The sequence below is a fragment of the Ursus americanus genome, chromosome 12 (genome assembly GCF_024610735.1).
Source record: "Ursus americanus isolate L20-20 chromosome 12, mUrsAme1.1.p, whole genome shotgun sequence".
NCBI lineage: Eukaryota > Metazoa > Chordata > Mammalia > Carnivora > Ursidae > Ursus > Ursus americanus.
The window spans coordinates 33120533-33192621 of NC_142138.1; positions in this window are offsets into that span (position 1 = coordinate 33120533).

Sequence of the window (72089 nt, forward strand, 5' to 3'; positions counted from 1 at the left end):
TTTTTTCTCCAAAATAAAAAGAAAATTACATTACAGAACAATTGTCAGGAAAAATATGACCCAACTTCTTTTAGTTTATGAAAGTAATTAGGGCAATGATTACATTATATCTTATAATTACTGAAAACATGAAATGACCTGGTTCAATTGATAAAAGCATGTTTGGGTAAGAAAAACAAATGGCTACATAAATGCAAGTTAAATTGGGACAGAAGCAGCTATATTAACATTATAAATTTTCCTTTACAAAAGTATATTTCTTGGAGTACCTGGGTGGCTCAGTTGGTTAAGTGTCAGACCCTTGATTTTGGCTCAGTCCTGATCTCATGGGCTGTGGGATCGAGCCCTGCGTTGGGCTCCATCCTCAGCTGGGAGTCTGCTTGAGGCTTCTCTCCCTCTGCCCCTCCCCTAACTCATGCACACTCTCTTTTACAGATAAATAAATCTTTTTTTTTTAAAGTATATTTCTTCATGGATTAAAGTCAGTTACATTTTTTAAATACTCACTCATTCCTTCTGCCACATCACTCATTCAAATCTGAGAATATCCTATTACCAAGACTTTTAATATTAGCTTCACATAGACAGTAACAGCCCTTCCCCACCCCTTTTTGGTATTAGTGACTACGTACCTTAACCAACTGAGATTAACTGACTAGTTTTATTAAAAATAGATTAGCATTCACTAATGTCAGGAAAGAGTTTAAAGTAAGATAAATATACTCTTAAACATAAAACAGTTAATTCTACAACATGGGAAAATGTTTGACGAAGTGCAGCATACTATTTAAGCATTTTTAAACAGTGTAAAAATACGGATTAGGAAATTGCTTTTGAAGTGTCTTATAATGGTCGAATTAGTTCAGGAAGAACACTCTGCTATTAGTTGCAATGGTTTTTGACCTCAATAGTCTGTTCTTTTAATAAAGAACCATGCAGGTCAATGTTACAAATGAATTTAAGACATAGGGTTTCACAAATATATAACTTATGCTAGTGGTTTTCAACCCTGCTGCATATGTGAATCTCCTGGGCTCAGGCCCAACACTGGGAGATTTCTATTCAATTGGTCTGGAGTATTTAAAGCTCCTCTGGTAATTCTACTATTCAGACAGAGTTAAATACACTGGTTTTGGTGAACATGCTTAGGAAATTCATGTTTGCTAGTGACAGTGTATCATCTTTCGATTAGAGAGGATAGAACTTCTGAGTCAATGAGCAATGTGCTTATTATGTATGTGCAACCTTATTTCATATTACTTTCATTAAAACACACAGAAGATTTTTCTGGTAATACATTGCTGAATCATTATATCATTATTTTCAGAATGAAATTATTTTTAGTTGGAAATACCATGTTCTTTCCAAAGAAAAGGAGGCCTGAATTCAAAGAGTACGTAGTCTTTAATAAATCAGTTCCTTTTAAAAAATATTTACTGGGGCGCCTGGGTGGCTCAGCCGTTAAGCGTCTGACTTTGGCTCAGGTCATGATCCCAGGGTCCTGGGATTGAGTCCCGCATCGGGCTCCCTGCTCAGCGGGAAGCCTGCTTCTCCCTCTCACACTCCCCTTGCTTGTGTTCACTCTCTCGCTTTCTCTGTCAAAATAAATAAATAAAATCTTTAAAAAAAATAAAAAATATTTACTAAGAACTGGCCGTGGTTTGTAGACATCAATATAAAAATTAGAGATATGGTGTTAATCTGCAATGAATTGCTTTGTTTTTGGGGTTATTGAGCAAAAAGTTCTGATACATTAAGTACTTAGAAAAGACTAAAAGAGAAGTAACATGTGAGATTAATGAAATATACGTAAAGATGAACACAAAGATTATTTGAAATAAAAAAAGAGACGTATCTATATAGATGCAAAATATTTCATAAAAACAGGAGAAAATTGTGAGCAACGCTAACCAGTACATTTGAAAATGTAGATGAACTGGAGAAATTTTTAGTAAAATGTAAACCATCAAGCTATTAAAATAAGTCTAAAATTTGAATACTCTGAAACTATTGAAAGAATTAAATGCATAATTATAAATATATCTCCAAACAGGCACCAAAATCAACAAAACAAAAACAAAAACAAAAATCCCCACTAAACCCAATGTAAAAGTCAGACAAGAGAAAATGTTCATGAGAATGGAAAATTTACAGGCCAATCTGACTTATGGGCATGGATGCAAAATTAAAAATATTAGGACATAGAATCGCCAATTCAACAATTGCTGCAACACGGACCAGGCATTGGAGGAGATAATGCTAAGGGAAATAAGTCAAGCAGAGAAAGACAATTACCATATGGTTTCTCTCATCTATGGAACATAAGAACTAGGAAGATCGGTAGGAGAAGAAAGGGATAAAGAAAGGGGGGCGGTAATCAGAAGGGGGAATGAAGCATGAGAGACTATGGACTCTGAGAAACAAACTGAGGGCTACAGAGGGGAGGGGAGTGGGGGAATGGGATAGGCCGGTGATGGGTAGTAAGGAGGGCACGTATTGCATGGTGCACTGGGTGTTATACGCAACTAATGAATCATCGAACTTTACATCAAAAACCAGGGATGTACTGTATGGTGACTAACATAATATAATAAAAAATATTATTATAAAAAAATAGCTATATAAAATGGTGAAGGTGGGTTTATACCAGGAATGTTACTATAAATTAAGATTACAGAATCTACATAGGTTATTCATTACATTAGGACACCTACAATGGAAAATATGATTATAGTAATAGATGTAACAAAAAAGCATTCAATAAGATCAATCATCCAGTATGTTTCAAAAAACAATTTTATGACACCATGAGAATAAATTAATCTCCCAAACCCAAAAAGATGACTTCAACAAAAGTGTATATAAAAAAATGTAACTATTACTACCTCATACACACACACACACACACACACACACACACACACACACACAATTTGTATAGCTGTGAAAGCATGCAAAACACATACATACACATAAATGTTTTAAGAAAACAATAGATAAGGGGCTCCTAGGTGACTCAGTCGGTTAAGCGTCTGCCTTCAGCTCAGGTCATGATCCCAGGGTTCTGGAATCAAGCCCGGTGTCTTGCTCCCTGCTCAGTGGGGGTCTGCTTCTCCCTCTTCTTCTCCCCTTCCCCTACTTGTGCTCTTTTACTCTCAAATAAATAAAATCTTTAAAAAAAACAAACCCGATACATAAAACCAAGGAGAAATTACATATATAATTGAGAATAGTGATTCTCTCTGCTGTGAAATGGGGGATATAATTGAAACAGAGTGTACAGGGATTTAAGTGTATGTTTTATGTAGTAAGTAAGTGTGAAATATTATCTCATTGTTTTAAAAAAATATTTTCAACTTACCTACATATTGAACTCCAATGTACTAAATATTCATTAAGAAGAAAACAATCCCTAATTGCTATTAACCTTAATTCAAGCTGTTAATCTCTACTTTCATTGTGCTTCGTAGCTGCTTTTTTTTTTTTTTTAAGACTGTCTACATAGTGGTATTTCCTAAAACAATTTCTAGAGAGGGAAGTTTCTTTATCCTCTCATAAACCTCCAAATAGTCTGAGCTTTTCAGTCTTTAGGTGTATATTTCTCTGTGGAATGATCACAAATTCTTACTGCCAGCTAGACAGGCCACTTCTCCGTGACCTGCCTTGAAAACTACTCTTTCAACCAGATACTTCCAATATCCTGCTTCCTCAGCCATGAATAATTTTATAGAAATCCAAAGCATTAATATTTTCAGCTGGGATTCAAAGTTATCTAGTCTAACCATATACTTTTTTTAAAATTATATTATGTTAGTCACCATACAGTACATCCTTGGTTTTTGATGTAAAGTTCAATGATTCATTAGGTGCACTGGGTGTTATATGCAACTAACCATATATTTTTGTGTGGATTTGTCTTGAAATGACACTGGAAGATGTCATTATTGAATCATATTGAATCTCATATTGAATCATATTATTGTAGAAAATTCAATAATTAATAAAACGTATATATGTATATATATGTGTATATATATATATACATATATAAAATGTGTGTGTGTTAGAAATATATATATATATATTTAGAAATATATATATATATTTCTAAACCAAAAGTAAAGGTACACAATTTGGGAAAAAAAGTGTCCTTGATTGTGGATATGACTTTTACAACCCAAATACAAGTTCTGGATATACCTTTTGGAAGCACACAAAGTCTGTGTGAAAGTCTTTCAAGTATTGAAATGGTTTTTACTATTCTGTTAAATATTCTTCCCTCTAATCTAGAAATTGTCACATCCTTTTTTGTGCTAATAATTCATCCTTGGACATACTCAAATTTATCCTGCATCTCTCAGATTATGACAGTACCCCCGATTATTAGAAATTTTAGAAATTTAGAAATCCACCTATTAGAAAATTAAATTTTATTAATAAATCCAATAATAATTTTAATTCATTTTAGCAGAAAATATAACACTGTTAATGTGTGTTGAGGTTGTGTCAAGTTAATGTCTTTTAGTCTTTTTTTTTTTTTTTAAGATTTATTTATTTATTTGAGAGGTCGAGAGAGAGAGCATGTGCCCACGAGCTGGAAGGAAAGAGAATCTGAAGCCCACTCCATGTGGAGGGCTCTGGGCGGAGCCTGATAAGGGGCTTGATCTCACCAGTGCGATATAATGACCTGAGCCAGATCCAAGAGTCCGTTGCTTAACTGACCAAGCCACGCAGGTGCCCCTCCTTTAGTCTTTTGATTAAGTTTCCTGTTAATTCTCATTGTTTACTTCTAAGCTTGATTCGCGGTGCTCATCAGGTTTATTTTTGTATCTATTATGTTGAGATATTTTTGAGATCTCAAATATGACAATATGTAAAATACAGTATATCATTTCCCTCCAAGCTTTCTATAATCCACACGTTACTAACCTGTTCCCCATGTCCTCATCCAAAATGCTGAAAAAAAGAATTTGAATTAGGATTAAGAAAAAACCTAAACGCTTTCTTTCACTTTACTTATTTTTAAGATTTTATTTATTTAGGGGTGCCTGGGTGGCGTAGTCGTTAAGCGTCTGCCTTCGGCTCAGGGCGTGATCCCAGCGTTCTGGCATCGAGCCCCACATCAGGCTCCTCCACTGGGAGCCTGCTTCTTCCTCTCCCACTCCCCCTGCTTGTGTTCCCTCTCTCGCTGGCTGTCTCTCTCTGTCAAATTAATAAATAAAAAGGTTTTATTTATTTATTTGAGAGAGAGAGAGCACAAGCCAGGGGGAGGGGCAGAGGGAGAGGGCGAAGCAGACCCCCGGCTGAGCAGGGAGCCCCACACAGGGGCTCGATTCAGGAACCCTGGGATCAGGTCCTGAGTGGAAGGCAGACACTTGACTGAGCCACCCAGGCGTCCCTCTTTCTTTCACTTTAATATTGACCCCTTAATGAACATTTTTCTGGTAGGTTTGCTTAAGAAATTACCATTATTATAATATTTAAGCACAAATTTCATCCTGTCATTCAACAGTTAATTTTTTAAAAATTCAGTAGTGTAGCTCTAAGGCCTTCTTCACTTTCCAATCTGGACAGCCTATCCAAAGTGTAAATGAAGATAGTTTGATATGTCTTCTTCTCATTTCAGTGAACATTTAATGACTTCCCTTAATTATTTCTGAAATTTTTAGTGTCCACAAACACCTATAAGCTAATCTGTATAAAAATCTTGCATAAGACCAGTAGCCATCTCATGTGTTTTTAGCGTCCAGAATTCCTCTCTTTCTATAGGATGATTATCTGATTTCTGTATTCATTGATTCTGTACCTCTTTCATTTTTCTCGTAAAAGAATCTAATTTTTTTCATAATGGAATTGATACTATGTGTTTCGGGTGGAATGTTCCCAAAACGCCTTTGCGACTCTCCCAGTCTAACTAGCTCTAGAATAGACATGTCACAAAAGCTGGATCAATGCTAGGACTTTAAAAAAATGAAACTATTATCTCTTTCTTTTGAGGTTACTGAGGTAACAAACTGTGCATTTTACTGGGGTGACTAATTTGAGAGTGGGTGGTTATCTTCTCCAGGAGATGGAAATTTACTGTAGTCACAAGATTATATTCAGAGATACACAGAACTGAGAGATGGAGAAAGAGATCTTCGATGATATTGCTTGGATCCCAGGATCTCCCCAATCAGCTGCATACTGAAGTGTCCTTGTGATACGAAGCAACAAAATCTGAAAGGATGAGCCTGATATTATGTTCTTGAATCTATCGAAAACTTTTGGGTGCCTGTATAATTGGTGGAGTCCTTGCAAATAATGATATCACTGCTTTGGAAAACCAAGGAATTCACCCATTTCTTCATTTTATGGGCAACTCTTCTGATTTCTAATAGCTCTTTTTTTGTTTTCCATGCTGGCTCAAAGGAGAAAGTGAACAGTTGAGAAATGTAATTATGTTAGTCAATATTTCACTTCTTTTGTCCTTACAGTGTGCTACAATTCTGTCTCTTTCTTTTTTCTGCTTTTGGCTTTCTTGTATAGTCACAAGAATTTGCTGATGAATTTTTGGGCATATTTGCTGAGAGTTTACTTTGAATTCCTAATTTTTAAGAGGAATTTATTTAAAGCAGTTTTTCATTTTAAAAATAGACGATTTGGGGCACCTGGGTGGCTCAGTTGTTTAAGCATCTGCCCTCGGTTCAGGTCATAACCTGGGATCAAGCCCTGCATTAGTCTCCCTCCTCAGTGGAGAGCCTGCTTCTTCCTCTGCCTGCTGCTCCCCTTGCTTGTGTTCTCTCTCTCTCTCTCTGTCAAATGAATAAATAAAATCTTAAGAAAAAATAAAAATAGACTTTATAGTAACACTCATATAAAAAACAATTGCACACGAGCATATTTTCCTCTATTACTATACAATGGCATTAAAATAAAATTGGCATGTTAGTTGTTGCAAGATATGTCACTTGAAACATATTTTATGTCCTGCTATTATTATAAGCTTAGTTTCCTAAAGCATGTCAAACCTTTGGAAGAACTGGTTTGAATACGTCAGAACTTGCCTTCTTATTACTCTTCTATGTTTTTTACCTTGTATTCATGGAAAATTCATCTCTAAACTTTCACATTTGCTCTGCTAAATATTTAATGTTATCAATTGGTTTTTCTATATGGTCATTTGATGTGTCTTTCTCATACAAACACTGAGAAAACACAGGGCAATTTGAAAGGCATAAGGTCTCCCTTTAGACTTTCTTCAATTGAGGCTGTTTTCTAAAGTATCCAAGACCTTTATTTAAAAAAAAAAAAAAAAAGCTTCTAGGCATTCTAAGTGAGAAAACCATTTTGAAAATGAACCAATGAACTACTGCAATTTAGAGGGTGTCATAAGTCTGTGACAATGACGCTAGGGAGGTACAAAGTTCCCACATCCATCTCAATGGACTAATTATGGTCACTTAAGTGTCAGTGTTGTTAACTTTTTTCACTGCAATGAAAAGAGCTCACTACTGTGCTTTTCTAGGACAGCTGAACACCCGCCATAGCGGGAGGTGGCATTCATTTGAAATAATGTGCAATAGGGAGAGTCTTTACGAACTAGATGTGCAGAAACCTGAATATTATTTTGATTAATTGGTTAATTGAAGCGCCGCTACTACTGTCCTTAAAATTAGAATAAAAGTAATGGTTAGAGTGTTGTCAGCTAAAAAGTGGCAGGTCTCCAACTGTGAAGTTTATAGGATTTTGTATTTTTTCTATAAAATATCATCCACCGGCAGGGAAGACAGTTTACCTTAATAAGGTAATAAATATTTTTGAACACCCCTGTATCTTGAAGTACTACCTGAAATGAAAACCCAAAGAAGGTCCAAATAAAGTAACAAGCAATGATGAATCCGTACTCCCTTTCAAAAGGTATTTGCAAGTTTCATGTTTTAAATTGTGTTCATTACCATCTTCTCTGCGTCTGATGCTAAGCTGTGGAGCACACGCACTAAAGTGCCACCAATAATTAGGGCAAAAAGGCATTTTGAAACTAGCAAAAAACACTGAACTGCTCTTAACCAGTTGAACATTCCTATCTCAATGCAAATACAATAAGGACCATCATCATTTGGGATATGTGTTCTAATAAGCTAGATGTTGTAATTAAGACATGTTTCTTTACAGAACATAAATGTTATGTAGTATAACATATAACACATAAGGTATATATTGTGATTAAGCACACTATATGTTGTAATTAAAAGAAAACATGTTGAAGAAATTAATTTGGTGACATTATGTGATTTTTTTCATATTTAAAAAGAAGAAGAAAGAAAACTTTGTCTCACAAAACAAATTTCATTTTGATTTCAAGTTGACATGTTCCACCTACCAAAACCCTGAAATATATTTACATCACCATAGAACAAAGAAAAGCAATGTATACATCATATTTGGAAATGTGCATCTTATATGCAAACTTCCCCTTATAATTTTGGGAAAAATAGCATTACTTCTTTCAAAAGCATACTCAGTAAGGTGTGTTATGCTCAAATATCCTGTTAAACAAAACACCTTACTCCCAATAATTATTTTTTAAAGCAATTTTAATTAAATAAAGAAGAAGTCTGGGACCATAAAACAATCTTTGCTTTGTTACTCTAAATTACTGCCTCAGAGTCTTCTAATTTAAAAATAGATTAGAAAAATATGAATTCAATAGATTGCCTTTTTAATCATTCATCATTCATGAGTATAATGGAATAAATGTCTGTAATTATAATCAGTTAGGCCATTAAAATCCTAAATCCTGATATCAAAAGAACAACACTTCAAGAAGAGTCTTTAATTTATACCAAAAAAAAATTAAAGTTCTTTTTTGGCTACTTATTCTAGGCATATTCTAGGCATGTTGAGGCTAATGAATTAGTTTTCTTTCCACATTTCGATAGAGAGAATAGAGAGGAGATTGATGGCTTTTAGAGCTACACTTAGCAACCAATACAACTACTGTCAAAAAAATCAATTGATCATAAGTCTGTGAATAAAATCTAAGAAATGTACTCACAGTACTATAGTTAACTCTAAAAATTGTGTAGAGGCATATTCATATATAATATACATCATATATATGTGTATATATATACATATATACATATATATATGATGTATATATATATATATATATATATATATGGTGTTCTATAGTTAAGCAATAGAATGATAAACACAAAATCCTTAAATCTTTCTTGTAGGTGCTTCCTACTATAAACTTTTCTCTTAGAACTGCTTTTTCTGAATCCCATATATTTTGGTATATTGTGTTTTCATTTTTATCTGACTCAAGATAGTCTAATTTTCTTTTTGAGTTTCTCTTTGACCCAATGACTGTTCAAGAGTGTGTTGTTTAATTTCCACACATTTGTAAACTTTCCACTTTTCCTCAGCCATTGAATTCTACCTTTGTTCCATTTTGGTTGGAAAAGTTATTTGACATGATTTCAATCTTCTTAAAATTGTTAAGACTTGTTTTTGTGACCTACCTTGTTATCTACCCTGGAAAATGTTCCTTGTGATTAGGAAACATTTTTAGTGTAAGAAAAGACAAGAATATCTAAATGCAGGTCTGCTATGTTTCAACTCTAGTAGTTAGAAAAATACCTGATTAAAACCAAAGACTGAGATAGAAAACGACTAGTAAAGAGATGACCAGAACTTAATGAAATGTAAAACAATTTTAAAATATGGGGGAAGAATCAATATAATAAGTCACAGTCAATAAACTAGAAAGGGAGACTCAATATAATTGCAAAAAAAAAAAAAAATAGAGACAATTAGCTAAACCACCAAACACTTTTGAAACACTGACCGTCACCCTCAGAACACTAAATAGGAATTCTATGGTAAATCCCAGGTAGGGTTTAGGCATTTTTTCCTCCAGAGCCTGAACTTGAAACTCTACGCTGTACACTTTGATTTTAGTTTTGCCACATACTAGGTTATTAGCTACAACAAGTTAGCCATTTAATTTCTCTGTGGCTTAATTTCATCTGCAAAATGGTATGCGTATGTGTGTGTGCATTCATGTGTGTGAGAAAGAGAAAGGGCCGGAGAGAGAGAGAACAAGAAAGGAAGAGAGGATGAGGTTTGATTTAAGACCCCAAAGCCTTTACAACTAAGCAAACAACAGGTGCACAATAAATGTTGGCTCTTGGTTGCTTAATACAGTGGAAGAAATATTATTCCCCTAGTCAGATGAATATGTTTGGACCTCAGATCAGCTAGATGTAAAGTGTTGGATTGGGCAAGCCTGTGAGAGTTGCTTTCATAATCCATAAAATGGTAATGTTATTACCTACACCATAGAGTTGTTGTAAAAAGATAATGTATGTGGGAGTGCTTAATAAGAAATTACAATTAATTATCAAACTTAGTGACTTATTCTCCTTTAATCCCTCTTTAAGAATCATTTCAAAACTGATAAATCATTGAACACTGCATCCAAAACTAATGATGTACTATAAGTTGACTAATTGAATTTAAATTAAAAAAATCATTTCTGACCCTTGTATGTAAGTGAAATAAAACCATTCTTAAAATGAGTCCTCATTTTTTGAAGGGGATATGAATATTGGCATTATAAAAACTAATACTGGACAAAAAAATAACTTAGCCAGGTAGATAAATTATTTTGTATGATTTGTTACATTATAATTCACCATGTCATTTTCTTCTACTCAGAAAAATTACTTCAAAACAAAAATATGATATTAGACCTAAAACTGAATTATTAAAAAGAATAAAAATAAGACTAATGCATAGTGCCATTCATGACACAATTTTCTGAAACGTTAACTGTAATAATATCAAATGTATTGATTTGTAGTCCATAATCCAGTTATATAAGTAACAATCCATATCTTTGGAAATTGAGTTTTGCTTTCAAATAAAATAAGAGTTAGGAAATAAAAATTTGATGATGCTGTACAAATTAGGTTAAACTTTTCATATACTTTAAAAAATATAAAAGGATTAGAAAAACAATTTGTTTATATGCACAGCTTCAAAATACAAGACATACAATGCTCTGGAGACTAGGGATTTGATTTATTATATTAAAAATGTCACTGAAGAAATCTTAACCAGAGATTTCAGTTTTTAAAGAAGTGAAATAATGAAAGTAAAATGCTTGAGCTTGTTGTATAGGAACATATTTTAGTTTTACATGAAAATTGAATATATAAGTTTAGAAGGTGAATTTTTTAGGGAGGTAGAAATGTAACCAGTGTCATAACTCTCCATTTCTCTTTGGGGAACTCCATTTCCTTGAATTGAACTGTCTCAACAAATTCAACTGTGGATGCTTTCAAATCATCTGAAATGTTCTGGGTGTATTAGGTGGAAATCAGAATAAAGACTGTTTTACTTTTATTGCACTGTATATTTTAGTGATTTTTGAATGTATGATTGGAGTTTCTGCTTGTATTACTAGATAAGGGAAGTCAATAAAACAATATACCTTAAGACAGTTAAGTATTTTATATTCCAAGTTCGGCACATTTAGTAAAACTTATTACACTAACCATATTGACTCAGTCTGAGTGATGAAGTCCGTGGTAGAAAGCACGCTGCTTGTTTATGTCTAGGTTAGAGTTTAGCACCTTGTAACCTGAAATTTATTTTAACCCAAAAGTAATAGCAAAAACATCCTGATCATTTCATCTCAACCCTGATGTATGATGGCTATGTTGCTCTTGATTCATAGAAACAAGTCAGCTGATTGTTCAAAAGGTACAAATAGAATTAAAGATGTTTCACTGGGTTGTACTATTAGAAATATATTGTAAGATTATGACATTTTTGTATAAGCACTTAAATTTCATTTCAAAGGACTTCAAAAATAAAATATCTGCATTTCTGAGAAGAAATTGAGCATGAATTCACCAAAAAACACATACCCCATAGCTTTGCTTTCAAGGTCAGTGATTGTTCTATCTCATTATGATTTTGTTTGTGTCAAGCAATGTAGGTCTTCTTTAAAAGTCATCCTCTCCATTCTTCATTAAAAAAAAAACAAAAAACAAAAAACCAACACCAACCAACCAATCTAAAACCCCTGCTAATTCTTATTTGGTCAAAGTATTTGAATCTCATGTACATAGTTTCTGGTAGTTGTTGCATTTTTAAATATGTCCAATTTGGTTTGTTTGTTTGATTCTTTGTTTTTTTACATCTACTCATAAATTAGCAGACTTTCAGTTAGATGATTTAAACACTTTTCTTTATTCAGCTTTGTACTGTAGGCCTGGTCATGTTCTCTGCTTAGACAATTGGTTGCCCTTAAGAAAAAGTAAAACTATGATCTAAGAGAGTCATTTTGTGAAGTCATTATTAGTTATTAGTTATTTTGTGGAAATTAACTCTCAGATTACCTACCAGACAGCACTGAGTACTGGCTAATCTTCAGAGCCAAGTACAACTGAATTTATAGTCCAAATATGGAAAATGCTAGCTCTCTGGTTTTGGCTGGTCATCTTAATTTCAACATCAACAATAAAGGAGAAAATTGTACCTATCTTCTAGGATTATTTTAAGGATTGGGAATAAAATACATAAACTGGTATGTTTGATGCTCAGTAAATTGTAGCTCTAATTAAATATTGTTAGAATTTCCCTATTTGCTAGATTCCAAGAGAGGCCCTAGACCTACAAAGGTTTGGGCAAAAGTAATACAATGAACCTAGGTGAAAGAAAGGGGGTGACTTCTAAAAGCCCTCTTTCCAAGAAGGAGATTGAGTGAGGCAGGCAGGGGACAAACACACACACACACACACACACACACACACAGACACAGACACACACAAGTGTAGTTAAAGTGTTATCATAGTCAGATCCAGCACAAAGATGCCTAGGTCATTTGTGTGAAATTTCCTTTGCACATGACCATCTGGCTACCTGGTGAACTTCAGAAAATCAAAGATATTGCTAATCTCAACTCTAGATCCCAAAGTCTGCCTAACTACAAAGCAAAAAACAAATAAGCAAGCACAAACCAGAAGCAATATCAAGTTGATGGAAATGAAGGAAAGTGCTTATAGCTGGTGACCATGTTGCTGCATCAGTTATGTAGCAAAACATTGAGTTTCAAGAAGATTTACATGAAGTGTTTCTTTTTCAGAATGTTTCTTCTAATAGGCACATGTTTTCATATTGCAGAACATTAACACTCAATTTCATTATTATATTACAAACCTGCTTCTATAAATTTATCATATAAAACTGCACAGTTTAGCAAAGTAATACAGAGTGTTCAAATTTAAATAAGAACACTTCATAGGTAGCTTATTTAAGACCTTTAATTATTTGGGAATCTATAACCAAACTTTTTTTTCACTAAGTAGAGTCATTAAGGGAAAATTATATACCTCATCTCACACTAGAAGTACATAAAATAGATTACTATAATGTTCACAATATATCTCAATAATTCTGTGTAAAATATGTTTTTCTACTAGAATGTCATGTAGTCAATTAGTGATAATTTTTAGATTTGTGATGGTTAATGTGCACATAGAGCTACAATGGAATTCTTAATTTTCTTTAGAAATATGAATATTAAAATCTCTCTATATTAATTTATACCAATATATATACATAGAATATCTATATATTCAGCATACACTTAAAATTATTAACCTAAGAATTTTTAGTCATCTGAATATTTTTGGAATGAGGTAATATATGCCCCAGATGACTATATTATCTCTGCATTTGTTCTATCAACATTTACTAGACATTAACTGTATGCCAAGCAGTGCATTATTATTTAACTCTCAAATGCCTATGATAGAGATGCTATTATAACTTTCACTTTATAGCTGTAAAAAGTGAAGCTGAGAGAAGTCAAATGACTCTCCTATGATCTCGTAGCTAGCTAGTCACCATTGGTGCCTCTGCAGGCTTCTAGAATCTGTATTTCTGAACATCGTCCTATGCCCCCTCTCTGACACTACTTCTATGGCATCCATCATACACAGCTAGTGAGGAGGAGGAAGAGGATGTGTGGTCCATTCAATGTCAACAGTAGTATAAGAACATGTTTTCTCATGAAACTAATACCGTTACAGACAATTAAGATCTTTGGCAAACCACATAAGCCTGAGGGAGTATGTAGCTTGATGAGCAGAAGGATTCTAAGCAACCATAGGTCAATAACAAGAGAGTTCCTTGAATTTATTTTGCACAGAGTATTTAATAGTATGTTGTATCCTGGCAGTACAACAACATACTCTCATAAAATACCTAATGTGGTAAGATGCACAGGACAAGAAAAATGAGCACAGATTAATTGCTGCCAAGAATAGCTAAAACGTGATTTTTATCTTTTACATGTTTATAACAATCAAAAATAATATTTGAAATAAGTTAAATCATAGCTATTTTATTAAGAACAAAAAAGCACAAAATGTCAAAATAGAACCATAAGAAAAGAGAAAAAACTACAGATCATCAAATAATCAATGTATTTTAAAATGATAGTTATTAGATAAAATGTGAATGTGAATTTACACTCAGATTTTTAATCTTATTTATTCATGAATTAAAAATTACACATTATGCCATACCTCATTTTTATAATTATGACAATTTTTTCACAATCAGCTGTACTTTCCATACTTTTTTAAATTATAAGTAACACTTTTTTTGAAACACCTAGTAGACTTTCCAGAAATACTTGATTATCCAGCAACAGAAATTGGAAAATAACTATATTAGATGGATCAATGCAAAGGAACCATAAATTACTAAATCAAGAACCACATAGACATTTGAGCTAAGACCTAGTCACAACTTCTATACCATTGTTATTCTTAAGAAATAGACTCTACATTTATTTCAAGCTCATTACTGGCAAAATCAGTTATTTTTTAATACTTATTTTGTAAGTGTTTAGCATTATAAGAAGTCATATATACCATTTATCACAGTTTGAGTACTATTAATTTCTCTAGAAATACCTTTACTATCATTTTTTATGGCTTATGTAAGCCCGTTTGTAAGTTGGAGAGCATCTTATTACCTGTGCTTTGGGTATAACATATAGAGGTTTTCAGGTAAAATAAGTGCATGTGTATAGAATCAGCATACTAATTAAAGATAATTTTTACCTCAGGAAAAAAGAAATAGAAGCATTGACTTTTGAAGTCCTTTTATATTTTAAATTTCTTATTTATAACAATTATATAAGATATTGAATGAGTATAGATGTAAGGGGTTGTACGGAAGTGTTGTAAATTAATGTTTATTATCAATGGTTGGTATTTCTCAAATACATGAGAATATGGTTTTCATTGGGTTTGATCCTTATATCTATATCTATAATGTACACAGGATTTTAGAGCAACCTCTATCTTGTGAATACAAAAGCAGGACCCTTTTTTTTTTAAGATTTTGTTTATTTATTTGAAAGAGCGCGAGTAAGAGAGAGCATGAAAGGGGTGAAGGGCAGAGGGAGAAGAAGACTCCCTGCTGAGCAGGGAGCCTGACTGGGACTTGATTCTGGGACTCCAGGATCATGACCTGAGCTGAAGGCAGACCTTAACCGACTGAGCCACCCAGGTGTCCTGAAAGGGAGATCTGAGATGATTTCAGCAAAACACTATTGAGAGATAAGCACTATTGCAACCATATTTTCACATTGAGAAGTATAGAGAAGACTTACTTTAAGTATATAATGCTGCATCAAATTTTTACTTCCTATGAGCTTATTCCCATCAGCATGCAAACATCTCCAAATTTTGACCATCTTAAATAAATAAAATCCCATAAGCAAACCTGCTCTTGACCTCCTAATCCCCTCTATCTCCTCATTCTTTTTTCCTCTTACGGCTAAACTCCATGATAATCATATTTATTATATTTGAGTCACATTGATTATAACATGCAGTTAATGTTTGTACCACTAAGAAAGGAAAATGCTAATTAAGCTATGATCAAAGCTTTCGTATCACTTAGAATTTTTATTTTATGTATATCAGAAGAGCTTTTTAGTTTTTATTTATGTAGCAGTAATGAAAATTTAAACAACTGTCACAAAGCTCACAAATAAGCAGGCGATGACAACCGCATCAGAATAGCTGCCTAGGTAGTAATAAGCCTGAAATGCTATTAATTTTAATATAAATCCCAATTTCAGAGGTTTAAAATATGAAATAATACATATCTCAGAACTGATGAAATATAGTAGGTGTCTGTATTCTGTGTCTAGGCATTGTCTTCCTGGTCTCTCTCGAACCTTCTTTAATTAGGCTTTCATCCATGCAACTCCAGTTGAAAATCTTATTATCAGTTTTACCAGTAACCACGTGTTAAAAATCCAATGGGAAATTTTGGGGTCTCACTTTACTTGTTGAATCTGCAGTATCTGACACATGAAATGCTTTCTTTTGGCTTTCAGAATGTGGAGTTGATTTCTTCAACCTGTCTTATTGCTACTAGTTTCCTTTGTTACTTCCTTTCTCTCCATCTTTAAATACTGGAATGCTCCGAGTTCAGTTCCTGCACCTGTTCCCTCATCTGCACTCACTCTTCTGGTGATTTAACACACTGCTGTGGCTTTAAAGAACTGGCTCTAAGTGGCAATGTCCACATTTTTACTTTTTATACAGATCTCTCCTCCAGATTCCAGGGTATCTATTCAGTTATGCACTTGACGTGCCCATCTCCATATCTTAATGACCTTTCAAAGTTAATTTGATCATGGCTCTAAATCCAGTTGCTCCATATTTACTCCCATGTCAGGAAATATCTATCTCAACCTTCCAGTAGCAGAGGCCAACAAAGCCTTCATTTCACACTTAACTTCTCTCTTCTACACTCCCCACTTTATGCGTGAGGAATTCTTATTGGATCTACTTAAAAATGTATTCAGTGTCTGACCACTTCTCACCACTTCTCGCTGCCTTTGCTACTGTGATCTTTTGTCACCTCAGTTCATCATACTAGCCACTAGCTGGTCTCCTTCTTGACATTCTTGTCCCTTTAGAGTCTGCTATTGATATAAAAGCCAGAATCATCTTTTGGAAATGAAGTAATGTCATGCTGTTCCTTTTCTTAGAGTCCTCCAATGGCTTTCTATCCCACTCAGCATGAAACACTAGAGTGGCCTCCAAGGCCCCTACAATCTATACCATCACCAGCTCCATCACCACCAGCACCACCACCACAACCACCAACTCACTTTTCCCACCCGTTTGTCTTCACCTCTGGTTTTATATAGTTGTGTAGATTTCCTTGATTTACTTCAGACACATCACGTAAGCTCTGGCCTCAGGGCCATTGCATTTGGGGTTCTTTCTGCCTGCAACACTTCTGTCCCAGGTATTTATATGGCTGTGCTTTTTTATCTTTTTTAAGTCTTTATTCAGAGCCCACCTATGCAGTGAAGAGCTCTCTGACCATGCAAACTGCCACCAAGATGGACTCTTCTAATATTTCTAACTTGCATTATTTTTCTCCATCAAATTTATCACTGTCTCATGAACAAGGTATGCCATTTTATTTTACATGTATCACTTTATCACTTCCCTCTGGATTGGACAGGTCTTTTTTTTCCCTTGTCCTTTATTTATTGTAGTATCCTAGCACCAAAAATAATACATCACATCTTGTAGAGGCTCAAAAAACATTCTTAAATAAATGAATGAAATATATTTTAGTCCAAGATTAGACTAAAAAAAAAAGGTAGTCTTATTATTTAAAAAATAATAAAGAGCAATGACCCCGGTAAAGAGAACTAGAGTAAGTAGAAACAGTTTTACTACTCTCGAAGCATGTATTTAACCTGAACCATGTGTTCAGACTAATTGGAGCTGGCATTTGGAATCATGGCCACCATTTTTGAGGTTCATCAATCGAAAGTGATGATAACTTTCGCTCCATTTTCTTTACTAGAGTACATCAATGTGGTATGAACTACCAGCAAACCAGCAGATTAGGATAAAAATATTTTCCCTAATTAATTACTGGTACATTATTACCTGGTTCTACAGAGTGCTAAATCATCCCAACAAATCAACACTCAGTCTCATTGCTTCTGATATCCTATGATTCAGATTATATTGAAAATATGCATTTGTTACTTCCTGTAGTGTGGTTTTAGTACCATTGTTTCAAGTACCAAATGAAGTTAACTTTTAAAAGCTAATAATCCATTTAAAGTATACATTAGGAAGCAAAAGCAGTTGGAATATCTCCGGATGTAACAAAACCAAAGTAATGAGTGTAAAAGAGAAAATAAGTCCTATTTGTATTTACCCACACCGTGGCAGGTTACAGTTTGATGGAAAATATTGGCATTATTCATATTAATTAAATGCATTTTATGTGCATCATGATTTAGTAATTCAGAGTAGAGTTTTCTTAAGTCAATTCTAGAAATGAAAAATCTATATGAATTCAGCTATAAAGTTAAATGCTTCAACCTTCAGCATTCTGAATAAAACTGTCTCCACTTTTCTGTTAGATTACTTAAATGCTCTCTGAATTTTTTGTGTTTCTGTAATTACATTTTAGATACAGTTTTACCTGTTTCATCAAAAGTAAATTAACAGAAAAGCAAATGTCCTAAAAGTGCACTTGATTTTATGTTCTATGAAATTTTAATCACAAAAATGGTAAGACAGGGATAAAACATCATTTTTTCTAAAATTTTAAATATAAAATGTTAGGATTTTGGAATTCCTTTGATGAATAGCATTGAGCTCTGAGCAGAATTTTTCCTTGATCTTTACCAAGAACACAGAAAGGCCAAAAAAGATACTTAAAAGTAATTGTTGTTAATTGTTTTCCCTAAATGACCCTTATCATCACATCTTACTCTCTTAATAATAATAATAAAACTAGAGAAATAGCTTCCTGGTATCAAAGATCCACTATGAACTAGATACTATATGTACATGATCTCAAACACTCCAACAAATAGTAGCCAAGCTGCCCTCAAAGGGCTACATTATATTATATATACAACATATAGCCTTCAAGGGTCTATTATTATCCTCATTTTATATGTGAAGAAACTGAGTCTCAGACTAAATGGTAAATTGTATCATTATCCCCATTTCTTTAAGACTTCCTGCATCTATGAACTTTGTCTTGGGACAGTTTCTTTGAGCAAAGGAGTGGAGTATATTTTTCTATTCTTTGTGGATGACTTGTTTTGGAAAATAGAATGTGTGAAACTTTAAGTCTAGGCTTTACAAAGACTGGTGTGTTCCCACTTGCACCATTGCCGTTGCAATATAAAGTACACATCTTAGCTTACCTGCTAGTCCAAAATTAGTAAGAAAAAAAAATGGGTCAGAGCTGCCCCAGTTGATACACAGACTTGCAGTGAGAAACAGAGCTGCTTAGTTATTATAGTCTGAAACAGGGATTTCCAGCTAAAACCTCTCTAAATCAGATGAACTCTAGCTGGCCTAAAAACGTGTGAATTACAACAGATGATTGCAGTTTTAAGGCATGATATTTTGGACAAGTTTGTCAAGCAAGAATAGCAAATCATTACAAGGAAGTTAATATTTGCTCAAAGTTTCAGAGCTATTATGGGGTAGAACCAGGCTCCAAACCTAGGATGATCTTAATATATTGTCTCAAATTCTTAAGCATTATGATTCTTCTCTTATTGCAAAGTCTTCAGACCATCCAGAATTGGTAATGACAAATACGAATGTACTTCAGGACCATAATCCAAACCAAACACCAATGCTCAACAGAGTGATCATACATTTGGGTCTGCCTGACACAGATCCAGTTTTCTCCTTTTTTCCTATCATAATTATTAATTGTGCCTCTTTGTGCCCTGAAAAGTTCCAGTTATTACAGGTTTATCCTAGTGAACACTAACAAATCTAGTGATAAGTCACTGCGTGATAGTTTTCATCCCGATAGAGAATCAAAGATAAAGAGCTAGTTGGAGAACAAAAATATGATTAGATGTCAAGGATGAACAAAAGGGAGACTAGAGACAATGTGACCCTCAAGACCATCTTTCCATTAACTGTGATGCGAAATTCAACTAAGGAAAGATGATCAGTTCTATACCTATTGATTTTGAGGTACCCAAGGAGGTAAATACCTAATATCACATAAACCATCTATTAGGGACTATTTTAAAACTGGGTAACATTTCTTTAGAAATTGAAGAGCATTGGAGAATAACCAAGATAGGCAGGACCTGAGAGGTTATTATCCTAAGAAGAATGGAATACACAGAGGTGAGTCGAACCCTCTCTACCATTTTTCCAATTGGAGAAATCGCTGATTCCCAACTTGAAATGTAAGACTTTTACGTGTGCCGTTCAATAGTATTAAATGCATTCATAATGGTGTGCAACCTTCACCAAAATCCATCTCCATAACTCTTTTTATCTTATAAAACCAAAAATCTATATCCATTTAACAGTAACTCCCCACTCAACTTGATTTGCTCTTATTCAAATTAAGGGGCAAAAGAAGTTGAATCTTGTCTGGCAGTAGATAATATCTTTCTGATCCTCTATAATATTACATATCGATTCTCAGCACTTAATTTAAAAAATAAATAAGGTATACCACTTTGGAAAGATCTTTAGCAGTACTCACTAAAACTTAATACATACAATCCTATGGACAAAAATATCCAACAAAATCGCTTTCATATGTGAACCAGAAGACATGTATATAGATGTGCATAGAGGAATCATTAGAGCAATCCCAACCAAACTGTAAACAACCCAAATAAACATTAACAAAAGAATGGATAAATAATTTTTACACATTCATATAATGGAATACTCTCATGCAATTTCTGTATGCAACAACATGGATGAAACTCACAGACCTAACGTTAAGCTGAAGAAGGTAGACACAAAAGAGTAGTTATGGGATGACTCCACTCCCACGCTGCTCAGAAACAGACAAGGGTGATCTACTGTAATAGAAGCCAGAAGAGTGGTGCCACTGGGAGACAAGGAGTAGGAGGGAGCATGAGACAGTCTTCTGAAACTTTGTTAATGTTCTATTTCTTGCCTGGGTAATGGTCTACGAATATGCTTACTTTTAGATATAACAAGCTGTATGCTAAAGATTTATAAACTTTTCTGTTTATGTGTTATGTTTAAAAAAAATGACTAGAAATGTGCAGAGGACAGCATTTTCACTCACCTATTTGCTCTACCAGATATTATTGCATAAAAACTATCTGATATTTGCACATTAGGTAAATGAAATGGAGTGATGCATTTAAACACACATAAGTTGGAATTTTTTGTAAAGGATAATAAATATTTTATAAATTTTCCATGGGCATTTAGGCACTTTTTTGCTTATTTTCAGAATTCCTCTCATTTTTTTTTTGCCTTTTATTTCTAATTGAACCATAACAAATTATTACTTCTCTGTTTATATTTAAAATGTCCACATGGTGCTTACTCTGTGCTAGACACTGTTTCAAGCACTTTAGCTATTATTTATTTATATTATTTGATTTAATCCTTGCTGTACCCACAAATATTTATGCATGTAAACATATATTTTAACAACATGAGTGTATATAACTATTTCTATGTATGTGTATATATATTATTGTATATATTTTATTGTATATATGTGTGTATGCATGTATATCATATGTATCTATATTCATCTCTCTCTACATAATTGTCAACAGCACAATTGTAAACATGTATAAAGCCAATGATAATAAAATATTAATTTAGTCGTCAAGTAAAAGGGGATCATGATTTGCAAATATTCTTGCATTTTTTAGATTATCCTTTAGGTTCCAATTTAAATACTTACTTTTTTGCAAGATCAGTTTATCTCTGTCAAATGACCTTTTTTAAATTTCATTAACACATCACAATTTAAATTATCATTATACTTTTATTTTATATTTATATTTATTTGTTTATTTGTGTAATGTCTATCTCTTTCAAAAGGGCTGTGTACCTAGGGTCTAGAATTCTGTATACTAGGGTCTAGAATAATTTTTTGTTTGGTTTGGTTTTGGTTTTGGTTTTTGCTTAACAGTGGGATTCAGAGTATTTATTGAACGAATTAATAACGGAAGAAGTAAATCAAGAGAAAAAATCTGAAAAATCTTGTAATGATATCACACTCTATGACACATCTATGCATTAAATTTTTAGGTTTCAGATACTTAAATTTGAGGAGTTCTGCCATAAGTAATCCCAGAAAAAGCATATTACATTATATTTTCAGTTGCTTGCATATCCAGAACTCTTATCCAATTGGAAAAACACATTTGAAAATATAAACTTTAAGTCAGCTTTTCTCCTTAAGACATAGGAATTGTGAACATAATAATAAGGGTATTAACAGATGAAATTTGTCAAAAATAAATCTTTATGAGTGGCTTAAAGAAATACATATTTTAGACAATGGGGTATGTAAGGAGATTATCTGAGTATGGTGGCTTGAATACAGCTACATACTCCACTCTCAATTTCAGTCTATCTTTCGCAGAGTCACAATAGCTTTTGGGGACCAAGATCAGCTGCATTCAAGAAATGCTTTGGGTTCTTGACAAGGACATTTGGTGGGACTTCCTCTCTTTTCTCCTTATGCTGGGCAAAGGCCTAGGAGGAACCTCTGGACACTTGAGTAGAACATAAAAGAGGGAAAACACAGGAAGACATTGTCCCAAAGATAAAGGAATGAGGAAAGCCTTGGCATAAAGCTTTTATGAACATGTCTAATCTTCTTAGTGACGATAGCACAAATGGAGTTGAAATGTTGACTGACCTACCTCCCTGAAGCTGGGACACCTGTGTGATTATAGAAAACTATATATGGAAAAATTCTAAATATTAAGACATAAATGACTCATCTTATAAAATATTTAACACTAATGGCAATTAGTTAATATCAGGTTAATATCTTTAATATAGGAAATTATCTTATCTAGTGTCTAAAGAAAGACAAATCATACAATAGAAAAATGAACATGATTTGTTCTGTGAAGTATAGGTAATTTATTGGAAAGCAAACCTAAAAGGGTACAAAATTTAAGTAGTTGTTCAAATTTGACAGTATCCAAGAAAATGCAAAATAAAGTAAATGATATATCATTTTAACATAAAATGATATAGTTAATCTGAGTGTCTAAAAATAATTAAAACATTGCTGGTGTAATGTGCACTTTACAGGTTTTGGGTGGAAAATAGTCTTTAAATAAACATTAATGTTAAAATAAAAATTATTTCTTATATCACAATCCCATTCTGAGATTGGAAAATATTCAATCTTCAGATATGGCAATGTGAGCACAAATGATTATGCATGAAATGATTTTTTGTAGAAGCATTGTTTGAAATTGCTAAAATGAGTATGCTTATTAGCTGAAAATGAACAAATTTTGGTACAACTCCAGGGAATATTAAAAGTCCATTAAAAGAATGAGTTGAGCTGTGGTAGTTCCATAAAATGTGTAGGGAGAAAAATAAGCTTCATAAACATGTATAGATGTGACCCTATTTCTGTTAAATAAATAATTATTGAGTTTATGCCTTTGTATAAGTATATATATTTTTTCAATATACAAACTGGAAGAAGGAGGACTGCTCCTGTGTTGATGAAAGTGGAAAAGAAGAAAAACAACAGTGAGCAGCTAATGATAAAAGTTACATGAAACCAAATTATACAAAGAATAATAAAATATAATAAAGATCTCGGGTGCCTGGGTGGCTCAGTGGGTTAATTATCTGACTTCTGATTTCAGCCCAGGTCATGATCTCAGGGTCCTGGGATCAAGCCCCACATAGGGCTCTGTGCTCAGCGAGCAGTCTGCTCGAGAATTCTCTCTCTCTCTTTCTGCTTCTCCCCCAGTCACATTTTCTTTCTCTTTCTCTCTCTCCCTAAATAAATTTAAAAAAATTTTAAAAACATATAATAAAGACCCACACATACCAAAACCTGCCAACATATATGCTTGTGCCCTTACTATCTGTTTTTTGTCTTATCCATCTTCCTAGCAATAGCCAATTCCTCTTTGTCCACAAAATCCATCTTCTTTCAAATACTAAAAGTGAGTAGGGAAGGATTGGGGTATAGGCAAGAAGAGGTAGGAGGCCCCTGACTAGGCTCTGGAACTATTTCTGGCATGCAGAGATGCTGAGACAGAGCAAAACAAGAGATAAGGGGACAAACCAGACCACCCTATCCTGGACGTCAGGGGATATTTTTATGGCAGTTACATCATAACCACAGAAAATGACCAGACCTCAAAGAAAAAGTAAGCCATTAAAGATGTTTATCAATAGTCCTTGCTCAAACCAAGACATCACAAGAATTTCCAGGCCACAAGCTTCCTAGTCAGTTCTCAATAAAAATCTGCCAATAAAAGTGCACAGTGGCAACCCATTTGGGACCCCTCTCACTCTGGAGAGCTCTTTTTCTTTGTGTTCTCACTTTCACTTGATAAACTATCACTTCACCCTTTTGTGTCCACGAGATTCATCTTTCGACTCTGTGAGATAAGAACTCTGTAACAAAAGCATCCTAACAATTTTCTTTCTGTAGTCTTCATCATTTTTTTTTCTCTTTCCTAACCTCTTTTGAGACTATTGCTACCTTCAGCCACACCCCAACCACACTTAGAGCAAAATTCCACAAGGCCCTATTCATGTTCTCTACCACATCCCCAAATATGCTCTTGTTAAGTTCCGAATGGCCTTCATATTGATGAATCCAATGGCCAATCTTTCATTTTCCTCTTACTTGATCAATTAATACTATTTAACTTATTAGATAATTTCCTTTTATTCAAACACTGTTTTCTCTTGGGTTCCAGGACTAAATTCTTACTAATAGATTGTCTTTTGATCCGGCAACTCCTTCTTCCGCATCTGACTAGACTTGCAATGCCAGAGAGTTCCATACTAAGATGTTTGACCTGTTGTGTTTTCTACTGATATCCATTCTCTAGGTTATCCCATCTAGTCCTGAGGCTTAAAACAACTTCTCCATTGCAGTCTTGACAATGCTATCACTTTATCCTTGCTTTTGCTTGTTTTCCTCTTAGATCCCATATTCAATCATCAGTAAATCTTATATATCCTGATTTCAATATATATTCATAATCTGACTTTTCATATTTCCACTGCCACCTGACTTGTAGAAGTCAACAGTATGCAACATCAATTAAATAGTCCTGTCTGCTCTTCCATACTTCAGTTCTGTCTGTAACGCAATGGATGGAATTGTCAGATGTGTCTTTCTCTCCTCAATTCCCTCTGTACGCTTCCCATCTGCATAAGTGCAAAAGTCAAGATCCTCACATTGGTTTATGATGTTGTGTCCCATTATCTTCCCCCTTCCCTGCTTTATTTTTATCCACAGCATTTTTATTACCATAAACATAACTTCTATTTTTCCTTTTGGTTTCTGTTATTGTCTGCTTTCCATTCTAAAATGGAGCTTAAGAAGGGACGGTATTTTTGTACACTTTGTCATCTGATGTTAAACCATGCTGGACATGTGGTTGGTAATTAATAAATATTTGTTTAGAGAATAGACAAAGGAATAATATGATCTCATGTATGTGTCATCATAAAAAATATATGTATGTGTATAAAGAAACATTAAAAATAAAATAAAAATGAATGTCTATTTGGAATCTCACTTAAAATGAAATATATCAATCTAAGGAAGATATATTGTGATAGTTTAGTATTTTATAAAAATATAAGGTAATAGATTAATTTGGAACTTTTGAGAGACTTGGAGCCACATGAAGGAATTATTGTTATCTGAAGTTTTAAAAGGGTTATGGAGCTTTAAAGTTGTAAAAAGGCTATATACAAAATAATTTTTAAATGTTTTTACTATTTCAGAGTTTGCTTTCAAATATCTATCAGCATATTCTCCATGTTCTTCATTCGTAGTAAAGTTAACTAAAGGTTATTTTGCTTATTATGACGGTTTGAAATAATCATCATGAATATAATTAATAATGGAATCTTCATTTTTATGGATTTTAAAATACAGTATGAAACATTCCCATAAGCACACTCTTCTTATTATGTTTTGAAAGCATTTCTATGTGAAACATAATTTTTTGTTTTACTTTTCAAATAGAAAGTACTAAAATTTTTAATTTAAAATGATCAATAAGTAATAGGAATATTACATAAGGGCTTTCACTTCTTAAACTGACACTCAGAATTCTGTATGATTTGTAATAAGTATGAGAACAAAAAAGGGGATTAAACATTGATTCCCAATAAATTGAAAGGATTAGTGTTTTCTTTGGCCTAGAAACTTGCTGAGAAACTCAAGATAGACTGGCACATTTTAAAATGATAATTGATATCTTAAAACACAAAATGTTATAGGTTTAAAAATGAAGGGTTGTAGATGAAAAAAATGACAAAATAGCTCCTCTTTAATACCATCTTTCAAATAGCTGAATAAGTAATGAACATTTTTAAATGCGAATTGCTGATGTAGTGACAATATAGTTTCTACTAAAATGAACTATTTATTTACTCTATTCAAGATAGAACTTGATTCGTTGCAAAGCATTTTGAGGCGTTTCAGAATGAAAGACTGTGGCAGCTGTTAAGAATTTTATCTATACATAAATGCTTAATGTAGGAAAAATCACCTACGCACACAAGGGCTTTTCTTCCTTCTTTTGGTTTTATTAAGTCATGGTAAATATGGGCTTTTCTTAGAATTTCTTGGACTATCAAATCACAGTTAATCCTACAACTCACTTAATAAATTAATGGATTCTTATAGTGAGGCCTGCTTAATAGATGGGCATTGCAGCCTGGCTTTATTTATTTGTAGGCAAACAGTTAAGAAACCATCACAGTTTCTGATTATTAAGAATGGGGATTTTGAAGGAAAAAATGTGACCTGATAGATTTTTCCAAAGGCCTTGATTTGAATCCCAGCTTCATCATTCTACATGTGTGTGGTTTTGAACAAATCATTTATCATGTCTGAGCATCAGGTTTCTTTTCTGAACAATAAGCATAACCAATTTAAAAAGTCTTGGGATATTGCCTGTGAAAACTCAATATAAAAAGCGAAGTGTTTACAGTAATATGTATTATTATAATGAAGGAAGATACTTAGAAATATGTAAGAACATTGAGTCAATTCTTCCTGAAGTAAAAACATAAGTTGTTCAGAGTAATGGTCCATCTGCCTTTGGTTTACATGGTGATGGGTATCACTGAGAATTTAAAGGATATTTTTAGAGATTAAGGAGATGCAATTGTTGTGTGTGTGTGTGTTTGGTTTAGAACCCAAGGCTATGTCTAGACTATGTCAAGCACTCAAATGGAAATTGGAAAAAATATATTTTTTTTTTCTTTTTTTGTTTTCCCCTCCTAGTTTGGGGCATTTTAAGGATTCCACAAATTTCAGTTGCTTCTTCAACTAGCGCTAGTCGACCATTTCAAGTGAATTTTTCACTCAGACTGGTTGATTTTCTGGCCCATTAAGACAGCTGATTCAATTCAGCTGAGTTTATATAGCTTAATCCCCCATGCATGTTGATTGTCCTGCCAAGTGGCAGCAGGCCACAGTTACAGGTCATCTTCCATGTAATTCTCTCATCTCCATTGATATTTCTTTGCTTTTAATATGGGGTTGGGGGTAAGATTGCTTTTTGGCCTGAAGTCCTTGGAATTGCATCATTAGGTGCTGAAAATGATAGCTGGAAAACCAACAAACTTAATTTTTTGCTTTTCATAAAGGCATATCTCTGTTAATGGAGAACTGGCTCAAGTTCCACTGCTAGGCTCTCTCTCAAGGAATTTAAGTTATGGGGCTGCACTGCTTGCCTTTAAAGTGCTTTTGGTTTTTTAAGAAGTTATCTTTAAAAAAAAATATTGAGTTTAAGAAGACAATAGGGACCTTTAGATCAAGAGACCTATATATGGATAAGTAAATTTAGTGATTTATTGTTTCTATGACCAGAAAAAAAGAATCTGATTAGGGAAAAACTACCTATAGGATATTGACTATCTTTGTATTTTTTTAATAGATCATATTAAAGAGTTTGAATTTTATGCTAAGTGTAATAGGAAATCATAAACAGGAGAGTTACATAATCTTAATAACATTTTAGAGATTACTCTTGCTACTGTGTGAAGGATGGTCTGTAAAGAGACAAGAATGGAAATAGATTAGTTAACAAGCTATTGCACTGATCCTACTGAGAGATGAGGGTTTTTTTTTTTTTTCCCCAAATTTTTACTTAAATTCTAGTTAGTTAACATATAATGTAATATTGTTGTCAGGAGTAGAATTTAGTGATTCACCACTTACATACAACACCCAGTGGATGAAGGTTTTGACTGAGATTGGGAGCAACAGAGGTGAAAATGCTTATATTCCACATATAGTTCGGGAGTAGAGCTGAAAGGTGATGTTAATTAATAGATTTGTTGCAGAGGATTAAAAACAAAGAATTATGGTTGAGTGTTTGGCTTTTTGAGATGTACAGAAAAAGCAAAATCAATAAGAAGAGGTGGAAGAGACTACAAGAAGCGGATTTGGAGATAGAATAAAATGTTCTCTTTAGAACAAGTTAATTTTAGAACAATTTATATTTAGGACAGCCAACTGGAGATGTTGGGTGCTAGTAGGATACATGAGTTTGCATTTCGAGGAAGAGTATAGGCTTCAGTGAGAAATTTGCAAGTTAAATATTGTAAGGCATGCATTTGGATAAGATTACAGAGGAGGGGAGGTAGTATGGTTGAATAAAATTCCTTCTATTTGAAGTAGTTAGATTAGTTTCTTTTTGTCCGCTTGGACTGTGACTGATAAAAATAACATATATTTATATTATATATATACACATATGCTATATATTATATATAATCTTTATCTTTTTATGTATATTATTTAATATATATTTTATCTATACTTACAACAAATTAAGCTGTTCATGGAGGACAGTTGTCATTTTTAATGAAGACCAGTTTTACTACAGTTTTTGTATAAATATGGGTTATCAAGTATACTAGAATCGGAACTTGCAAGCATATTTTTGTCCTCTCATTGATTTTTAATATTATTCTTTCTTTCATAGCTGCGATTTTTCATGTTACTTATGACGTTTTAATGGTAATACAAAATTTCAGCACTATTGCTTTACACTTCTTAGAGATTTCCCCTAGCATTCTTAATAAAACGGTATTACCCTTTCCTGAACTTCTCTACTTAAGGAAACTTTTGCATTATTTCCCTTCACCATCTAAGCTAGAGCTTATATTTTTGTTCTCCTCATCACTTGTTCCCTCTGAATTTATAAAACTTTACTACCTTGATAATCTTCCTTTCCCAGCATGTCTCCTGTAATCTGGTTCACATTTATCTTAGCACTACTACAACTAATGTTTACATCATATTTATAGCTAACTCAACCTTGTTCCTCTCTTCAGATGAACACTGAAACATATTTTCAAATTTCTACACCTCAAGCATTTGCTCCCAGCTTGAGAAGCTTTGCTAAGGAAACTTTAAAATAGGGCTATATCCTTTCATTGTTTGTAAATTTTTAAGAACTTTTTTTTAACTGTGGCTGTTAACCAAACACTATAGTGTTGATTTACTATGAATGGTAGAGTGAATAATCTCTTCCAGGGTAGAACCAGAGCCTATTATTATAAACTACAGGAAGACAATTCCAGCATAAGAACAAAAGTGTCCAAAGATGGAATGAACTGTCTCTACAAGTAATGAGTTTCGCAACCCTGCAGGATGGGAAAAGATCAGTAGGAATACTGTTTGACATACGTATTATAGATGAAAACTATCAGGAAACAGGCAGCATTATGATTAAGACCACCGTTTTGAGAAAGACACAGAGACAGACAGAGGGATTTAAGTCCAAGTTAAGACATTTTATAGCTATGTAACCTTGAGCGAGATACTTAACATCTCCAAGCTTCAAATTCCTCTACTGAAAAATGAAGTTAATGACCTTTGTGGGTGTTGTGAGGCTAAAATGAAATGCAATGAGAGACTGTAAAATAATTATCACAAGGACTACACATAGTTAGCTCTGAAAAAAAAGTAGCTATTATTATTATTAATAGATCAAATTGGTTGATTTTATAGACCCTTCCAATTATGAGGATCTGTGATTACATAATTCCATTAAAACAGCAAGTTCCTCCAGACTCAGTTATATTTTAGGACATGGAAGAAGTAAATGCAGATTACTTAACCATTAGAAAAAGAATTGTGAAGGATGTTAAGGTCTCCCTCTGTGATTTATGTAAAGATGCAACTCTATATCTATATGAATATCTAAGTTTAGGCTTACTTATAGAGATATAAGTGCACATTAACAGTTTTATAAATTAACGTGTAAAACTAAGGGGGAGGAAAAATATTTTCATAATGTTATACCTTACACTTATCAAATAAGCATTATGGATTTGGGAATATAAGTTAAATTAACTTTTCTATCGAGTAATATCAAAAAGCAGACAATAAAAATTAGTAGAGTAGCACTATTTAACGTACTTATCTTAAACATAGGGCAACGCACTAAGAATTTAACAAACTGGATATGGTTGATCCTCATAACTACATTAGAAATTCATATCACCCTCATTTTTACAGATGAAGAAACTGAGGTTTAAGAGGTGAAGCAAGTTTCCAAGGTGAAAAGATTTAACAAATGAATGTGTTCAAATGAATTCAGGTCTTGGCTTTTCATGTCTAGCCTTTAAGCTGGTATACAAAAGAGTTGCTCCAAATCAGTAGGGTCTGGATTTTATAGACAAAAGGCTAATTTAAGGAACTGAAAGGTCACGATCATTTTACAGTGTAGAAGGTAGTGCTGTTTCTGGCTTTCAGATTGTATCTTCTAGCTAACCTCACAAAAGTTTGAGGTGAACAAAAGGTGCAACGGTGACCTCGTGTTGATTTGGCACAACTGGTCTTTCTCTGGCAGCATGCTCCTCAGCCCCGACCACCCCCCTCCGTCACACACGCTTCGCCCTGCTCACTTGCTCTTGTAAACCTTCGAGGTGGGTTATAGCATGAAGATGCTTGAGATGCACAGAAATGCCAAACCACATACAAGTATTCCTGTAAATCGTCCCTTTATTTTTTTTAAATAAACTTTTCTTGGGGTTAATATTGAGCATGAAATCAGTCATAATAGCTGGCTTGCTAAAATGTAACACGGAGGCCACTAGGGGCAGGGAAGGTTCCGGAGAAGGGCGGAAGGCTTTGGAATGCCAGAGCCTGAGTGACCATTCTGCCCCAGGAATGCCCTGGGGAGTTGCCTTCCCTCAAGCTTTCGAAGCTTTCTTAGCCCAGACAGCCGCCCTCGGATCTAAGAGTGTAGGCATTGTCCCTTAGGCTAGGTTTAGCAGGACACGCAGATTAGCATATTGTATCTTTCGGGTAAACAGATCCTCCCAGTTCCGGTAAGACCCGGCGTCACATATCAAGTGCTTGAGAAATAGTGATAAGGATTTGTGAGTATCCTGAAGGACCAACAAAAGCGGGAGCAAAGAAGGGCAAAGGGTCTTCGTCTCTGAGCATTGACCCCCTTGCCTTCTCCTCTCTTTCACAGCAAAGTTGGAGTAATCTTTCATCCCTCAGTACACGATTGCTGGCCATTCCCGGCAAACTTTGTATTTCAGAATAGTTTCAGAGTCACAGAAAGGGTGCGAAGGGAGTGCTCCTGTATCTCACACCCAGGTCCTCCTGTTATTATCTTACATTATAATGGGCAGTTGTCCTAACTAACCAATAATAATACGTTATCAACTAAATTGCATACTCTTTTCAGATTTATTCAGTATTTACTGTCATTTTCCTGTTTCAGAATCCCATACAGGATACCACATTAAATCTAGTGGTCATATTGCCCAAACTCCTAGACTCTAACAGTTAGTCATGCCTTCCTTGTTTTTGATGACCTGAACTGTTTTGAGGAAAATGGACAAAATATTTTGTAGAATGTTCCTCACCTGGGGTCTGTCTGATGTCTTTTTCATGATGACACTGGGGTATCGGTTTTAGGGAGGAAGGCCACAGAGGTAAAATACCAGTTTCATCATATCACATTAAAGCCTCATGCCCTCAACATTAGTATTATCACTGTTGACATTGACCACATCACCTGGCTGAGGCAGTGTTCGCCAAGTTTCTCTACTATAAAATTACAATTTTTTCCCTTCTTTCCATAAAGTTCTCTTTGGAAGGAAGTCACTATGCACAGCCCACACACAAGGGGTTCTTCTGAAGAGATTTGCCTATTCTCTCCAATACTGCTTGAGTTTTAATAGCCAAATTCTACAGAAGACACATATTTTCAACACCACTGTTTTGGCCCACAAATGTATGACGACATCCATACCCCCAAAGTCCACGTTTTAAGCAAAAGGATGTGCAAAGTTAAGTCTCAAATTACATTACAGTTGTAATTGGTAGGATGTTGTATTTGCTTGGACAAGTTATAAAAACGGCTCTGAGTTCACAGTGTCATGCTCTGTGAGTTACTCTGTCAGCGTGTGCTTTTCTGGAACACATTTCTATAATGCCTTTAATGTTTGGCTCTTGATATTACCCGGTTTTGTACAGATAATTCAAAATTTTTGGAAACAGTCGGAGAAAGTAATGGAGAATGAAACAAAATGAATGAGAAAAGCCATTATAATGGAAAAGAAGATGTGACACTATAAAAGCCAACAATTTGTTAACAACCATATTATTTTTTGGTAATCAGTAAGTGGTTGTGTTAAGCATTTCATTTCCCAATATGGTTATTTATGTACATATATAGGTATTTTATGACGCATTTCTTCCATATTTAGATTTGTGATTGACATAAACATTATTTTTTTTAAAGGGAAACTGGCTTCTAGCATAATTTTCACAGAACATTTGATTTTCAGAAATGGATTACCAAAGTAAGTGGTATATGTATTGAGTATAATGTCAGTCTCTACCGGTTTTCTAAAAGAGGATATATAGCCGTGTGTAAACAGTACTCTGGTAAACACTAAAGGAGTTATTTCCAAAGTTGTCAATGAGGGAATTCCTTGTGACACCTGGGATAAATACTGGTCTCTCACCCTGGACATGCTGCTTTTTAAAGTCAACCTGGGGTACAGGGTTCGCCAGACGAGTACTATTCGAGTTTAGAAAACCTTAGTAATTATCTCCAAACTGGCCCCCAGGCCAACACCAGACAAAGGACCTGAGAAGTATACATCCTCAACCAGGATTTTTCAACAGATGTCAGTATAGATATTTTGGGGGAGTAGAACAATGAACTGCTAAAACATGGCCATGAACATTGTCTTAATTAACACATTTGATTTTTAGTGGTTTCATCTGAAACCAGTCTTTCCAAATTAAGTTTTATGAGAAAACAACCATAGTATTAAGACTTGCAGTGTATGAGCCAGTCTACTGATGTACGCAGTTCCTCAAAACCTGCAACACCCGATTTCTGGTTTATCTTAGACTGCTTTCCCTGATCTCAATACCCTCTTCCTCTCTTGACAAAAAATGCTATCTTTCAGCTCTTGTCTCAAAAATTATTTTCTCTCTGAAGTAGGTTGGACTAGTCCATTTACTATGCTTGAACTCTGTAAATATTTTATCACTAGTCCTGTAATATAAACTTACCACCTATTTTAAATATTCTGCTTGTAGTCCACTTTATGATATGTAAGGACTATTTATTTTATGTATTTAGTAACTTCTATATGTCCTGGAACAAAGTATAGGCTTAATACATATTTATCAAAAGAATGAACCATAACAATAATACAATTTTTACATTTATATTTATTTAGTTATTTTTTAATTGAAATTTTTGCCATGATCTCTATAACAAGGTGGGTAATACCTACATTAGCAATTTGATCCCTGATTATATATACATGACTGAGAGTTATTTTTAAAAATATAAATTCATATGGAATGACACCTGAAATAGTTCTCTTTAAAATAAATGTAATGGCCAATTGTTACATTATTTTTCAGTCGTTTATGAATTACATTATTAAACTAAGAAACACAAATCTCCCCTGAGCCTCTGAGATAATTTCTTTAACCGTGGAGCACAGGGAGTGATATATGCTGCGGCATCTGAACCTGGTGTAGCAAGGAGCTGCGAATGTTATTCATAGTCATATAAATATCTAATCCTTGCGAATCTTGCCAAGCTATTTGCCTCAAAGATTTACTTCAATAGTGAATTACAGATTGATTCTGAGTCATATTAAAGGTATTTCTGTTAAAATGTAGATTTTAGTTCCCCCAATGTCATTTTACCCTCATATTTTAGTACTTATTGAAAAGAAATGTTCCAAAGATTTTCGCTGAACCACTCATTATTTTTTGAGCCTATTAAATCTGTGTCTTGCTGCTATTGTATTCCTAAACAAATACACAATCTATTTGCCCACTTTTAATTTAACAATTGAACACACTGTCAGTTGTTCCTGAGCGTTTTCTGACAAAGCACCTGAAATAATATAGCTAAGTATGAGACTTCCATTGATTTATGCGATTTCATGTTAATAGTTTTCATATTTTTCCACATGCTCAAATTAGTACCTACAAGTGTTCTGTTGGCTACTTTAAATGCTCTTGCACATTGAGCAGCTTTCTCATTGAGCCATCCATAATGACTTCTAAATGCTTTCCCTAAGAGGTTCAGGCTAATTCAGAACCCATCAGTGTGCATGGGAAGTTTAAATTATGTTCCCCAATATGCATTACCTTGCACTTATCTGCACTAAATTTAATCTGTCATCACGTTGCCCAATCACCCCGTTTAATTAGATCCTTCTGGATTTCCTCATAATCCCGCATGTTTTTTCACTAACCTAAATTATTTGTGGTGATCAGCAGAAATTTAACACCTCGCTTTCCACTATCTCTTCCAGATCACTCATAGAGTCTAACTGCCCTTTGCCTACTATCAGCGTCTGGAGCACCCTGCTTTGAAGTTGTTTCCTCTGGAGAAATATACACTCGTCATTTCAAATAGCTTAATCCGCATTTATCCATAAGAAAATTCTATCAGTTTTATGTGAGCTGTCAATATATTTTTAGTGAATTTCAAATGTGAAAGGTCTTTCCACAAGTATATATTTAATTTTTTATCCTTTTAGAATATTGTGTAAGTGCTGGATTGGGAGAAGATACAGAATTAATAGAAGAGTAAATGACTTCTAAGATTTCCTTCAAATGTCAGAATATCGCATGTTTACAGCACTGCTGCAAAGAGATGAGAAGATTAAAACTCATCGAGTACCTAGCAGTGGCTGCTGCCACGTATGCTTGGCATTGCCCTCTGCACTTCATGTGAACAAACTCAAACACTGAGAACTTTCATCATCACGTGATTTCAAATAGGGAAACTGAATTTCAGAGATGCTGATTCGTGTGCAACAGAAAGTCATAAACCTTCCCACTGGACCAGAGAGTCTCCCAAGTGATTTATAATATAGTCACCAAATTAATTTATCCCTTATTTTCTCTTATTTTCTTTAAGAAATTTCTTTTTGAGAAATTTTATAGGTCTCTTAAATATAAGCAAAATTAGTGTCTTCAGTCATTTTATAACTTGTCATATGGTGTTATACTGGGCTTTTCTGGATATTTATTTGTAAAAAGTGTCTGCTGATGAATTTATATTTCTATGTTCCACAAATTGATCATTAAATCATTCACTATATTAACAGATACTATGTTTTTGAAAGGAATGTCCTTTTACATTTATGTGGCATGAAAACAATGCATTTAATAATAACTAGTATTTATATATTATATTATCAGTGAAGACACTTGGTGGGGTGAAAAACAAACTCAAACTGGCTAGTGATAGAAACATTTTACTGGCTTATTCAAATACCAAGGAAGGCTGGATGCAGAGGAAGGTTTAATTCAAATGAAGTCACAAGAACCCATCTCTCCCCTACATTGGTTTTAGGTCCAGGTGATAGCAAACTGGCCGGGAGGAGCTCCAAGTATGTGCTTCAAGGTTTAAGCCTGGTGGCAGAAAGCTGGCAATCTTTTCTTTCAACAACCTAAACAAAAGAGTCATTGTAAACTATTTTCTCTGGTTGGGTCATGTGCCCAACCCTCAACATTTTCCTTTTTTCCCCCAGCTTTATTGAGATATAATTGATATACAACATTGTGTAAGTTTAATGTATATGATGTGATGATTTGATGTATGTATATATTGTGAAATTATTACCACAATGAGGACAGTTAATATATTCAACACCTCACACAGTTACCATTTGTGTGTATGTGTCTGTGTCTGTGTGTGTGTGTGTGTGTGTGTGTAGTGAGAACATTTAAGATCTACTTTTTTAACACATTTCAGGTATGCAATACAGTATTGTTAACTATAGTCACGTGTAACCTGAATCAGGCCTAAATCATACCTCTGCTTTGAATGTTGCAATTATAATCAACTATAACACAAGAATATAGACCAAAAGTGGAGAAAATGGGCATGCTTGTTCTGAACACTTACATACCATATTCAGGGACAGATTCCTTGCTACCATCAGTTGCCCTGATAAGTGTCACAATATTGTAATAAAGATCTCTCTTTAGTATATCTATACTTTGTCAAGTTTTCCCAGTATCACTGGCAGAACTCCTGTATCCTACAAATTCTTCCAACCTAAAGTTTTCCTTCTGGGTTCTAAATCTTCATAAGCATGATCATTCAACTAACATTTACATAACACTGTAGCTAAAATAAACTTTCGTATATGGAAGATATTCGGCCAGCTTAGATGTTCAGCCACATAAAAACATTTAAGCTAGGTTGTGTTTACATGATTCAGGTAAAAAAATAATTGGATCTTGGAGTTGATTAAATTACTAGATTTAGTCCCACAGTTTGTACATCCTAGAGCCTAGACTAGAACATAGTTCTTCTTAACTCAAACCCTGTGTTCTTTCCACTAGCTTTCTGCTTTAACCAATCCACATCCATGCAAGCTTTCATTCTCCCATTTAGAGCAGACACTGGTTCAACTTTTTGCTAATTACCAAGTCTGTCATAGATCAATTAACATAATCGCTCATGCCCCCACCATATGTCTACCACAATATTTAACCACTCCTCTATTATTGAATATAAGGTAATGTCCCATTTTTTGTTCCTACAAATAACATAGCCATGAAGGTCTTTGTACATAAATCTTTGCTCGCATCACCTTAGGAAAAATTACTTGAGAGGGAATTGCTAGTTTAAAGAGTATGAGCATTTTAAAGGTTTTTGAAACATAATGCCAAATTGCTTTTCAGGAAGGTTGTACCAATTTATGTTCCTGCCAGAAGTGAACGAACACTGCACTTTTAATTTGCTTTGGGGTGGGGTTGGGACTGGGAATTAATAGTATCACATTTTTACAGCACTTGAGGGGAAATTTACTCCCTCACCTCTGTGTTACTCTCATGACTACATGGGTTTTTATGATAAGGGAAAGTATCAAATCAAGTGCTTCTAACTCAAAACAACAGAGAACTTTCCTGGGTCCCTCACAGATTGGCTAAAGGAGAGAACCGAATAAAAGGGATAGAGAGGTGAACCAAAAATGGGATTGTTATTTAACTGAATGTTATTACAAGCTTCTTTCTTATTTTGCCCACGAGCCGTCCTTTTCATTGAACAAAATGCACATGACAGATTCCATCAAAGTAGATTGTGCATTTGCTCAGACTGAGCCTGGGCCTATAATGTCCACTGCCCCTGAGCTGGCTTTCTGTGTCAGTACAGGAAGTGTAGAACATTAAGGAAAACAGCCTCAGCTAAAACCATTCCCCCAGCTCTGGGAGTACCGTGCATACCATCTGAGATGCGTTAGTTTAGCTTCGAAAGCTGAGTTTCTAGACTCCCCTACATATTTATTTTAATACACCTAGGATGACCCTCACAATAAGCTCATGTTTCTGAAAGTGTTGTCTCTGGACCACCAGAGTTCTCTTCAACTAGGGCGATTAGTTGCAAATTCCTAGACACTACTGGGAACTTACTGCAACAGAATCTCTGCTTATGCAACTCAAGAATCTGAATTTTTAATAAGTGGTGCTTCTCAGACTTCAATGTACATATGCCTCACTTAGATATCTTATTAAATGTATATTATGACTCAGTGTTTCTGAGGAAGGGGCCAAAAAAGACTCAGCACTTCTAATAGGCTTCTAGATGGGGCTAATGTTCCTGTGCCACGGATCCCACGTTGAGTAGCAAATCACAGGAGTTTGAAATCATAGATTCAATCCATAAACTGTTTTCAATTTCAAACACTTTATAAGTCAATTAGGAGGAACAGAGTTAAAAACGGGTGATACTGTAAGTTAAACTTGAGTATACATGCCACCTGCAAAATACCAATAAAGCATGTAACTCTGGTTATGAAGGATTCCAAAATTTGTATACAGTAGGGAAGAAGAAAAGTATTAAGACATTTTGGCCAGTTTTATAATCTAGGGCAGATACTGAAATCCATAAAATTTACTCGAGGTCATTTTTATACCAGTTCTTCATCTTCCACATCTAATGTTATGACATAGCTTAGTTTTACTTACTCTATAAATTTGTTCTTGATGTGGACATTTTGCCATTGAAGAATTTTTTCTCCTGTTGGGGTAAAATCTAAATTGTATTATGAAACAAATTCTGGCCCTGTTGATGGGTACTAGTTTGGTTCTTATTTTTAGTAGAAGTGAGGTAGCTTACTAAACTCTTAATTTTTCACAAGAGAATGGTTATCCTACCTAAAATTGTACTGATTAATACATCATTATATGGTCAAATGCCAGATGGGCTATGTGAGCTCCTGTCACTTAAATGAAGTGTGATCTCGAATTCACTGTAATTCAATTTTTAAAAATTGGCTGAGAGAAATAAGATCTTTGATGGATTTTATTAAGGATATGTTATCCATCCATTCCTCTAGTGAGAATGTTCTAAATGTATTCTAAGGAATTCTTGGATGCTCTGAACAAAATGGGTTTTGAATAGACACATGTAGGAAATCTATGTATATATATTCCGTAGCTTCTCCAGAAGCTCTAGGCACTGAAGGGGAGCAGAATATAATCACCCCAAACTATGCCTCTTTGGCATAAGCATTATTTTAGGCTGATTTTTTTTTTTTTTTTTTTTTTTTTTAAGAAACAGCTGACATAAGAAAAGTTCTAAAAACTGAGAAGGTACTCTTTTGTAAGAGACATTTACATGTATCGGGAAATGTACAATCTCCATCTGTTAGGGTGTCTCCTTCTCTGTAACAGAAAGAGAAAAATGACTCTAAATTTCTAAAACTCTTATCTGTGGAGAAGGCGATGACTTAAATCTGCATAACAGCCTTGCCTTTATTTACTGTGCTTTTCCTACTAACCTCTCATAACTGACTCCTCACCTCCAATACCTTCTTTGTCTTTAGCTGATGCTGTTATTTAAGGTGGTAGTTTGGAACATTTGGGGGTGTTATTCAGTTTTCCAAAGTATCTCCCAAATACAGGTGGTATACATGTTATTAAAATTCTGTTTGTTTTTCTCCTATTAATCTTTTTTTTTTTTTAATTACAGGTACATCTCAGCCAAGAACCTAGAAGGGTAGAGGGAAAATTATTTTTTCTCTCCAATAGCACGTTAGTTCACTAAAGGCACTGATAATTTAGCAACCAGCAAAGTAAAGAAAGTATTTCTAGATACTGTAAATATCATTCCAGGCATTTAAAAAAATTTCCTTTGGTGTGAAATCAAATCATCCAAAATCTGGGTACTTGTTCTTAATCATCTGAGGTACTAGCTAACAGGTATTGAACCCTAACAATTAACCAGGCCATACTCTAAGTACTTTATTGTGTTATTTCATTTACTTTCTCCAGTTTAAGCCCAGTAGGTACAGTTCCTTTTCCCATTTTATAGATAAAAAATGGGATTTTAAAAATCTCATGCATTAAAAAATGCATTTGTGAAATCAAATGTATTACTGTCATTTCTTTGTACTTGCTTGTTCAGTTGAGTATCATCAGATTATTTTCTGTTGCTATATATTTTTTAAATAATCTGTGAATGTTAATAATAAATATTCAATAAATTACCCCATGTCTCTCTACCCACTATAGGGGTCAAGGGCAGGATGTCCCAGATGGGCCACTTTGGTCTGAAGATTATTTTGAGTTAAAAAACAATCAAAACTCAACAGATTCAGGGAAAGCTCTTTACCTGTCCCCCCCAGCTGTCTTAAAAAATTCAGATAGAGATGTGCTCGAGGAAGAGAGCTAGTACCATAGATACATTATGAAATAAACTAGGTATGGTAGACAGACAGGGAGGAACCTAGCAAGGTTGATCAAAGACCTCTGTCCCAGTGTTTTCCAGTGGTCCACAAATATTTGTTTACCAAACATTTACTGTTTTTCATGTTCTTGTGAATTGTATTCCAATTGTCTGAAGTCCCAGCCCCCTACCTCCTTCTCCTTGGTTCAGAATGACATCTATAACTCATTTTGCCTGTCTTTGGAATATCCATGTCCGTATGAATTCCCTGTACATATGCTATTAAATTTGATTTTATCCTGTTAGTCTTTCTGATGTCAGTTTGATTCTGACTCTGACTAGAGGATCTTGAAGGACATAGGAGTATTAGTTCCCTGATACCACCTTCCAGGAGGAGGCATTAAACAAAATCAACTCTTTCTTCAATATCAGTAAGAATAATACTTTTCCTGAATAACTATTTGTATTTTGATCTTATGGAAACTATACGGCAGGACATTGATTGTGTTTCCATTTTCCATGTTGGGTCTAGGAGAATTTGAGCTAGCAAGTGAACAGTACTGCATATGCTGTTCTAAGAATACTCTTGGAACCCCCAGCCTTTTTGCATTGTCAGGACAATGGTGAATAGAAGAAAATGGAATACTTTGGCTTGCATAAAACTGTAGTCACCAAATTATGGCTAAAGGAGTAGAAGCTGGCTGAAAAGGCTTTTGGATTCATAGATTTTAGAATTGTAGTAATTAAAAATTTTTTGCCTGAATACTTTATTTCATAAAAGAAGAAAATGGATTATTTATTTTACATAAATAAGGGACAGCAACATCACAGCAAAATCAAGTCTGTTCAGATATCTTTTCACTAAACATTATTATTTATGTGTCTGCTCTCAAACAATAATGTATAACCCCACAAATATTATTTATCAGGCAATATGGTATGTTCTGGATTGATAGTAAAACTCAGATACGACATGGTCTTTGCTCTAAAGGAGTTTATAGTTTATTGGTGGATATAAATAAATATAAGTAAATCTACAACAATGTGTAGTAAGAAGCAGGTGAAAATGTAGTACCTTAATTGTTGTGACCAGAATTCGTTTCAGGGAACTCAGGGTTGTTTTATTTTGCTTTTGTTTTGTTTCTGTTTTCAGAAAAGTAAGTAAGCTGCATGAGGTAGAAGATGAGATAAAAACAGCAGAAGTGACATCATTTGCTAATCATTAGAAATAAATATGAATGTGGGAGGTAGGAAAAAAGTGAAGAAATGAGAAGAGAAATAGAAACTGACTAGACTTTATTAAATATGGAAAAGCCAGAGATTTTTGAGGAAACCAATTTTGAACAATGACGTGAACTTCTTTCTTTTGCTCAACTATAAATCTCTTTGAATCAGTTAAGACTCTTTTTTTAAAGGTTTTATGTGTTTATTTGAAAGAGAGTGAGCCGGAGCAGGGGCAGAGGGAGAGGAAGCAGACTCCCCACTGAGCAAGGAGCCAGAGACCAGACTGGATCTCAAGGGGTTTGATATGAGGCTTGATCCCAGGACCCCAAGATCATGACTGGAGCCAAAGTCAGACGCTTACCCGACTGAGCCACCCAGGCGTCCCACGTTAAGACTCTTGTATAGACATACGCCCAAGCTAACTTTTGCAAAATAAAAGGAATATATCTGCTTACATTAATGACAAGCCTAGGGAGAGACTTCAAATATCAATCCACATCGGGGCATAAGCAGTATAACTAATATCATTTTCTTCTTTCTCAGTCGGTGGTGTTCCTTTCTTTTGCCTGTGCTTTTGTTTTTAGTTTTTTGGTTTCTTCCTATTCCATTGTGGTGACAAGATGTGTGTAGCAGTAGTAGCCTCAGTGTCTCAGATTTAGATCTAATGGGAAAGAAAAACCCAATGAGAAAAACTGACATGAATGGTGCCAATGAGAAAACTGACATGAATGGTGCCATTTAAAAACTAAGCCTGACTGGCCACTGTGGAGAAACTGGGACCAAATCTTTGGATTGGGCAAGGTGACAACTGTTTTAAGCAATTACTTGAGAAGTAGATGGGGCATCCTTATCCTAAGACTGATGGGTGTGGACTTTCTGAAGAAAGAATCAGTAGTCAATCAATGTATAATCCGAGTAGGTTAGCTTGTTAAAGCCCTCATTTATTTTCTCTCTTCTTAACTCCTGTGCTGTGGCCCCACCCATTCTTTTTTCTTACAAAAGCCTCATGATTTCACATTGCAAGCCAGATACTTTTCCAGTTTCCACCTGTATGTATCTGTGCTCCCTGGGTTGCAATTCTTTGATCCCAGAAAAACGCTCACTTGCCTCTCATCATGGCTCTGTATTTTCAGGTTGACGTCAGATGAATGTTAGCACTCATGCTGACCATTCATCTCTGAAGTTATCACTCTAATGGGGGGGGGATTTTAATGCTTTGATTTACCAAGGAAATCAAATGTAAAGGAGTGCTTTAAGTTTATTTTTTAAATGTGACAATTGCTTGAAAATGTATAAAGACTGCAACTTGAGGACTTCTGGCCTAACTTTACTACTCAAATATTTGCAGTGGTGATTCAGTCACAGTGTTATATTGACCTTTATGAAGGAGGAAACTACATAAAGTGGTATTTGTATAGAATCTTATTAAAATAGTGGTTTCTTTTTATTTTAGACCAGTTTTAGATTTACAGTAAAATTGTGAAAACAGTATAGAGAATTCTTAATACCCCAACACCCAGTTTCCTATATAATTAACATCACATTAGTATGATACATTTGTCACAATTAATAAAACATCATTTTTATCAACCAAGATCCTCCCTCTAGTTTTTATGTAACATTCTTTTTCTATCTGAAGATCCCACCCAGAATACATTAAATTAATCAGTATGTCTCCTAGGGGTCTTATTGTAACACTTTCTCAGACTTCTTGTTTTTAATGACCTTGACAGTTTTGAGTACTAGTCATTTTACTGGTTTGTTTGTTTTTTGTAAAATGTCCCTCAGTTGGGATTTGTCTTATGTTTCCCTCATGATTAGGTGGGGGTTGTATGTTTTTGGCAAGAAGATCCCAAAAATAAACTGCCATTTTCATCATGACATATCAAGTGTACATACTATCAACATAACTATCAATGTCAATGTTAAATTAATCTGTATTACCAAGGGACTTTCCTACACAGTTTATACTTTGGGTTATAATCTACTACTACTTTATTTTGTTGATCAAATCGTTCAGCTTTAGGCATTGGGAAGTCTATTATTTGGCTTCTGCATCCCTTTGACGTACCCATAGCACTGTGTGTGTGTGTGTGTGTGTGTGTGTGTGTGTGTGTGCATGTGTGTTTTAGCACCTACTTATTTTCTGGTAAATGGGGGCAGAACACTTGACCCCATAATATACTACTTTGACATGTGGATTATTTTGAGCTGAAAGCCATCAAGATCCAGCAGACGCAAAGAAACCTTTATCTCTCCCTTAACTACCCAAAATAATTTAGATGAGGGGGCCAACTCTGAGACCTATTACCAGACATAACTTTTATCTGAATGACCTATTTGTATGATCTAATTCCCAAATGTCTGGGTTTTTTCCTTTTTTTTTTTTTCACCTTCATAAATTTTTGTTTAAACCTTTGGAAGTTTTTTTTTATATCATCCATTCACTTGTTAATTTATCCAACAAACATTTATTGAGAACCGACAGTGTACTAGGTACAGAGAAGTGGAGAAAAATGGGGAAAGAGAGAGAAGCAGGGGTATCCATTTTCCTATATTCAGTGTTGTTGTCCATGATGATAGCTTTCAAACTTAACACATTATGGTACTTTTGAAAAGAAACTAAATTTGGCTTTTAACACACTAATCCTTAGAACACATAGTGAATTTTAAGAAAGAAAGAATAAAGCCTATTTTTCTTATTGTCTTGTGAACCTTCCCCCTCCTCTTTGAGGACTCATGCCCCTAGTTCAAAATGGCATATAAGCCTCAATGGCCCAACTTGCCCACAAAACTATACTCTTAAAAATGAAAACATAATAAATTTAACATTATGTATATTTTACTGCAGTAAAACAAACAAACAAGAATAACAACAACAACAACAACAAAAAAAAACTAACCATCTCACCCTTCTCCATGATTTCAGAGACTTATAATCATCACTCATCTGTCGAGCCCTTAACTTGCCTAGTAAATAAATTTGCTTCAGCTAGACTTTGAATAGTAGCAAAACAAACAAACAAGCAAATAAACTGTCAGAGCCAATGGAGAGTGTGGTAAGGGGAAGCATGCTCTCTCCCATGTGGAACAACAGGTTCATGTGAAATTTTGTTGGATAGAATGGACACCATTGAAGGTAGTCTGCCTTGAAGCATCTTGTTACTGACCCTCCCAAACTACTCTATTCAAGAGGATATTTGGTTGATGACAATGGATTATTTATGTCAAAAGTGAAGATGATCTTATTCTGGGAGTTCCCATGCCAAGGATATGCAAAAAAATATACCTTTAGACCCTCCCTAAGTGTGCCTGGCACAGAGCTTGCTTTTGGACTCAGCCTTGGAAGGAAGCAACAGCCAGCAGAAATCTTGGTAATGTTTTTTCAACATCCTTTAAGTGAGACATCAATAAAATATTTGCTACTCTCCCAATAAAATTTTGAATTATGACTTTTTTCTACTATATAACTTTATGAAAGTTCACTTAAATAGAATTATTTAGAAGCATGCTTAGTTGGTAAGAATATGCAGAAAATGTATGGATAAATAATTATATCCTAAGTCCTACTATAATTTAAGAATGTTATTTTTAATTAGCAATTTCCAGACACAACTAGATGGTGAGAACACATATCACAATGCCAGTTGTAGCTGGATAGTGTTAAATGTGGTTTCCAACACTGGTGATCTCAGCTTGAACTTTAATCTTACTTCCTTTGGTGCCATTGGATGGTAAAGTCACCATAATATGGTTGCGTCAAAGAGAAAAATTTAACCACTAATACTACCGAAAGGTCTGCCAACCTTAGCAAACAAGTTAGTGTGCTTTTGTTTTGTTTTGTGTTTTGTTTTTTGTTTTCTCCCCTTCTGGCATAGGGTCAGGTGGCTTCTGGTTACCCATATTGGGAGAAGTTCTAACCTTCTTCCTGCAAGAGTTTTTACATATTCTTCTCTTTGGATTGCTTCTCTCAGCTCCTAAAGTTTGTTCATTTGATTAACTTTTATTTTTTTTTAAAAAAGGCAATATAATATATTTAAAGAAAGCCTTCCCTATCTCCCTAAATACATTAGCTTTTCTAATTTACAATCTTGTAGCACAATGCATTACTTCCTCTCATCTCTTTCTCACAGTATAAATTTACTTTCATGTGATTTAATGTAAGTATATGTCACCACAGTAGAACATGAATTCAGGGCATGCAGAGAAAGTGTCTGTTTTTTATCATTATTGTATCCACATCAAATAGCACAGTACCTGATAATAAATATTTGCCGAGGGGCACCTGGGTGGCTCAGTCGTTTAAGCATCTGCCTTCAGCTCAGGTCATGATCTCAGGGTCCTGGGATCGAGCCCCGCATCAGGCTCCCTGCTCTTTGGAAACCCTGCTTCTCTCTCTCCCTCTGCTTGCCCCTTCCCCTGCTTGTGCTCTCTCTATCTCTCTATCTAATAAATCAATAAAATCTTTATAAATAAATAAATATTTTGCTGAATGAATGAGCTCCTAAATGAATGGTTAAAATGGGACTCTCATGAGTATCAGGGTGGAAATTAGAAACACCTACTGATCACATGCACTATAACTAGTATGTAGTAGAATCTCCCTAAGTGTGTGTTGTTTGATAGATCTGACTGCCTACCAATATCTGCTCTGTATTCTTTTGACATTCGATTACACTCTTAATTGGATGGTATTTTTCCTTTATATTGTTTCACGAACATAATCATCACCTTACCAAGAAGTCCAACAAAGACATATGATTCTCTGGTACTCCAAAGTAAGTGCAAATTCAGATTTATTGAATTAAATTAAAAGATAATGTTAGTGTTTCTCTCTCTCTCTCTCTCTCTCTCTCCCCTTTCTCCTCTTTCTTTTTAAGCAGAAATGTTTCTGCATTTGACTCTTCTGAGGAAGATGCAGGCTTTATGAAATGTATAAGAATAATCTCATTATTCTTCCAACCTGGTTTTCATTCTTATATTCTTGCTACCCACTATAAAACAAGTAAAATTCAATTAAGGAAAGTATGTTAAATCTGGATTCTATCGGCTTTTAGAACTTTTCAGATTAAAATAATTGAATAGATGCAAAAAGTGTACTTCGAAAGTCATGTTTTGATCTAAACTCAACATTTTACACCTTTACAGGCAGTTTAGTATAAGAACTAGAGTTTTTCTAAACCTAATTCTCTGATGCATAAAAATTTGGGTTTAATATCCATTCATCTTAACACTAAAATATAATCAAATAAGCATCATTCATTTTTACCACAAACTTTAAATAATACAAAGTATATTCATCAGATATTTTCAAAGCCATAGTGAAAGAGTCTGACAGTTTTGCAAGTAAAATATAATGTTGCATATAAATTATATTACTGCTTCTGTTTATTTGAAATATTCATAATATTCATTTTGTAAATATAATATGCAGTACAAGAAAATGACAATATTGTAATTGAACTTCTATAAAAAATCTTGCCTCTGAAAATTTTAGATGAAATCAATCTTGCCTGAATTTTACTGGGGGTTAGAAAGACTAATTTACTCATCTTCTTTCTTATTCCAGGAAGTGTATTGTGTAAAAGATTACTGTCACTTCTTGATTTCATTTTAATCAATAAGCTGGGTAAAAGTATATAGCATGATTATAAACATTCTTTACCTTTTACAAACCTCATCAGGCTGTTAGTAAGCCTACACAAATGTATATACTCCAACATCATTAGATTGTTATGTAATTGCATCTGAAATAAATGAAGAGTTTATAACATAAGCACTGTAGAAAATATTGCAACATGTTCCCAAAACTGATATAAGCTTTAATTTTGAGGAGCATGTTGTTTTACATAATATGTTTTCATCATCGATGATACCATAAAATAATTAAAATATAATCATATGGCTGCCTTTATGTGAATAATAGAGTGATATAAATTTGGGGCAAGAAATGATCTAGGAGATCATTTGATCTAGAAGAAATGTGATCAGAATGTGCTAGGTCACTGAGAAAGAACCAAATGAAATAGGATTTTCAGTATTTTCTTCCCTTGACACTAAGTAACTACTCTTTTTGGTTCAGAAACACAACTTCCAGGGGATAAAGCTGCAAAGATAATCCCAATCTGATTGACAGATATTAATTTTTCTTGATTCAACAAGTAGGGCAATACTAGCAATACAATGCTCACAAATTTGCTTGCAGTCTTTCTAAAGAAAATATCTTGCAAAACACCAAATGAGGTGGATTTTTAGAAACTAAAGCCAATTTATTTTGTTAGATTTCTCAGAAAGTTTTCAAAATTATCGGGATTGAAGATATTCTGGAATTTCATATTTTTTTCTAAAGAGTCACAACCAAAATGTCAAGATGATCAAAGTTGTTCCCTTCCTAAACATTTAAATTATCTTCCCAAAATAAATGGAAATTTTGAGTACACCTATTTAGTTAGGGAGAATATAATATGTGGGATTTGAAATACACACACAGAGAGAATATATATTACCTAGACTTCTGAAAGAGATCATTTCTGATTTCATAACATATGTGAGAAAGATTTATTGCTGTTCCAAACCACAAAGTATCTGAGGCCAGAAGTTATGAAATAATAAGACAATCATTTGCAACATGACTTGGTATTATCTACACTCTTTGAGATCAATGAGTTATTACCTTCACAGAATGAAGTTTATTACCTGGCCTAATCAACTTATCTTTATACATGAAAGTGAAATAGAAGACATTTGGAGTGTGTGATGACAAGTAAGACCACAGATCTAGATTTCTAAACCACCCTTTATTTGTTTATTACCATTTGCAGCTCATGAAGAAAGGGTGCGGAGTATTCGCAAACTGGATCCTGAACATGCCCGTGCTCCAGATACTTAAGATACGAAGGTACAAGGGTTTCTGTTTTATACTTTGTTATAACTCGAGCCTCACGGCAAGAATTGCCCTGTGGCCAGTAGTGGAAGAGAAGCCTCACTACTAGACTCAGGTAAGGGAGATAAGATCTCATCTTGCAATCATAAAATAGCAAACTTGATGAAAGCTATTCAAAAAAGACAGAGAAACTACATTTGAAAGAGATTAAGTGTTCTAGCAAAATGCTAATGTTTTATTATTTAATTGAGAATGTAGATTTTCTTTTTCTGATTACTAACACATAGAGTAGATGTAAGAGTTGATTTCTCCATCATTTATCTCCATTCTTGTTAACAGAGAACTTTAAATAGCCAAAGAACACAATTATCTAGAGTGTTATTTCTCTGTTATGATCTTCTTAGCATGTAGATGAAACATAAAATTAGCTTACTGAAATTTGTAGTATCATAGAATGGTAAACCAGGCAAGAAACTAGGGCTCATTAGTCGAAGCACCTCTTTGTACAGATGAGAAAATACAGTCTCTGTAACTGAAATGAATAATGCTAACAGTGCTTATGAGAGTAAATCAGTTTACCTGCAATGAATTTGTCTTTATTTAGCTATCAAATGAAGTATTAATCACCTGCTAACATAATAGGGTTTTCAAGATAAAACTAAAAATAGACATATATCTTTCTATCTCATATTATTAATAGGTTATACATTGAATTGAACAATTTTTTCAAAATAAAAACTATTGTGATTGGCAGAAGTTCCTTTACTTTGCATATATTGTATATTGATATCTAATCAAATTAAATGTACATGCTTACAATACACTTAAGGTGACACAGCATGTAAATATTAATTCATATAAACAAGTAACACTAAGATACTTGATACTCACCATATTTGTAAATTTTATAAGCATAACCAATGCAGAAAAATATTAGAAATAATCTTTTTATTCATTTATACAATGCTGTTTAAGAGTGTTTGAGGAGGGAGTAAAATCATTCTGTTATAGAAGATTTTTGAGCAACAATTAATAAATGAAAAAACCTGGCTATTGTTGGATGGAAGGCCAGCCAGTCCCTAAATTTCATTTTATGCTACTACAGCTAGTCCTTAGTAAGCTGTAAAACTTCCTTTCAGCCTTTCAAAATCTATTTGCCAAGTGTTCTCCTGAGGATTGGGCTCACTAAAGTAAACAAAAAGGTTAGACGCTCTGAGCTAAAACAGTCTATAATAAAGCAGAAAAACACTAATTAATAATTTAATTATAAATGAATATAACCTTTGTGTACACACACACACACACACACACGTGTGTATATTTGAAAATCATGATAAGAAATAATATCTGCAGCAATCAAATGATATAACTGGTAGAGATCAGGCTTGATTTATGAGGGGCAGGGAAGGTTAAGTTCTGATAAGTTGTATCAGCAAAGAATTAGGAAGAGATAGAACTTCTAAACAGAGAATTACAAGTGCAAAGTCCAGAAGCTGGAAGAGAGTTTTGTACATTGAAGAATGTATTAAAATATGATGGGAAATACTGAACTGCGGGACCTCAAGTTTATATTACAATAATAGGAACATACATATTTGGCTTTTCTAAACAAACGTCACTTATCCAATAAATTTGTATTGATTTTGTTGCTTAATTTTGCCACATCATTTTTCTGTCATGCAATCACCTTCCACTGCTACATCCCAGATTCAGATTCTAGAAAACGCAACAATCAGATACTAGAAAACCCATTGGATCTATATGGAAGTGAAGTCTGATCCCTTACATCAACATGTACATATTGTCTGGTTAGTCAAAAGTCCCTTTTCACAACAACTTTCCAACAGGGTTTTCTTTCCTGGAAACAGAACACAGAAAAACCCAGGAGATCTGCAAGGAATTGATATGTGCATTTTCCACCTGTATTCACAAAACAATAATATTTTTGGCAGACATAGTACTCAGAAGAGAAAAAAAAAGAGGACAAGTTTGTTTATACTGTACCCATTGCATCATAATTTATGCTTTTTTTACCTTTCCTCCCACTATAAACTATGGACATCCAGAGGGAAAAGTATCTTCATTAATCTCTGTGTTTCCCAAGACTTAGCACAACAGTTGTCAAAAGTACTTAAAGAGGGCACCGAATAATGAATAGAATTGTTGAATCACTATATGGTACCCCTGAAACTAATATAATTTGTGTTAACGATACTGGATGTTGTTTTAAAGTGAAAAGATAACCTAGAGAATGAGAAAAATATTTGCAAGAAAGATATTGACAAGGTATTTGTATCTAGATCCTTTAAACTCAAAAAAAAAAAAAAAAGACGTATCTGTGCCTCTCTCCCCAGATACAAGTACCTACAGAGTGAATGGCAATAGCTTGTTGTCTACCTCAGAGATATGTTCTTAAACATTGTCACGAGGTGGCTAGCAGTTGGGCAAGTAATGAGGTAACTGTTACATCTAAGAGGAAAGGGTAAGAGAATTAAGAAATTCTTTCTTCCATTCCAGGAAGGAATGCTCTTGAGAATATCCCTGTAAACAGACAATCCAGTCTCCATTTTACCCCACCAGGACAGGAATCTCACACCTTAAAAGGCAACTGTTGCATATTTGGACAACTCTTTTATTGATCTAAACTCCCCTGTGAATGTGTCTTTTGCTAAGAGATGCAGACTCTGTTCTCAAGAATTTGCAGACCATTCATTCATGTCCTGCCACTGCATTGACTGGACTCTTTTGTGTACTGTTTTCTCATAAGAAGCAGTTTTTGTATCCATTCTCATTCTTTGACTCCTGCTATATACATTCGAAACTTGCTAATTACCTCATAAAATGAAACATATAGCTAAATTCACTAAATTTACTAAAGAAATTTACTAAATGCACTAAAGAGCCTGTACAGAAAAAAAAAAAGAAAGAAAAAAAAAAGGAAGAAAGAACAAAACAAAGAGTGGAAGATAACATGGTAAACACAGCCAGGTTAGTTTATTACACAAACATTTTTACCACGCATTTTTATATCCGGTTGGGGATTAAAAAATTGAAGAGAGCACATTATTTTCTCTTACGATCTAAGTCTGAGTGAGAAAGAAATGTAAGTAAATAATTACAATTCAATGTGATCTTTGGTATAACAGAATAATGCATTCTGAAATTGTAACTTCATTTTTAATTTATTAATGTACCCAAGCCCAGCTCCTTTCAGAATTCCAAAATAATGTAAAAACAATTATCCTTTCTACTCCCTCTCTTTTTCTTAGTAATTGCCATGATAAAACTTTGCTGCCTATCTAAAAACTGAGCACAAGTCCCTCAACCACTTCCTAGCATAAATCTCTTTGGCAACAACAAAATTAGAAAATGGAACAGCTAGTTCTATAACAAGGTAATGACACTTCAAAGACCATATCGCACACTCCAAACAAAAGCCTGGATTATTTCCTTTCCCCTCTTTTGCTGTTTCAAAAGAGTCAAGATTCCAGTCTCTTCCATGCACAGCTGTCTTCTTCCTCTAGTTCAGTTGCTCCAAATTCATTCTAAATGAGCCTTCGGTGAGGATATGATGTATTGTGCTGACTACACCTTTTTATATGAGCTCTAAGAAAACCAGATATTTGCCCCCATCTTCTTGAGGGAATGGATTCTTTCTGATTAGATTTTCTCAGATTTGGGTCAGAAATATATAGAGTGAATTTAATTCCATTAAATTCAAAAGAAAAATATATTAAAGGAATCAAGAGGCTTTTTTTTTTTCCAGTAGGTTTATTGGATGTAAGTGGGAGTGGATAAGTGAAAAGGATAACCCATTAAAACAAGTCCTATTGCTTGAGGTTTTGTAACTGCAATTGTATTCCCCTTTGTCTTTCTTTTTCATCCCTTATACACAAATACTCCATTCCTGTGTTTATTTAAATTATTTTATGATAAACTTTGAATCAGAGAAATAATGCATTGTGATGATAACTTTTTTTTTTTTTAATGAAGGAGGCAATTTATTCACTCATGTACCTTTCAAAACTAAACAGCTATTTCTCAGGTGCTTTTGACCAATTATAAAATGAAGTATGTCATTTTACTTAAACAATATGCTCACCCTGTCTGGGGCAGATTATTTAAAGGACATATTTCTTTTAATACCTGCAGGAGAATAGTATACATTATAATAAATCAGATTCCTGTTTTATAAACAATTAGGGAGTGATCAGACAACATAAAAATTGGGAGAATGTTATTTAAAAACTGGACCTTTAACCTTATTTAAAGATTAACCCAAAAGGTATACTGTCACCTAACCTTTTAGAAGTCTTCTCAGACTACCTCCAAAACATATTTTGTGTTAATATTTTGGGGATGGATACAGTCAGACAAACCAATTACTTTCATCTTTGTCTGCTAAGGATAAAACTTAAGTTATGAGTTTTAGCCTACAGATGAATTACATAGCAGTTTAAGGAGAAAAAATAACTTTTAATCAAGTTTTGAACCCATGCTTTTTTTTCCAAGGCACTATATAGATGCTATTTACAGTTTCAATGAAAAAGTGAGTGGTGAATTTTCTGCACTTCCTGTAACTAGCTTTATGCTTGGAAAGCCAACATTACATTGCAAAACCAGCTAAAAATTTGTCTCTGACAGCAAGATTTTCAAAGAGAATTTTTTTTTCGAGAAATCCGTAATTAAATAATAACAGTGCCTGTAGGAAGCCAATTGCAGTTTTTGTAAAATATGTATCCTTACTATGACTACTGAGATCGCTTAGTTCTTTAAGTTGTGTGATATCCCTGCATCCCAAGTCAGGTAAAATCTTCAGTGAAGTACTTTCTTAATAGGTATGTGAGTTTCCTTCAAAGACTAGGTGAGGCAATTCTTACCCAGAAAAGCTGTGGGTATTCAGACGCACGCCCGATAATTTCATTTCATTTAGCGAACTAACTAACTTCTCTATTTGTATTTCAAACATTATCCACTCACCACCTGGACTATTTTACTTCCCTTTCCCCTCACCTACAATGCATGACTTATGCTTTTGTTAAACTGAGAAGGTATTGGCTATCTGATAGAATCTACCAAACTATCCTCCTCCTCCTTTCAACATTCTTTATTAGTCTGTATATATGTCCTTTCAATGTATCCACAGGAGATATTTCTCAGATCTTTCCCCATGCCAGGTTTCCAAGTGTACTTCGCAGCTCCAACTGCACTTCCTTCAAAAATGCAAAGTCCTCTTCTCTTTCCTTAACCTTGAGGCCCTCCCTAGAAGTCTTCCTATTTCTTGCTATTCTTTCATAGGCAAATGTCTTCTTTGATTGAGGATGTGATATCTCATTTTCCTGACTATTCCGTCTTTAATATCTCCACAATTTTATTTTTATCATTCTACTAAAAACATACTCTCATCCATATCAGAAGATATCTTCTTATAAGACCCGGGAGCTTTTTCTGACAGACTGCAAGATATTCCTTAATATACGCTCTCTCTTTCAAAATTAAGAAAATTCCTAATTTTTGGTTAGGTATATGACAACCTAGAATAAATACATGTCTCAATTCCTTTTTTTTTCCCTTTCTTTTCTTTTTTTCTTTAAATTCAATAGCCAAGGTATAGTAGTACATCATTAGTTTTTGATAACATGTTCAATGATTCATTAGTTGAGTATATCACCCAGTGCTCATTAAATCATGTGCTCTCTTCAATTCCCTTTTAATTAAAGGTGAACATAGAACTTATTATTTCATTGGACATAGCCAATGGGATTTAATCAGAGATGCCTTGACATATTTCTAAGACATTTCTTTCAGAGGAGAGGTCACACCCTGCTTCAGCCCTTCTTCCTTGATGCTTGCTATATGAACATGATGGTTGGAGTTCTGGATTCTGATTTGGACTCAAGAGAACATGGAGCAGCCTAAAAGGAGACTCAATTCTTCACAATTTTATGTCATTACCCTGGCTTGGAAATTTTATCTCTAAACTTCTTTAACGTGTGATAAAAAATAATAATTTTGTCTATCACCTAAGTCTTCCTAAAAGAGCACATCATGGCATTGACTCTTCTCCAAATCAACCTTTCCAGTCTGGCAATATTACATATTTGTCCCCTGTTAACCGTTCACCCCAAAAGACAGTTACATTCAACACAATCATGTAACAAATCTGACTCATTACCCAGCAAATATTTGATAATTGTCCATTTCTTCTCATCCATTCAAATTGTATCGGGTTCTCATTATCAACACAAATCCACCTTCTGCTTTTCCTCTTCACAAATGTATATATGTGGTCTTTAACTGACTGACATTACTCTTTGCAACTTTCTGACAATTAAAACTATACATGTGGTTGAAGAACCATGTAAGAGGATACTTTTTATGTGACAGTTTTGTCTTGAAGGAATATTTTTTTTCTTTTAGTAATCATGTTCTCTTTCTGAGTGGAACTTTAATATGATACTTCACATTACATACTTAATCTTATCAGTTGCCTGATTTAAGTATGAAAATCAATATGTTCATCTCCATGCTCTAGTATGGGTGATAAAATGATTTCACAAAAAGAAAAAGATGGCTACAAGAAAATAAAAATAGTGGTACTGGAGGTCAGAGTAAAGAAATAGTACTATACTCATTTTGAGGAAATAGAGATTCAAAAAAATTTGGTATTTGAACACTTTGAAAGATTGACTAGGGCTTTTACAGGAAGTGATAGAGACAAGGGCATATAGAAAAAAAAAGAAAAACAGAATGAAGCAGAGAAGGGAGATTGTACTGAGAATGTTGGAAGAGTAAAGAAAACCCTACTTTACCTACATTCATAGCTTTGTATGGGGAAGAGAGGGAAATATATAGAAGTATGTTGGATCACTTTGTTGAAGGTTTTAATTTCTAAATTCGATACTTACACTTAATTGGATTTACACTCAATATAGACCTTGAAGATCTTTGAGCAGGGAGTTGTTGTGACTGGAGCTCTGTTTTAAGAAATCTCATTTATCAGTGATGAATAAGAAAGCTCAAAGAGATTGAGGTCAGATGTAAGGAACTCTTGGAGGAAGTTATATTTTTATGTAGATAGCCTCTTTTTGTATAGCCAGATTTGCAATACATCTTTGTGATGTAACATCAAGAAGTTAATGTTTTCTGTATGTATTTCCAGAGATGTAGTAGTATTTAAGTAAATTCTTATTACTCAATTGAAATAATTTCAGAGCTCAAGAAGAAAAGTTATTAGAAAACAAAACAATAGTCGGATGCCAAATCCAAAATTGATTAACTTCTCCTGTTTGATGGCAGGACTTGAGACATTGAGAGGTTATTTTCCTCTGCCTTCTGAAAACCAGATGCTGGTATTTATAATCAAGAAATATTTCTTGTATGTGTGCTCATTTAAGCATATAGTTAATGCATCTGGGAAATGCAGCATAAGAAATAGAAAAATCCATATACTTAGGAATTTACCATGGCTTAAGGGTAAGCAATACAAAGGACATATTCACTGAACTGCAAATGGGAATAATTTATAGTGCAATTGCATAGTTTCGTTAAGCAAATAAAGAAATGAGAGAAATATGCTGCAATATAAGAATTAACATTGTGAACAAAGGGAAAATATGGGGGAGATTTTAAATTCTAAATTTAGGTGAGTCTATTTTTTTTATTATCTATCATTCTTATCACTATCCAGCATTCATTTGGTTTCTTTATTTTCCAGCCATTTGTTTCACACAAAAACCTTGTCCTCAAGAATCTCATTTGATGTGGCTTTAATAATTCTCTTAGCTCAAAAACATTTCCCTTCTCACCCTGCCCCAAACACTACTAAGTTTTGGCTGATAAACCATTTCATTAGATGTAACAATAAGACCATATTCTACAGCCTACTAGGATATTTATCCCACAACATGGTCAGAAAGATCTTCTTAACCAGAAAAGGAATGGCCATTTTAAATGTTACAGTTCTAAAATTTTCAAACACAACCATAGCATTTCTTTAAGGAAGAATGCATGTCATTTATTACATTTATTTTTCATATGTGAAAAATTGGGTTAGATCTAGTCCTAATAATATTATCTGAAAACTAATATTATTTGCGTATGTTTTAATTTTTTTATTAAGTTTTTAATTTTAATTCTAGGATAGCTAACATACAGCATTAAATTAGTTTCAGGTGTACAATTTAGTGATTTAACAATTCTATACATTACTCAGTGCTCATCATGGTAAGTACACTCCTTAATCCCCAACACCTATTTCACCTGTTCTCCATCCCCCACAACCCTGGTAGCCATCAGTGTGTTCTCTACAGTTAGGAGTCTGTTTCTTGGTTTGCTTTTTCTCTTTTTTTTCTTGGCTTATTTGTTTGTTTCTTAAATTCCATATATGAGTGAAATCATATCGTATTTATCTTTCTCTGGCTGACTTATTTCACTTGGCATTATACTTTCTAGCTCCATTCGTGTCCTTGCAAATGGGAAGGTTCATTCTTTTTTATGGCTGAATAATATTCCACTGTGTATATATAGCACATCTTCCTTATCTATCCATCAGTTGATGGACACTTGGGCTGTTTCCATAATTTGGCTATTGTAGATAATGCTGCTATAAACATTGGGATGCAAGTATCCCTTTGAATTAGTACTTCTGTATCTTTTGGGTAAATACCTAGTAGTGCAATTGCTAGATCATAGGGCAGTTCCATTTTTAACTTTTTGAGGAACCCCCATACTGTTTTCCTCAGTGGCTGCACCAATTGGATTCCTACCAACACTGCACAAGGATCCCTTTTTCTCCACATCCTCACCAACACCTATTGTTTCTTGTGTTCTTGATTTTAGCCATTCTGACAGGTATGAAGTAATATCTCAATGTGGTTTTGACTTGCATTTCCCTGATGATGAGTGATGTTGAGGATCTTTTCATGTGTCTGTGGGTCATCTGGATGTCTTCTTTGGAGAAATGTCTATTCATATCTTCTGCACATTTTTTAATTGGATTATTTGTGTTTTGGTGGTTGAGTATTATATGTTCTTTATATATTTTTCCACACTAATCCCTTACCAGATATATGCTTTGTAAATATCTTCTCTTCAGTAGGTTGCCTTTTAGTTTTGTTCATTGTTTCCTTCTCTGTGCAAAAGATTTTTATTTTGATGTAGTCTCAATAGTTTATTTTTGCTTTTATTTCCCTTGCCTCAGGAGACCTATCTAGAAAAATGTTGTTAGGGGCAATGTCAGAGAAATTACTGCCTGTGCCTCCTTTAGGATTTTTATGGCTTCAGGTCTCACATTTAGGTCTTTAATACATTTTGAGTTTATGTTTGTATACAGTGTAAGAAAGTGGTCCAGTTTCATTCTGTCCAGTTTTCCCAGCACCATTTCTTGAAGAGACTGTCTTTTTCCCAGTGCATATTCTTACCTTCTTTGCCGAAGATTAATTGACCATATAGTTGTGGGTTTATTTCTGGGTTTTCTATTCTATTCCAGGGATCTATGTGTCTCTTCTTGTATTGGTTCCATACTGTTTTAATTACTACAGCTTTGTAGTATAACTTGAAGTCTGAAATTGTGATACATCTAGTTTTGGTTTTCTTTTTCAAGATTGCTTTTGCTATTTGGGGTCTTTTGTGGTACCATACAAATTTCAGGGTTGCTTGTTCTAGTTCTGTGAAAAATACTATTGGTATTTTGATAGGGATTGAATTAAATCTGTAGATTGCTTTAGGTAGTATAGACATTTTAATAATATTTGTTCTTCTAATCCATGAGCATGAGAATTTCTTTCCATTTCTTTGTGTTAGCTCTAATTTCTTTCATCAGTGTTTTATGGTTTTCAGAGTACAGATCTTTCACTTCTTTGGTTAAGTTTATTCCTAGGTGTCTTATTATTTTTAATGCAATTGTTTTAGTGGGCTTATTTTCTTAATTTCTCATTCTTCTGCTTCATTATTAGTGTATGGAAATTCAACGGATTTCTGTACATTGATTTTGTATCCTATGACTTTACTGAATCCATTTGTGGAGTCTTCAGGATTTTCTATATATAGTGTCATGTCATCTGCAAATAGTGAAAGTTTTAATTCTTCCTTACCAATTTGGATGTTTATTATTTCTTTTTCTTGTCTGATTGATATGGCTAGGACTTCCAGTACCATGTTGAAAAAAGTGGTGAGACTGGACATTCTTGTTTTCTTCCTGATTTTAAGGGAAAAGCTCAGTTTTTCCCCATTGAGTATGATGTTAGCTATGGGTTTTTCATATATGCCCTTCTTATGTTGTGGTATGTTCCCTCTAAACCTACTTTGTTGAGGGTTTTTATTGCATGGTTGTTGTACTCTGTCAAATGCTTTTTCTGCATCTATTGAAATGATCATACGATTCTTATATTTTCTCTTATTAATGTGATGTATCACATTGATCTGTGAATATTGAGCACCACAGAAATACTTCCCACTTGATCATTGTGAATGTGTTTTGTTTTTGTTTTTGTTTTTTTTCAGCTGTATTTTTGGGTTTGATATGCTAGTATTTTGTTGAGGATTTTTGCATCTATGTTTATCAGAAATATTGGCCTGTATTTCTCTTTGTGGTTTCTTTATCTCATTTTGGTATCAGGGTAATACTGGCCTCATTGAATGAATTTAGAAGTTTTCTTTCCTCTTATTTTTTGGAATAGTTTGAGAAGAATAGATATTAACTTTCCTTTACATGTTCAGTAGAATTTGCCTGTGAAACTGTCTGGTCCTGGACTTTTGTTTGTGGGCAGCTTTTTGATTAATGCTTCAATTTCATTGCTGGTAATCAATCTGTTCAAATTTTCTATTACTTCCTGCTTCTTTTTTGGTAAGTTATATATTTTTTTAGGAATTTATCCAGTTCTTCTACATTGCCCAATTTGTTGGCATATAGTTTTTCATAACATTTTCTTGCAATTATTTATATTTCTGTTGTATTGGCTATTGTTTCTCCTCTTTCATTTTGTTAATTTGAGTCCTCTCACTTTCCTTTTTTTTTTTTTTTTTGATGAATCTGGATAGAGGTTTATCAATTTTGTTAATCTTTTCAGAAAACCAGCTCCTGGTTTCATTGATCTATTCTATTCTATTGTTTGTTTGTTTTGTCTTTATTTTATTTTGTTTTTTTTAGTTTCTATATCATTTATTTTGCTTTAATTTTTATTATTTCCTTCCTTCTGCTTGTTTGGGGTTTTATTTGTTTCAATTTTTCTAGCTCCCTTAGGTGTAAGTTTAGGTGTTTATTTGAGATTTTTCTTGTTTCTTGATGTAGTCCTGTATTGCTATAAGCTTCCCTCTTAGAACAGCTTTTGCTGTATCCCAAAGGTTTTGGACCACTGTATTTCATTTTCATTTGTTTCCATGTAATTTTTGATTTCTTCTTTGATTCTTTGGTTGACCCATTCATTATTTAGTAGCATATTATTTAACCTCCATGTATTTGTGTCTTTCTAGATTTTCTTGTGATTGATTTCTAATTTCATAGCATTGTGGTCACAAAAGATGCATGGTGTGATTTTAATCTTTTTAAATTTGTGGAGCCTTGTTTTGTGGCCTAATATGTGATCTATTCTGGAGAATGTACCATGTACACTCAAAACAAGATATTATTTAACAACAAGGAGGAGAAAAAAACTGAGAAAGTTAACTCATTACCTTTAAAAATATGCACTTAAATGAAACACTACTGCTATTGGTAATGTGTCTCAGTACACCTGGATCTTTATAGTAGAAAACTAACACTAAATATGTAGGGTATTGAAATTTCATTGAAAAACTATAACTACCACCACCATAACTGGAAATTGGTCACTCTCCTCTTCTCTCCAGACTAATTCAAGGCACTGTCCTTTAACATCTAATATATGCCTCAGTCTTATTTACCTACACTTCTCTATTTCCTGAACTATCTTGTAACTTCTAAGTATTATTTTTTCTGTTGCTCAAGACAACTGATTGGCAAATCATTAAAAAAATTATCTTCAAATGAAAATATCCCTTTGGAACACCTTAATATTAGCATATAAAATTACACAGAGATAGAAAATTGTTTTACCTTTTACAACTTCTGTCCTGAATTTACAATCTCACAGAGTTTGTATATTAATTAAAATACTCAGAACGCTAGATTCCAATCATTCTTTCTTTTATCTCTTTTGTTTCATTTCTTATATTCTGAATGTACCCAATGTCTATTTTTTATCTGGTTTTCCATTTCTAAAGAGGAAAAAAGAATCTCATGAGGGAGAAAAGTAAATTTAAAAAATGAGTACATAAATCTTCTATCTCTATAGACACAGAACTCTTAATCTAAATCATGGGTATGCAATTTTTTCCAATGTGGGTAAAACCCACAGGTTACCAATTAACTATCAATTCCTAATATTTTGGGAATGTATATACTCCGTCAAATTATATATATATTACATATATATGCTATATATAGCTTATATATATATACATATATATATATGCTATATATATATGTAATATATATAATATATACATATATTTAATCAATCAGGCTATTCTCTTTAGCATGTGTACTAAAACATTCAGTTTACTGACTATCCTTTGTGCTCATACTGTAAAATTTTTAAGATAGTATATTTCCTCTTTAAAATCACTAATAGAAAGGTAGCAAATAGGGGGGCCTGGGTGGCTCAGTCGGTTAAGTGTCTGCCTTTGGCTTAGGTCATGATCCCAGGGTCCTAGGATCCAGTCTTGCCTCTGGCCCCCTGCTCAGCGGGGAGCCTGCTTCTCTTTCTCCTTCTGCAGCTCCCCCTGCTTGTGTTTTCTCTCTCTCTTTCTAATAAATAAATAAAATCGTAAAAAAAAAAAAATATTACACACACACCAAATTACAAAGAATGCTGGCATTCTTTTGGAATTTTATTTCCTTGTTTGAAGCTCATATTAAGCCATGAAATCATGTCTATTAGAGATGTCAGAGTGAAGGGGGAGAAAAATTCTGCATTCTTTCAAGACTTGGCTTTAATATATGCCAGTAAATTGATGATAGTTTACTATGATTCTCTAGGCAGATATTAAAGATCTCATGGTACATAAAGAAATAATGTGAATAACACCAGTGTCATGCCACACACTTAATAAAGTAGCTCCTGATAGCATTATTAATGATTTAAGCATTCTTAGAGGGTTTTGTCTCTTCAAACACATTTTTTATAATGTTTAATGCTGTTTCTGTCCTGTGACTAAGCAGATAATCATGGCTATTTTTATTCAGTAAGTCACTTCTTGAATTGTTCAGTGTTGCCATGGGTATAAAAAACATCATGTAAAACACAATTCTATTCAATAAACATTTGCACTTTTTTCCCCTAAGAAAAACTGTTTTGTAGAAAAAAAAGACTGTTAAACTAAGAAGGTTTTCAGTGGAGTGCTGATTCCGAAATCACTGTTTAGATGTTTGCCATACACCTCTGGTATGAATAGTAGTTCAATTAGTGAATCTATCATTGTTCTTGGTAAAATTTCCCCTAAAAGTGTCACTGTCATAAACATTTCAAGGCACTTTAGGTGTCAGTCTCATGGATTAAATTCATTCTTTCTAAATATTCATATAATTTTCTAATTTTGAAATCAACACTTTTGTTGATTATGGTTATCTTTGTGTTTGGACATGTTTGTTACGGCCAAAAGAAAATAAGTGATGAGCTGTGCAAACCATACTTTGCACACTGAATATACAATCAAGTATCCTTAGATTACCAATTAAAGCCACAAGTTTGGCTTAGAAATGCAGGGTAGACAAGACCAGCCTTTCTACTATCAGTGAAAAACATCAAACCTAACAGATTAAACTATTATTTTTAAAATCTGAAAACATATTCTCACATCAACTTTGAGGTCACTATTTAGATTCAACTCATTTTGTATTAACAAATAATTATTATGTGCTTATAACATGTCTGGGATTTTACTAAACTAAATAAAAAATAGGCAATTCTTTTTTCTTTATAAAACTTATATATGATCATGGAGATAATTATATAATGATGTATATAACTATAGATTATGTTAATTCCTATGGTAAAAAAGTATGCAGCAGCAACTGACCTGTAATATATTGCTGGTAAGAATGTAAAGTCATGCAACAATTGTGGAAAACAGTCTGGTAGTTTCTTATAATGTAAAAGATACAACATATAGCTATCAATCCTAATTTTCCCAAGAAAAATGAAAACGTATGCCCACCTGGAGATCAATGCATGAGTTTTTTTAGCAATGTTATTATTAATATACAAAAATTAGAAACTACATAAGTGTTCCTCAGTTCGTGAATGAAGAAATAAATTGTCGCATGTCAGTAAAATGGGACTAGTTCTCAGCATTAGTAAGGAACGGATCACTGATATACCCAGCAACATGGATGAATTACAGAAAAAAATGTTGAGGAAGTCCAGACACAAAATAAGAAATATTTGTATTAAATTCTAGAAGAGAAAATTCCAATCTAGAGTGCCATAAAGCAAACTTGGCTTCTAGCACAGAGGTAGTGGCCTTCACTGAAAAGAGGCAGAAAGAGAGACATAAAAAGAAACTTGAGGACAATGCCTGGTGTGTTGGGGGACAGTGCCCCTCCAAAATTCAGAACCATCTGGAACCTCCAAATGTACCCTTATTTAGAAATAGCGTCTTTTCAGATGTAATTAGTTACAATGTGTCATACTGGATCAGGGTGGGCAGTAAATCTTACAACTGCTGTTCAAGACGGTCATGTGAAGAGACAGAGAGAAGGCCATGTGATAACAGAGTTAGAGATCAGAGTGATGCATCTTCAAGCCAAGGAACCCTAAGGATTGCCAACCACCAGGAACTGGAGAGACAAGGAGCAGATTCTCCCTTGGAGCTTTCAGAAGGAGACAACCTTACTGACACCATAACTTTGAACTTCTGGCCTCCAAATTGAGAGAGAAGAAATGTCTGTTGTTTTAAACCACTGGTTTTTGGTAACTTGTTACAGTGTTCCTAGGAAACTAATACATCTTTTTGTAATGTGAAATACAAAAATCGATGATTTTTCTACATAGATAGATAGATAGAAAGATAGACATAAACCAGGAAGAAAATCTAGGGGAAAAAATACCACTCAAAATAAAATAAAAAGTTAAATTTTAATTATAAGGTAAAAAATGTAATTAAGAATTAATCTTTCTTAGTATGTCCAACACATATTTGAGTAAAACTTTAAAACGCTAATGAGAAATATATACAACCTTTGAATAATCAGAAAGGTATAATATGTTTTTGGTTAGAAAGTCACAGTTGGAAACGAGATAATTCTCTCGAAATTAATTTATCCATCCAGTGCTATAGTAATAAAAATAACAAATTAAGTTTTTGCATATTGGGGGAAATGAAAAAAAAGTACTGAGGCTTATTTAGAAAAAAATATAGATGTAGGCAAGGAAATAAGATTGAAAAATAAAATTCATAATTAGGAAGGATTAGCACCTCCATATATTAAAATGTATTATGAATCTTCTAGATTTCATATAACTGAAAATGAAATTAAGACAGAGTAGGGAGCTATAAATAGATCAGAATACATTTAATTTACGAAAAAAGGGATATTTCTAATTAATGAGAATAATTCAGTAGATTTTTTTTTTTTTGAAAGACAGACAACCCAATTTTGTGGAAAAATAAAGCTTGGTTTCCCATGTTATTCCTAATCTCAACACACATATTTGTTGATGCAATAAATATTTCCCTACAAGCATAAACATCTTTATTTCATTCAGTAATGTATCCTAAGCACCCAGAAGAGTATCTGCTACATAAAGACAGTCAATAAGTAAATATTTCATAAAAATGAAATGAGTAGGAGAAAAAATTAGAATTTCTATAACATACTCTATGCAGAAGATAAAACATATAAATATAGGAATGAGAAGCACAGAAAGAAAAAAAAAACACAACTCACCAAGAAAAATGTTGACAAAGAGCTAATTTCTTTATTTTACAATGGATTCAAGAAAAGTAGCCTGCCAGAGAAACAGACATATTGAATATAAAGAAATTACCAATGCTCAGTAAGCATTAGAAAGTATTTCCTTCTTATTTAAATTTAAGGAATGCAAATAAAATTAGATATTACTTTTATTATTTATTTTTTACCAAATGGATGCAGAAACATGCAAATGTTTGATAATATTTAGAACTTGTGAAGGAATGGAGAAATATATGGTTTCAACTACTATTGGTGCCAGCTATTTGAAGGAAAATTTGGCAGTATCTATCAAAATTAAACATGCATATACCAACTAACTTAGACTGCACTGCTAGAAATTTACTCAACTAGTATTCACATACATTATATAAATGTATTTATTACCAATATATAATGTTTATTGAAGTTCACCTATTAACAAATATTCTTTGGGCTGATAAGAAAAAGGTTAATCAGGAAGATAAAGTCCTTTAACACAATATGTGTAACTAACTGAGGAGTTCACATCCTAATCAGAAGGTAGTGTGGTATCTAAGTATGGTCAACAAATCATTGTTTATAGAAACAAAAGAAGCATTAACCACATAAATTATCCATCTGCATGGTACCTGTTGATTAATTTTGACATATCCACCCAGCAGAATATTATGTAGCCATTAAAAAGAGTCACATAGTTATATATATACTGGTACAGAAGGATGAAAACAATGGGCACTTGAATGAAAAAAGCAAGATGTGGAATAACGCACCTAGTGAGATTCCTTTTTATGTATATATATCAAAGGTTCTACTCCAAAGATGAACATAGATCTGTTGGTTAACAGTTTTATCTTTCTGGAAAAGTTTGGAGTGAGGAAGACAGTCTTTGATAAGTGTCTGTAAGGTCTATATTTTTAACTCATGTTCAAACAATAGTCAGCAGAGATTTTTGGACAGTGACTTGATGTGCCATTTATTTTTTTCTGTGTAAACATATAATTGTATTTTAAATGCTAACAAGTGTTGCACAATAAATAAAACTGTAGAGAAAAATAAATTTTGTCTTCTTGAGGCCATAGCTGAGGGCAGCGAGGGAAGCCCTTCCTTTTTTCACTCTGAAGAGTTATGTTTTGTCAAATTTGTAATAAGAAAAGAATGCTTCCTAATCTGAATTTCCCAAGAAGTTGGTCAAAAAAGTACACTTTATTTGTTGAAGTCTGAATTGGAATCTGAAATGAATCTTTGTAATTCCACGCATATGATCAACAGAAGCAGGAGTCATGGAAATGCTGACAGGACGCAAACCCCAGTCTAGTGCTGGGAAGGTGCTGTAATGAGTTGGGCTCGTTGTGTCTTTCCAGGCATGAGTTTTTTATTTATTTATTTTTAAAGGCTTATCATGTTGATGGCTTGTATCATTTACACTAATAAAACTTCATGATAAAATACTGCAGCAGTTCATCCGAAAAGAAGAAAAAAAGGATCATTTTGCTTAATTAGCTTTTAGTTTGCCAAAGCCATCACGAACTAGAAGATGTGCAAACTTGTTTTTAAAAATTACTCAAGAACAGAAAAAAAAATTATCAGATTTCCATTAAGTTCCATCAAGCTAGATGTTCTTCACATTTATTTATTTTTTCCTAATGAGATGTTGTAGATAGCTGCTTTCTCTGCTCTGTGGTTCATGGAGGGTACATGTTATCTGCATTATTCATTATTGAAATGGTGATATATCTTGGTTAGGTTCTAAACTCAAAACGGTTCTTATGACTAACCCTATGTCTCCCATAAAAATCATGAATTATGTAATGTGCAAATCTTTTCACTATAACATCACTGTTTCTGGCAAGCTAGTCAGCTATTTTTATTAAATGTTGCCCATGTGCCATATGGACTCCCATTTTCAAGTTAATTATGAAACAGAGATGGAGAGATATTAAATTTGTAAAGTATCTTTCCAATTAAAAATATTTTAGGAGACCACACATGTAAAATGGTTTCTACACTGCTCCACACATCAAGAGCAAGTATTCCTTTCCCTAATTAGACGTGAAATGACACAAAATGCTAAAATGTTTTATTCAGGTGGAGGCCAAACTATTGGCAATATGCCATTACTTCAAACTGAAAAAAAAAAGTTGCTGCATTCTGTATTATACAGTCTATAGCACTTTTAATTGGCCATAGTCTTTATAATGATCACTTAAATTGTTGTTAAATATTTATAAGCTTGAAAATTAGTCATATTGTAGATTAGAGTAGTGTTGATGTGAACCTCCAGTCTTTTTAATGAGTCAATAACTCATGATTCGTTCTCCTTGAAATCCCAAACATTTTATTTCTTTCTTCATTTCAAAACCATCTCCTTTAACTGCATACCTCTTCTGAGGTAAATGTCTTTATTTTACATAACCTTTTTTCCAGTTTGTATTCTAGAATGCATTTCCCAAATTAGAACTCTCTCCTTTTCTTCCTTAGGGATTGTGTTTGATAGAGGAATGCCAGTCTCCCCAGCCTTGCAGCCCTCATGACAATCGCTTTCCCTAATTTACCTATATTATCTGTATATACGTAATTATTTAATTACTTGTTAAGTTGGTGAAGAAGAATATCATACTGTTTTGGCTAAGATGAGAGTGCAATATTGGACTGTTCTCTTGTTTTCTCCCTCGTTTACAGAAGTGTTAAATTGAAAGCAAAATTTATATTCATTTATTTTCTAGTAATTACCAATAAAAAAGAAGGAATAAAAAAAAAAGGAAAAACTGAAGTCAAGTGAGGATTTCTCAGAACAGTTTTAAGTTCTGAAGCTGATAGTTAACCAGGATTTCTGCCATTAGAAGCATGGGTGCTAATAATGTTTCTTTTCAGTAACTGACATATTTATTTTTAAGAAGGAAATGTTCTATGTTGAGTGGCTAATAGGTTCTAATTACAGCAAATTATACATTATAATCTTATTATATTTTCACAAAAATCCCAAATAACTTCCTGAGTCACACAGTAAGGACTGATCAAATACATTTGATTCCAAAGTCCATGTTTGTAGCCCTTCTAAAAAACTTTGTTCTGGGAGCAAGAACCATAATTATCAATATGATGGCTATTTTATTCTACTTTTTATTTTAAAAAACATCTTAAGGACTAAGATAGAAGCATTTATAAGAAGCCAGGGAGGCATGAGGGTCAGGACTTATTATTTCCCCTTTGTAGACATGGAAGTTAACGGGGATGCCAGAATGTCACATAAGTTAATAAAACTCTGTCTGCTATAATATATACCCCCAAATATTAACTGTTTAACCTCCCCAAAATGTATTGCTTTGTCAAGCTAGTCCAAGCTTCATTTGTGCTGGGAGTGGGGGCTCTGCTTTACATTGTCTTCAAAGCCCTGGTGTGACTTTGACTCTGATTTCTTCACATGTGGTTTCCAGATTCATCTTGTGTACCAACGTCCACAAAGAAGAGAGAGAGAGAATTGGATTACCTGGAAGGTGTTTTTGTTTTTGTTTTTGTTTTTACGAGCCAAGTCTGAAAATAGTATTTAACATCTCCAATGAATATTTCATTGGCCAGAACACGGTCCTATGGCCAGAGTCATATTTCACCATGTAGATGGTCGGGAAGGTTGTGATTGTGGTTATCTATTACTGCTTAACAAACCACCCCAAATCTTAATGCCTTCAAAGGAGGATTTCATGTCATCTCTCATTGTTCTGAAAGTTCACCAGACTCAGCTGGATGATTTTCATGCAGGGTCATTCGTGGTTGTAATTTGATGTTGGCTGGGTCAGTAACCATAAAAATCTAACCAATGGCCTTCAAATTTAACTTAGCCTCCTCACATAATTGGCAATTGATATTGGCTGTTCACTGGTAGTTCAACTGTGGCTGTTGACCAGAACATCCCCAATGTGACACGGGATTCATACAAGATGATAGCTAAGCTCCTAGAGGAAACATCTAAGAGCAGGTATTCCAAGGAGCAAGAAAAAGGAAACTGCCTGTTCAATATAGAATTATGCTGGAATTGGCACAGTGTTGCCTCTGCCATATTTTATTGGCAATATTAGAGAAATATATACCACTTCTTCAACAGGAGAGTGGCAAGATCACAGTGAATGAGAACATGGGCAATGGGAGACACTGTTGCAATCATCATTAGAAAATGCAACTTGCCACAGTAATGTAGCTGTGTGCCTAGCAAGGAACAGATTTGTCAGAAATAGCCAACCTATTTCTGCCACATGCAGTTATTAACATATCCACCAAGGACATAAACCCAATAATCTTGATTTCCCAAAATAAATGCTGGGTAATCAAGGTGGAATAAACTTTTATGATTATTTTATTAGCTATTAATCTCTTCAAAGAGCCAATGAGTAATAACATTGGGCTAATCATCACCTGCCCTGGATTAGCTGCTACCTTCTTTCTAAACATTGGAACTAGACAGCCATATGGTAGGCAAGTTAATTTAATTTGACCTCTTCAATCATAAAGAGCATTTCTATGCCTCACTATAAAAGAAAATTATTCTGGATGTGTATTTGCCTTTTCTTCCTGTAAAGCTTTTGTTAGCACAAACATCTATGGACATAGTTCATCATTATAATTTTACATGAAAAATTCTGCATCTGCTGATTTTAGAGCAAAATAAATGAAGCTATCATTTTACCCCATACAATGTATGGGTCTTAACATTTACTCTGTTACCGAGATGTAGCTGGTGCTAAAGAATATTGAAATAAGCTTATTGAAGACTCAGTTACTGTTTAATTAGGAGAAAAACATTGGAAGTTCAGGTGCCATTCTGAATATGCCTAAATGAGTAACTAACATATGGTGATCTTTTTCTTATAGCTAGACTTGATTTTCCTGGGTGCCAAAGAATGGAAGTCAGTATAGCTATAGAGTATAACTCATTAAATAATTTTTTGCTCTCTGTCCTCAAAACTTTGGACTTTGCTAGTTTAGATTTTATAGTAATCTTGCTTATTACTTTTAGTCATATAGCAAACACTCTCCAAAACATCAGTGGCTTAACTCCACAAAGTTTTATTTCTTGCTCATGTAAAGTTTGGTGGAATCTCTTTTCTATCTTATTATGTATAAGGACTGGCTCTAACCTTTTTGTAGTGCTTCTTTCTTAATACATGGCTTCCAACATTTGGCTGAGAGCAGGGAAAGAACAATGAACAAAACATGTCATCTCTAAAGTGCCACAAACCAGATGTGATAGGTTTCCAATCACATTCCCATAGGCCAGAACGCAACCACATGGCCCTAAGTCAACTTCAAGGAATGGGTTAATGTTTGTTGGCCCTAATAGTCTCTGCCACAAAGACTATCATCACCAAGAGATGAATGATTCCACCAGAAGACACAGCAATGCTCCCACTGAAGTAGAAAGAGACTGAAACTTTTTGAACTTTTCATGGCACTAGACCAGTAAGAAAAAAAAAATGGTTGAAATAATTAATCCTGATTATCTTGGGCAAATAAGATTACTACTGTATAGTAGTATAGATACATAGCAAGAAGTACTCAGCCAGATACTCAAAAGACCCTTTAAGGATGCCTTATACCATATCCAGAGGAAGAATAAAGGTGAATGTAATTGAAGACCAAAGTAGTCAGTGCAACCAACAAAACTGTATTAGCTTCTGCTATGTAACAATAAAACAAGAACAACAACAAACCTAAGAATTTCAGTGGCTAACAAAAAAGAAATGTCACACTCACATATTCACTGGTATTTAAGTCCACTGAGGTTAGGCTAATTGGGGCTGAACTCAACTGAAGAAGGCTGGGTCCATAGTTCTGGAAGGGTGTGGGTCTTCTCTTGAGTTTTCTGAAAGAAGGCTGAAAGGGTAGCAAGATATTCCCTTGGAATATGATCTTCTTATGTCAGACAACAGATAATAATATTTAAGGCTCCTGCTTACAGCATATCTGCCAACATTCTGCAGGTCAAAGCAAGTCATACGGCCAAGTCCAATATCAAAAAAAGCAAGAAAATATACTCTGGCTACTTTAGCAGGAGGTACGGTTATATGTCACAAGGTATGAATGAATACCTCTACAATAGGTAGGGATGGAAGATTGGGAAACAATACACTGAAGTCATACTATTTGCATGATAATGCTATCTTAAGTAATGAAAATTTCAATCTTTCTGAAACAAGTCTTTACAGATAAAAGAAATATAGTTTGGAAGTAGAAGAGCATAGTAAACATTAACTTGTCCAAGACACAAAAAGATTTGATTTCATGGAAGCCAGCTACTCTCCTCCAATAATTAAAGCACTCTATCTTGGTCAATTGCAGTGCCTGGACTCCAGCTCCCTTAGTTGCATCCGGAGGAGAGCTAGTACTCACCCAGTCATGATAAGATAATGAGTAATGCCATTCATTCAACAAGTTTTGTGACTGCAATCACAAGGCAAGCACACAGTCTCCCAATCATACCGGGGGAGGGGTTAGAACTTGCAATCCCATGTATGTTGAGCTAAAAGGATGCGACTGCAGCCAAGATTCTGATACATCACATTGCTATTATATCCTTGTCTCTCATCTTGCCATTATTTTCCTAATCAGAACTCTCTAAGAAAGCCCCCACAGCTGAAGTTTCAGAGCCTCTTCCTTAAAATCTGACATTTGTCCCTGCCTGATTTCTGTGTGCTACCTCTAGAATTCCTTTCCCCACTCTGCCTTTGTGAGTTTTCACCAACAGGTTTCTTGTGTCTGCTATCATTGGCCTTTGTTTGCTTGGCTGCCGTCCAGCTCCAGTTTCTGCAGAATTCCTGATACGTCTCAGGTTCTGCTAAACATGAAATGTACTAATGAGATACGCACAAGACGGAGGGAGAGGTAGAAATCACTTTTTTTTTCTTCTGAAAGATGTGGCAGATATTTGGATAGATGTGAGTTTTATTCAGTTTCTGACGGAATTTCTGTACTCTGAAGGTCATATGTGATTGAGTTGCTGTGATGTCAGCTGCAATTTTCCGTAGGTTCCTAACCTTTCGGTGACAACTGCAACTCTCCATCTCCCTGGACTGTAGCTGGACCTCGACTCAGAGCCCATGCAGATTTTCAGTTCTCCATTTTTACTAATGTGTTGAAGCACATTATTTTCTATATTAAACCCCTTTCTACTCGAAATAGATTAATCTTGAAGGATGCCGTATCATTCCCTTATTGCTTTGCATCGAACTGCAACTTTTCCCTCAATAGTTATTCCTGTCTTCATGGGTCAGAATTAAAGGCCCATTTTCTGTTTTGTTTGGTTTTGGTTTAATCCCTACCGTGCCTTCTTTTAAATTATTTCTCCTATTTAATTTTATTTTTGATGATTTTTATTTCCACCTTCAATCACTGAGGGTTGGATGTCAGGTGAGTTCACCCTATGTACATACTGTTAGGTAGAGCCTAAGGGTCTGACATAGCTTGGCTCCTAAAACAAATTAACCATATAAACCAATTTAACCAGAACACTCACATATTCCACCTGGAAATGCAGATCAGTAAAACAAAGAGATAAAATAAATTCAGAACATATTCGATTATTTAAACCATCCTTTTTCTCCCAATTTGTGTCAAAATGTTGTGTCGTTAAAAAACATTAAAATTGTTTTGGAAATAAGCTGATTGTAGGGGGACATTTTAGCTGTTACAGGTCTATCTATGGCTCAACACATCAGTTAATG